The sequence below is a fragment of the Trachurus trachurus genome (assembly GCF_905171665.1).
Source record: "Trachurus trachurus genome assembly, chromosome: 11".
Taxonomy (NCBI): Eukaryota; Metazoa; Chordata; class Actinopteri; order Carangiformes; family Carangidae; genus Trachurus; species Trachurus trachurus.
Window position 1 is genome coordinate 8475460 of NC_139904.1, and position 72089 is coordinate 8547548.

Genomic DNA, 72089 nt, shown 5'->3' on the forward strand with positions numbered 1-72089 from the left:
ACCCTCCCCAACGACAACCACATCCTCCCCAAAGACAACCACATCCTCCCCAACCACAACTACAGCTGCCACAACTACAACCACATCCTCCCCAACTACAACCACATCCTCCCCAACGACAACCACATCCTCCCCAACGACAACCACAGCGACCCCAACAACAACTACAGCTGCCACAACTACAAGCACATCCTCCCCAACAACAACCACATCCTCCCCAACGACAACCACAGCGACCCCAACAACAAGTACAGTTGCCACAACTACAACCACACCCTCCCCAACGACAACCACAGCTATCCCAACAACAACTACACCTGCCACAACCACAACCACATCTACCCCAACAACAACTACAGCTGCCCCAACAACAACTACAGCTGCCACAACTACAACCACATCCTCCCCAACGTCAACCACATCCTCCCCAAAGACAACCACATCCTCCCCAACAACAACTATAGCTGCCATGACAACCACATCCTCCCAAACAACAACCACATCCTCCCCAACGACAACCACAGAGACCCCAACAACAAGTACAGTTGCCACAACTACAACCACACCCTCCCCAACGACAACCACATCCTCCCCAAAGACAACCACATCCTCCCCAACAACAACTATAGCTGCCATGACAACCACATCCTCCCAAACAACAACCACATCCTCCCCAACGACAACCACAGAGACCCCAACAACAAGTACAGTTGCCACAACTACAACCACACCATCCCCAACGACAACCACAGCTACCCCAACAACAACTACGCCTGCCACAACTACAACCACATCTACCCCAACAACAACTACAGCTGCCCCAACAACAACTACAGCTGCCACAACTACAACCACATCCTCCCCAACGTCAACGACAACCACATCCTCCCCAACAACAACTACAGCTGCCACGACAACCACACCCTCCCCAACAACAACCACATCTTCCCCAACGACAACCACATCCTCCCCAACAACAACTACAGCTGCCATGACAACCACATCCTCCCAAACAACAACCACATCCTCCCCAACGACAACCACAGAGACCCCAACAACAAGTACAGTTGCCACAACTACAACCACACCCTACCCAACGACAACCACAGCTAGCCCAACAAAAACTACACCTGCCACAACTACAACCACACCATCCCCAACGACAACCACAGCTACCCCAACCACAACTACAGCTGCCACAACTACAACCACATCCTCCCCAACTACAACCACATCCTCCCCAACGACAACCACATCCTCCCCAACGACAACCACAGCGACCCCAACAACAACTACAGCTGCCACAACTACAAGCACATCCTCCCCAACAACAACCACATCCTCCCCAACGACAACCACAGCGACCCCAACAACAAGTACAGTTGCCACAACTACAACCACACCCTCCCCAACGACAACCACAGCTATCCCAACAACAACTACACCTGCCACAACCACAACCACATCTACCCCAACAACAACTACAGCTGCCCCAACAACAACTACAGCTGCCACAACTACAACCACATCCTCCCCAACGTCAACCACATCCTCCCCAAAGACAACCACATCCTCCCCAACGTCAACGACAACCACATCCTCCCCAACAACAACTACAGCTGCCACGACAACCACACCCTCCCCAACAACAACCACATCTTCCCCAACGACAACCACATCCTCCCCAACAACAACTACAGCTGCCATGACAACCACATCCTCCCAAACAACAACCACATCCTCCCCAACGACAACCACAGAGACCCCAACAACAAGTACAGTTGCCAAAACTACAACCACACCCTCCCCAACGACAACCACATCCTCCCCAACAACAACTACAGCTGCCACGACAACCACATCCTCCCAAACAACAACCTCATCCTCCCCAACGACAACCACAGAGACCCCAACAACAAGTACAGTTGCCACAACTACAACCACACCCTCCCCAACGACAACCACATCCTCCCCAACGACAACCATAGCGACCCCAACAACAACTACAGCTGCCACAACTACAAGCACATCCTCCCCAACAACAACCACATCCTCCCCAACGACAACCACAGCGACCCCAACAACAAGTACAGTTGCCACAACTACAACCACACCCTCCCCAACGACAACCACAGCTAGCCCAACAAAAACTACACCTGCCACAACTACAACCACATCTACCCCAACAACAACTACAGCTGCCCCAACCACAACTACAGCTGCCACAACTACAACCACATCCTCCCCAACGTCAACCACATCCTCCCCAACGACAACCACATCCTCCCCAACAACAACTATAGCTGCCATGACAACAACATCCTCCCAAACAACAACCACATCCTCCCCAACGACAACCACAGAGACCCCAACAAGTACAGTTGCCACAACTACAACCACACCCTCCCCAACGACAACCACATCCTCCCCAACAACAACTACAGCTGCCACGACAACCACATCCTCCCAAACAACAACCACATCCTCCCAAACGACAACCACAGAGACCCCAACAACAAGTACAGTTGCCACAACTACAACCACATCCTCCCCAACGACAACCACAGCTGCCGCAACAACAAGTACAGTTGCCACAAGTACAACCACACCATCCCCAACGACAACCACAGCTACCCCAACAACAACTACACCTGCCACAACTACAACCACATCTACCCCAACAACAACTACAGCTGCCCCAACAACAACTACAGCTGCCACAACTACAACCACATCCTCCCCAACGTCAACGACAACCACATCCTCCCCAACAACAACTACAGCTGCCACGACAACCACACCCTCCCCAACAACAACCACATCTTCCCCAACGACAACCACATCCTCCCCAACAACAACTACAGCTGCCATGACAACCACATCCTCCCCAACAACAACTACAGCTGCCACGACAACCACACCCTCCCCAACAACAACCACATCTTCCCCAACGACAACCACATCCTCCCCAACAACAACTACAGCTGCCATGACAACCACATCCTCCCAAACAACAACCACATCCTCCCCAACGACAACCACAGAGACCCCAACAACAAGTACAGTTGCCAAAACTACAACCACACCCTCCCCAACGACAACCACATCCTCCCCAACAACAACTACAGCTGCCACGACAACCACATCCTCCCAAACAACAACCTCATCCTCCCCAACGACAACCACAGAGACCCCAACAACAAGTACAGTTGCCACAACTACAACCACACCCTCCCCAACGACAACCACATCCTCCCCAACGACAACCATAGCGACCCCAACAACAACTACAGCTGCCACAACTACAAGCACATCCTCCCCAACAACAACCACATCCTCCCCAACGACAACCACAGCGACCCCAACAACAAGTACAGTTGCCACAACTACAACCACACCCTCCCCAACGACAACCACAGCTAGCCCAACAAAAACTACACCTGCCACAACTACAACCACATCTACCCCAACAACAACTACAGCTGCCCCAACCACAACTACAGCTGCCACAACTACAACCACATCCTCCCCAACGTCAACCACATCCTCCCCAACGACAACCACATCCTCCCCAACAACAACTATAGCTGCCATGACAACAACATCCTCCCAAACAACAACCACATCCTCCCCAACGACAACCACAGAGACCCCAACAAGTACAGTTGCCACAACTACAACCACACCCTCCCCAACGACAACCACATCCTCCCCAACAACAACTACAGCTGCCACGACAACCACATCCTCCCAAACAACAACCACATCCTCCCAAACGACAACCACAGAGACCCCAACAACAAGTACAGTTGCCACAACTACAACCACATCCTCCCCAACGACAACCACAGCTGCCGCAACAACAAGTACAGTTGCCACAAGTACAACCACACCATCCCCAACGACAACCACAGCTACCCCAACAACAACTACACCTGCCACAACTACAACCACATCTACCCCAACAACAACTACAGCTGCCACAACTACAACCACATCCTCCCCAACGTCAACGACAACCACATCCTCCCCAACAACAACTACAGCTGCCACGACAACCACACCCTCCCCAACAACAACCACATCTTCCCCAACGACAACCACATCCTCCCCAACAACAACTACAGCTGCCATGACAACCACATCCTCCCAAACAACAACCACATCCTCCCCAACGACAACCACAGAGACCCCAACAACAAGTACAGTTGCCAAAACTACAACCACACCCTCCCCAACGACAACCACATCCTCCCCAACGACAACCACATCCTCCCCAACAACAACTACAGCTGCCACGACAACCACATCCTCCCAAACAACAACCACATCCTCTCCAACGACAACCACAGAGACCCCAACAACAAGTACAGTTGCCACAACTACAACCACACCCTCCCCAACGACAACCACATCCTCCCCAACGACAACCACAGCGACCCCAACAACAACTACAGCTGCCACAACTACAAGCACATCCTCCCCAACAACAACCACATCCTCCCCAACGACAACCACAGCGACCCCAACAACAAGTACAGTTGCCACAACTACAACCACACCCTCTCCAACGACAACCACAGCTAGCCCAACAAAAACTACACCTGCCACAACTACAACCACATCTACCCCAACAACAACTACAGCTGCCCCAACCACAACTACAGCTGCCACAACTACAACCACATCCTCCCCAACTACAACCACATCCTCCCCAACGACAACCACATCCTCCCCAACGACAACCACAGCGACCCCAACAACAAGTACAGCTGCCACAACTACAAGCACATCCTCCCCAACAACAACCACATCCTCCCCAACGACAACCACAGCGACCCCAACAACAAGTACAGTTGCCACAACTACAACCACACCCTCCCCAACGACAACCACAGCTATCCCAACAACAACTACACCTGCCACAACCACAACCACATCTACCCCAACAACAACTACAGCTGCCCCAACAACAACTACAGCTGCCACAACTACAACCACATCCTCCCCAGCGTCAACCACATCCTCCCCAAAGACAACCACATCCTCCCCAACAACAACTATAGCTGCCATGACAACCACATCCTCCCAAACAACAACCACATCCTCCCAAACGACAACCACAGAGACCCCAACAACAAGTACAGTTGCCACAACTACAACCACATCCTCCCCAACGACAACCACAGCGACCGCAACAACAAGTACAGTTGCCACGACTACAACCACACCATCCCCAACAACAACCACAGCTACCCCAACAACAACTACAGCTGCCACAACTACAACCACATCCTCCCCAACAACAACTACAGCTGCCACGACAACCACACCCTCCCCAACAACAACCACATCTTCCCCAACGACAACCACATCCTCCCCAACAACAACTACAGCTGCCACGACAACCACACCCTCCCCAACAACAACTACAGCTGCCATGACAACCACATCCTCCCAAACAACAACCACATCCTCCCCAACGACAACCACAGAGACCCCAACAACAAGTACAGTTGCCAAAACTACAACCACACCCTCCCCAACGACAACCACATCCTCCCCAACAACAACTACAGCTGCCACGACAACCAAATCCTCCCAAACAACAACCACATCCTCCCCAACGACAAGCACAGAGACCACAACAACAAGTACAGTTGCCACAACTACAACCACACCCTCCCCAACGACAACCACAGCGACCGCAACAACAAGTACAGTTGCCACAACTACAACCACACCCTCCCCAACGACAACCACATCCTCCCCAACAACAACTACAGCTGCCACGACAACCACACCCTCCCCAACAACAACCACATCTTCCCCAACGACAACCACATCCTCCCCAACAACAACTACAGCTGCCATGACAACCACATCCTCCCCAACGACAACCACAGAGACCCCAACAACAAGTACAGTTGCCAAAACTACAACCACACCCTCCCCGACGACAACCACATCCTCCCCAACAACAACTACAGCTGCCACGACAACCACATCCTCCCAAACAACAACCACATCCTCCCCAACGACAACCACAGAGACCCCAACAACAAGTACAGTTGCCACAACTACAACCACACCCTCCCCAACGACAACCACATCCTCCCCAACGACAACCATAGCGACCCCAACAACAACTACAGCTGCCACAACTACAAGCACATCCTCCCCAACGACAACCACAGCGACCCCAACAACAAGTACAGTTTCCACAACTACAACCACACCCTCCTCAACGACAACCACAGCTAGCCCAACAAAAACTACACCTGCCACAACTACAACCACATCTACCCCAACAACAACTACAGCTGCCCCAACCACAACTACAGCTGCCAAAACTACAACCACATCCTCCCCAACGTCAACCACATCCTCCCCAACGACAACCACATCCTCCTCAACAACAACTATAGCTGCCATGACAACCACATCCTCCCAAACAACAACCACAGCGACCGCAACAACAAGTACAGTTGCCACGACTACAACCACACCATCCCCAACGACAACCACAGCTACCCCAACAACAACTACAGCTGCCACAACTACAACCACATCCTCCCCAACGTCAACGACATCCACATCCTCTCCAACAACAACTACAGCTGGCACGACAACCACACCCTCCCCAACAACAACCACATCTTCCCCAACGACAACCACATCCTCCCCAACAACAACTACAGCTGCCATGACAACCACATCCTCCCAAACAACAACCACATCTTCCCCAACGACAACCACAGAGACCCCAACAACAAGTACAGTTGCCAAAACTACAACCACACCCTCCCCAACGACAACCACATCCTCCCCAACAACAACTACATCTGCCACGACAACCACATCCTCCAAAACAACAACCACATCCTCCCCAACGACAACCCCAACAACAAGTACAGTTGCCACAACTACAACCACACCCTCCCCAACGACAACCACAGCGACCGCAACAACAAGTACAGTTGCCACAACTACAACCACATCCTCCCCAACATCAACCACATCCTCCCCAACGACAACCACATCCTCCCCAACGACAACCACAGCGACCCCAACAACAACTACAGCTGCCACAACTACAAGCACATCCTCCCCAACAACAACCACATCCTCCCTAACGACAACCACAGCGACCCCAACAACAAGTACAGTTGCCACAACTACAACTACACCCTCCCCAACGACAACCACAGCCACCCCAACAACAACTACACCTGCCACAAGTACAACCACATCTACCCCAACAACAACTACAGCTGCCCCAACAACAACTACAGCTGCCACAACTACAACCACATCCTCCTCAACGTCAACCACATCCTCCCCAACGACAACCACAGCAACCGCAACAACAACTACAGTTGCCACAACTACAACCACAACCTCCCCAACGACAACCACATCCTCCCCAACGACAACCACATCCTCCCCAACGTCAACCACATCCTCCCCAACGACAACCACAGCTACCCCAACAACAACTACACCTGCCACAACTACAACCACATCAACCCCAACAACAACTACAGCTGCCACAACTACAACCACATCCTCCCCAACGTCAACCACATCCTCCCCAACGACAACCACATCCTCCCAAACAACAACCACATCCTCCCCAACGACAACCACAGAGACCCCAACAACAAGTACAGTTGCCACAACTAAAACCACACCCTCCCCAACGACAACCACAGCGACCGCAACAAGTACAGTTGCCACAACTACAAACACACCCTCCCCAACGACAACCACAGCTACCCCAACAACAACTACACCTACCACAACTACAACCACATCCTCCCCAACGTCAACCACATCCTTCCCAACATCAACCACATCCTCCCCAACGACAACCACAGCGACTCCAACAACAAGTACAGTTGCCACAACTACAACCACACCCTCCCCAACGACAACCACATCCTCCCCAACGACAACCACAGCTAACCCAACAACAACTACACCTGCCACAACTACCACCACACCCTCCCCAACGACAACCACAGCTACCCCAGCAACAAATCCAGCTGCCACAACTATAACCACATCCACCCCAATAACAACTACAGCTGCCACAACTACAACCACACCCTCCCCAACGACAACCACATCCTCCCCAACGACAACCACAGCGACCCCAACAACAACCACAGCTGCCACAACTACAACCACACCCTCCCCAACGACAACCACATCCTCCCCAACGACAACCACAGCGACCCCAACAACAACCACAGCTGCCACAACTACAAGCACATCCTCCCCAACAACAACCACATCCTCCCCAACGACAACCACAGCGACCCCAACAACAAGTACAGTTGCCACAACTACAACCACACCCTCCCCAACGACAACCACAGCAAGCCCAACAAAAACTACACCTGCCACAACTACAACCACATCTACCCCAACAACAACTACAGCTGCCCCAACCACAACTACAGCTGCCACAACTACAACCACATCCTCCCCAACTACAACCACATCCTCCCCAACGACAACCACATCCTCCCCAACGACAACCACAGCGACCCCAACAACAACTACAGCTGCCACAACTACAAGCACATCCTCCCCAACAACAACCACATCCTCCCCAACGACAACCACAGCTGCCACTACAACCACACCCTCCCCAACAACAACCACATCTTCCCCAACGACAACCACAGAGACCCCAAAAACAAGTACAGTTGCCACAACGACAACCACATCCTCCCCGATGACAACCACAGCTAACCCAACGACAACCACAGCTATCCCAACAACAACTACACCTGCCACAACCACAACCACATCTACCCCAACAACAACTACAGCTGCCCCAACAACAACTACAGCTGCCACAACTACAACCACATCCTCCCCAACGTCAACCACATCTTCCCCAAAGACAACCACATCCTCCCCAACAACAACTATAGCTGCCATGACAACCACATCCTCCCATACAACAACCACATCCTCCCCAACGACAACCACAGAGACCCCAACAACAAGTACAGTTGCCACAACTACAACCACACCCTCCCCAACGACAACCACATCCTCCCCAACGACAACCACATCCTCCCCAACAACAACTACAGCTGCCACGACAACCACATCCTCCCAAACAACAACCACATCCTCCCCAACGACAACCACAGAGACCCCAACAACAAGTACAGTTGCCACAACTACAACCACATCCTCCCCAACGACAACCACAGCGACTGCAACAACAAGTACAGTTGCCACAACTACAACCACACCATCCCCAACGACAACCACAGCTACCCCAACAACAACTACACCTGCCACAACTACAACCACATCTACCCCAACAACAACTACAGCTGCCCCAACAACAACTACAGCTGCCACAACTACAACCACATCCTCCCCAACGTCAACGACAACCACATCCTCCCCAACAACAATTACAGCTGCCACGACAACCACACCATCCCCAACAACAACCACATCTTCCCCAACGACAACCACAGAGACCCTAACAACAAGTACAGTTGCCACAACGACAACCACATCCTCCCCAACAACAATTACAGCTGCCACGACAACCACACCCTCCCCAACAACAACCACATCTTCCCCAACGACAACCACAGAGACCCTAACAACAACTACAGCTGCTACAACTACAACCACACCCTCCCCAACGACAACCACAGTTACCCCAGCAACAAATTCAGCTGCCTCAACTACAACCACATCCTCCCCTATGACAACCACAGCGACCCCAACAACTACAGCTGCCACAACTACAACCACAACAACCCCAACGACAACCACAGCTATCCCAACGACAACCACATCCTCCCCAACGACAACCACAGCTGCCACAACTACAACCACAGCTACCCCAACAACAGCAATTACAGCTACCCCAAGAACAACTACTCCTGCCACAACTACAACCACATCCTCCCCAACGACAACTACCCCAGCAACAAGTACAGCTACCACAACTACAACCACATCCTCCCCAATGACAACCACAACGACCCCAACAAAAAGTACTGCTGCCACAACTACAACCACAGCTACCGCAACAACAACTACAACCACAGCTTCCGCAACAACAACAACACCTGCCACAACTACAACCACAGCTACCGCAACAACAACAACAGCTGCCACAACTACAAACACAGCTACCGCAACAACAACTACAGCTGCCACGACTACAACCACACCCTCCCCAACGACAACCACAGCGTCCCCAACAACAGGTACAGTTGCCACAACTACAACCACATCCTCCCCAACGACAACCACATCCTCCCCAACAACAACTACAGCTGCCACAACAACAACCACAACCTCCCCAACGACAACCACAGAGACCCCAACATCAACTACACCTGCCACAACTACAACCACATCCTCCCCAACGACAACCACATCCTCTCCAACGACAACCACATCCTCCCCAACGACAATCACATCCTCCCCAACATCAACCACATCCTCCCCAACGGCAACCACATCCTCCCCAACGACAAACACATCCTCCCCAACAACAACTACAGCTGCCACAACAACAACCACATCCTCCCGAACGACAACCACAGAGACCCCAACGACAACCACAGCGACCCCAAAAACAAGTACAGTTGCCACAACAACAACCACACCCTCCCCAACGACAACCACAGCGACCGCAACAAGTACAGTTGCCACAACTACAACCACATCCTCCCCAACGACAACCACATCCTCCCCAACTACAACCACATCCTCTCCAACGACAACCACAGCTACCCCAGCAAAAATTACAGCTGCCACAACGACAACCACAGCCACCCCAACAACAACTACACCTGCCACAAGTACAACCACATCTACCCCAACGACAACCACATCCTCCCCAACGACAACCACAGCTACCCCAGCAACAAGTACAGTTGCCACAACAACAACCACATCCTCCCCAACGACAATCACGGCGAACCCAACAACAACTACAGCTGCCACAACTACAACCACATCCTCCCCGACGACAACCACAACTACCCAAACAAAAACTACAGCTGCCACAACAACAACCACATCCTCCCCAACAACAACTACCGCTGCCACAACTACAACCACATCCTCCCCAACGACAACCACAGCTACCCCAACAACAACTACAGCTGCCACAACTACAACCACATCTAACCCAACAACAACTACAGCTGGCACAACTACAACGACATCCTCCCCAACAACATCTACAGCTGGCACAACTACAACCACAACCTCCCCAACAACAACTACAGCTGGCACAACTACAACAACATCCTCCCCAACAGCAGCTACAGCTGGCACAACTACAACCACATCCTCTCCAACAACAACCACAGCTACCCCAACAACAAGCACAGCTGCCACAACTACAACCACAGCTACCCCAACAACAACTACCGCTGCCACAACTACAACCACATCCTCCCCAACGACAACCACAGCTACCCCAACAACAACTACAGCTGCCACAACTACAACCACATCTACCCCAACAACAACTACAACTGGCACAACTACAACCACATCCTCCCCAACGAGCACCACAGCTAACCCAACAACAACTACAGCTGCCACAACTACAACCACACCCTCCCCAATGACAACCACAGCTACCCCAACAACAACTACAGTTGCCACTACAACAACCTCATCCTCCCCAACAACAGCTACAGCTTTCACAACTACAAACACAACAACAACTGCAGCTTCCTCTGCAGTTATCCACCAAACAAGCTTTTTTTTAACCATAGCAGTTGTTACAGCAGCTTTGTGGAATTAGGAATGTGAGCAGTATCTTTTGTTTTAATATATGACAAGTTTGTATTAATTAAGATTCCATGAAATTGAAGGACCCAATTTAAATTATTCTTATGTCATCATCTATCTAGACTGATATCTGTGTGAATGTGATTTAATAGTGACATCATTTTTTACATGAATGTCACTTATTTGATTATATTACTTATTTATTTTCTTCATGTTAAAATCATTATTCATTATTCAGTTATCATGTTATTTATTCCTGATTGATTTAACGTGCCTTATTAGTTACAGCTATCTACTTTATGTTTCCAAACACAAAATGAATGGATTGATAATTCTGTCTTCTACTGCCTTAAGGGAATTATAGATAGACTACTACTTCACATCTTGTGGGGTTGTCTCACATGTTTTAACAGTATAGATTTAAAATTGTATTTTCATGCATGGTATTATAACTTAAGCACATTTTGATGACTGTTTTGAGTACCGTGCCATGGAAAAACACGGCCACACTGCAATGTGGGATACGGTAGTAGAATGTATTGTACATTACTTCAGACATGGGGACTCAAGTTTGCGACTCGAACTCGAGTCGCACTTAAGTCGCACTCACAGAGACTTCAGACTTGACTTGGACTCGTGCCCAAAAGACTTCAGACTCGACTCGGACTCGTGTTTTGAGACTCGTGAACAATCATTATTTTTTTTGGCTCGTGCCTCCCACCTGACAGGACGACCGACGATCTTTTTTTTTCTTTTTGCCGTTAACAGACCACTACAGCGGAGCAGCGCCACATGGCCGGTAACGTTATTCAGATGGAGGTTAGATCTTCATATAGAACTCCTACAGAGTGCAGCCAAACACCAGTGTCTAAAGAGAAAGGAACAGCAGAGCTCCTCTGACGGCGCAGTCAGCTGTGGGTGAGTGACAGGTGACTGTGAACTGGCTTTTTTTTTTTTTAATAGCGGCGCCGTCCGTAGCCTACATGTGAGGTAGCCTTCAACGTCCGTTTGTTGTCAGACTTTCCTTCACGGGGACTAGCTGCTGCATAACTGGCACATATCATCCTCCTGTCTATTTATGTTTTTGCTGCGAAATATGACTGAAGGCCCGTATGGAAGTCTGGACTTGTCGACACGCCCCCATGAGTTGACGGAGCGAATTAAAAAAAATAATAATAACAGCCGTTCTTCTCTTAGAAACATGCGGTTCCAGAAAGGTTTTGCTGCACATAAAGATGTGAGCTATACCATCCAGATCTTATGACCTATAATTAACAGCCTAAATCATTTTCCATGTTGTTCATCTGGGTTTTCTGAATTCAACAAAGCAAAAAAAGAAGAAAAGAAAAGAAAAGGCCAGTGCAGAGGGGCAGAGCAGCCTTGATTCTTTCTTGACTCAGAATACAGTTTCCTTTAAAGGAAAGCTTTCATTGTGTGTTTTCTTCATATTGCATTGCAATATCCTGTTTAAAGTGATCATATAATAAACAACTAATCAATACTGTATAGATAAAGGAGTGATAATAACCTACAGTAAATGCTTTGAATCTCTTAGATATAGCTGTGCAGTATCCTTTAGACCGGATAGCAGCAGATGATAGAAGGGTCATCACAACCAGAAGAGACCGGAGACTTTTATTTTTTAGAGACTTGAGACTTGACTTGGACTCGTGACCAAAGACTTGAGACTTAATGAAGTCTCACCCCTCAAAGACTTGAGACTTGACTTGGACTTGCAAAAAAAGACTTGTGAGCATCTTTGCATTACTTGTACACTCAGTTTTGCAGTGCATTGTGGGTAATTTGTCGAACACAGCTCATGTCTCTATTTATGCCAATGATGCTGCAGTCAGTGACAATCTCCCTGTATCCTCTGCCATCCCCCATCTAACATGGCTTCAAACTTAAAGCTTTAGCTGTGCCCCCACCACCTAAGTATATTTATCTAACTCAAAAGGGTGAGCAGGGAAACTTTTTCCACCATGCTACAGTTGAGGTTGGGTGGAGTTTTGTTTATTGTTACACAACACAAGCTGCATGGAAACAGTCATGTGCCTTTAGCCTATTGTTTTAGAAATAAGATGTTCAAAAACCAGAGAGGATCCTCAGATTCAATACAGTGAAGCAAGGAAACTGATGAGAAAATAGCTCTAGGAATATAGGGTCCACATGCAGATCCCCCCAAAACCAGGATGAAGAAAAGTTTGATCATCATATTACCTCTGCATTATCTAACATGTAACGTATCAAAGGTGATTCCGGATAGTGTGTCACCTGTTTTGTACTCGCATCATCTGGATGAATGAAAATATAATTAATAAATATAAATATATATAAATATAAAGATTAAAAGCCACTTTCTTCCAAGATTGAAGATAAAACAATGATACCTCTACAGTCCATAGCCAGTTGAATAAAGGCTCCCTTCAAAACTGGTGAGCGTGCTTATTTACTGTGCCTTCATATTTTCTAAAATGTGGGTTTTTCTATTTGCATGTGTTCAACCTGTCAAACTCTCAGCCTGCAGATGTGAAAATCTTTCACAAATTCTAGTACGGGTCCCAGTGTCTCTGCAGATAACGAATGTGTCAGGGTGGAAAGTGGTGAAATGTGTCTAAAATGATGCCTGAGACAGCTGTTTAGGGTTTGAGTATGTAAAAATATTTCAGCCTTCAGTGTTACATAATCCGGTGTCATATAATTCGTGAGAGAAGTACTGTCATGAAAGCTAAAACAAAAGTAGGATTATATTTTGGATGCTAATAGCCACCAAACCAGTTACATAAGACCAGGGATAAAACTTGCAACTGCAATCTGTGTGAATCACAATGAAAACTAGGTGTGTGTGTGTAATTCTGCCTTTGTTAACATGATCGCATGCGGAGAGCGTGACGTCTCCACTCATTCACTTCAAAGACTTGTTCAGCTGCAGCGTGTGTTTTACACTTTCATGCTTCATTATTCTTTTAAAAACAAGAGATGGAACAAAGAAATTATTCATAACTGCAGCTGAATGAAAATCTCCAAAATGTCAAATTTGTCAGAGCCTGAGTACAAAAAATTAAATAAATAAAATAAAAAAAGTCTAGGAGCTGAGAGGGACTTGTATTTTGGAAAATGATGAGAATACACTGAGCTTTGTGATTTATTTGTTTGAGAGAAAGGAGCTGTGTGATCGGCTTAGGAGGACTGTAGTCAGGATCTGGTGATGCACAATATGACAGAGAGGAGCAACTCACAGCTGGAGATATTTAGGAGCCAGCTGAGAGAGATAAAATAAAATAAAAGTTTTCTCCTCGGCTTACAGCAGAGCAGAGTGACTGACAGACCCGTGTTTCGGACCAAACACTGTAAGTGATTGCCGTCGGAAGATATAACTATTTAAGACTTATATTAACACAAATATGCCGCTTACTTCTGCTTTAATGGTTTTAAGAACCCAAAACCTTCTGACTTTGTCTCAGAGGTAACATCGGGTAAGTATGTTGTTGGTTGTATTTCATTAGAAGTACATGCAGTTTAAAAATCATGGCCAAAGGTAAGTAGAGACTCAAGGCTTACTAACCCTGCTTTACCATTTACTTTAGCAAAAGTAATATTCAAGATGAAAACAAGTCCACTCTCATCAGCTGTTGTAAAGTAAGTGCCAAAACTTGCATTTAAGTAACATTCCAGGGAAAACAGTTCAGATTTAGGAAGCAAAATGCAAAGCAGGAAAGACTCACATGGATAGCTGGAGTGACTGACTGACTGACTAGGCCTTGTCGGGTGGAGCAGAGCAGGCTGATGGGGCAGGTGAAGCTCAAGTGGAGCAAGTTATGATGACATGTGTAAAAGGTTGGAGGGGCCGTGGCCAGCAGAGCAACTAATGGTGGAGTAATGGTGACTCCAAAGTTGTGCTGGGGTTAAAGTCCCCCTCCCGCGACCCTTTTTGGTCATTGTAAAACCAGCAAGCAAGCAACCAGCATTAGCAATGCACCTCTGGAGGGTGGAGGGCGGAGACTGCACTGCACTGCACCCGCCCACCCACTCTCACCGCTCGCTGACAGCTGGATATTGTACAATTACCGATTCAGCGCGTTTAGCGTGAAACTGCACACTGGGATTCAACCCCAGACTGGAACATAGTCCTTGCTCACGGTGCAAGCTGCTCTACCAGGTGAGCTATACCTGTTATACCTACAGCTACACCGAGCTGCCAAGCCTTTCACCTCTGAGCCAGATGCAGAGCGGGGCGGGAGCTTGTAGCACTAGTGCCCTCCCCTGGAGTTGTGACAAGTCAGCTCCAGTCTCCCTGAAACTGCCAGTTTGCGTCTGCCATTGGTTCACAGCAATTTGAAGGCAGAAAAACTCAGAAATGCAATTTTGAACTTCCTTTTCTGCTGATATGTCCTCTAACACAAGAAAAATGCCTCAGGAACATGTGAAAAGCACGAAAAACACGATTTTCATGGGAGGGGGTCTTTAAATACAGCAGCTGCTTGATGAGATGATGCATCACAGGTGCAGGAGCTGGGACGCCAGGTAAGGGCCAACACACACACACACACACATATATACACAGGAAGACAAGCAAATGTACATATCCATTGATAAAAAATATATTATTACTGATCAATTAGGGTCGGCAAGCATAATCATTCTGTTTTGGCTTTCCTTTGTGGCATCAAAGCCACATGAGAAGCATGAAAGGCAGGGTTTCTTGAAAGAATGAATGACAAGATGTATCCGTTTCAAAAACCAAAGTTTACTTGAAGAAAACTTACATTTACATCCATCACTACTTCACTCCGTAGAAAAACTACATTCAACTGAGGCTGTAGGTGACGTAATCTCCACTCAAATTCTAGACTCTAGACATACAACACAGACTATGAAATAATGAAATTCAATCTTAAGCCCTATTCGCACGGGATTAGTTTTACCTGGGGACCTCTGGTAATTTGTAATAATTGCGGAGGACGTCTGTGATCTTAATCCCGTGCGAATGCGCCATGTCAGTAAAAAAGTAAGTAAAATTTCCCCCGCAAATTACCTACTATATTTCACCAAAGACCGACGTCCCGTGGTAAAACTAGTCCCGTGCGAATCTGCATCTCAGTAATTGAGGGGCATTTTTTGTTGTATCTGTGTTTTTAAGAGCCAAGTCACCACCACACACACCTTCACTGCTGCCGATAACTGCTGCATTTCGATTTGAATTCGTGAGTCTATCAAGTGCATTGTTTATCAATACGCCATGCCTGTGAATCTGTGAAGGCGCACGTATAAAAGGCGGATTCAAGGCAGCAGACAAATCACAACCAGAGCACCGCAGAGAGTAGCAAGGTGAGCGCAGCGCACGCCTTATTTCTCCTGTGATGAAGAAAAAAAAAGAAGCCTGCGGTCCGACCTGACCCGAGTTATTAAATGTTTACGTTTATTTAGAAGAAGTTTAATTGGTGCTGATTAAACTTGTAAATGATGCTGCTCTGGATACGATTCTTTCCTTATATTCTGACTCTTTTAAACAGTGGCCAAACAACAGAACCATTTTATTATATTAGGCTATAGCCTATTTCCATCTTTGCTGAGCATATAAAGGTTTGTTCTAAATTAAATAAAAGCCTGTCCCATATAGACGCGTGTCTCTATAGACGGGTCCGCTCGGCGCACACACACACACCCTCCAAAAAAAAACAAAAAAAAAACTATTGTCAGAAGTCCGGGCTGTGAGCCTACCTCTGGTATGGATAATCAGCATGATGATCCAATAGATTTGATCGATCCCGGAAAATCTGTTGTTGTGATAGACTCATGTGTTTTCATAATGTTTCATAAACTGGATACAATCACCGCAACTCTGTCCGGAGCTTCGCTACTTTTATTTCCGTTTCCTTGGTAACAGTAACCCCCGGTACAAGGACACACCCCCCCCCCCCCCCCCCCCCCCCCCCCCGCTTGACTTGAAGTTATGCCCCCCCCTTGTCCAGATGCGTTCCGCGGTCCATGCAGCAGCGGATGTTACGACGTGCACAGCTTTGTCGTCATATCGGAGCCTTCATGTCAGTAAATTCGAGTAAAAATACAGACATCACTTATCCCGTGCGAATGCGCCGCAAGAAACACAGACGTGGGGGGGTAATTTACAAATTACCAGACGTCCCCAGGTAATACTAATCCCGTGCGAATAGGGCATTAATCTCAATTTATTTCTACATTTTTAAATTATGGCTCCCTCACATTCCATCAATTCAAAGTTCAAAGTTCTCTTTATTGTCCCAGTTGGGAAATTGATTTGCAGCCAAGATGTCCAAATACATAAAAACATACAATACCAATAAATACACATAAAACACACACACAGAGCAATCAACCTCTGTTAGGAAAGAAACAGCACATAGAGCAACACATAAGAACACATATTGGGCAGAGTAGTTAATTTCCAAGTGCATACAGAGACAAAGTGCATTCAAGTGCATTCAAACAAGGTAGGATAAAACAGACTGTGTGGTCAAGACAGCTGTCAATTATCTCGCTATTTAACACTGTTCAGCATCATAATGGCAGAAGGAACAAAAGAAGACCTATATCTATTTGACCTGATAGAAGGCACCCTTAACCTCCGACCTGAAGGTAACAGTTCAAACTCGGTCTGAAGGGGGTGATCTACACACTCCTGAATGGAAGTGGCCTTCTTGAACACCTGCCTTTTATAAAGGTCTATAAGATGGGCTTGCCTCCTCCCAGAAATCTTACTGGCCACATTGATGAGGCTACCCAGCCTGTTTTTGTTGGCTACAGTCAAGTTTCCAAACCAGGCAATAGTGCAAAATGTTAAAACAGATTCGATAAAACTTCTATAAAATAGAGTCATCATCTCAGTGGACACATTAAAAGAACTCATCTTCCTCAGAAAATAAAGACGTTGTTGAACTTTTTTTGTTGTGGCAGCGACATGTTGGTCAAAACACAGTTTCTTATCAAGAACCACTCCAAGATATTTATAACTTTCCACAATTTCAATCTCTGTACTATGTATGCTGGTGAGTACAGGACAAGGAGTGGTCTTTCTGAAGCTAATTAACATATCTTTAGTCTTTGTCACATTCAGCTGTAGAAAAGACTCATCACACCAGCGAACAAAGTCGTCAACCACAGGACCATGTTGAAACTCATCCCCTTTTAAGAGACTGACGACCACCGAGTCATCCGCAAATTTAATGATATGTCTGTTGGGATGATTACTACGGCAGTCATCAGTGTACAAGATATAGAGTAAAGGAGAGAGACAGCAGCCCTGAGGAGACCCAGTAGAGGACTGCAGCTGGTTGGAGAAGGAACCGTTAACCCTCACACACTGAGACCTGACAGTCAAAAAGTCCAGTATCCAGCCCACAAGATTAAGATCCAAATTAAAAAAGTGAATTAGCTTGTCAACTAAAAGATGTGGCTGGATAGTATTAAAAGCTGAGGAGAAGTCTAAAAACAACAATCTAGCATGAGCTTTTGTCCCTTCAAGGTGGCGGTACAGAAGGTGTAGCAATGTGGTGGTAGCATCCTCTACACCTCTGCCACACCTATAGGCGAACTGCATGGGATCAAGGAGTGACTCCACCTGTGTTTGAACCTCTTGTTTAATAATTTTTTTCTAATGTTTTCATAATTAAAGAGGTCAATGCTACAGGCCTAAAGTCATTTAATGTTGCAGGGTTTTTTGTCTTTGCTACAGGAACAATGGTGGCATGTTTCCATAAATTAGGCACCTTCTGTTGCTGAAGAGATAAACTGAAAATAAAATGAAAAATGCTACTAAGCTGTTCAGCACAGGTTGCCAGAACCTTGCCACCTATATTGTCTGGCCCAGGACTCTTGCTTGGCTTAGTTTGTCTAAAGTATTTTTCCACACTTTTGATATCAATAACAAAGGCAGGAGGGGCTCTAGTGTTGCTCTTTAATACATTATGTGATTCACTGAAATCCATATGATCAAACCTTAAATAAAATTTATTAAGCTCATCAGCTAACTGTTTGTCTGAATTGTAACCAGGCAGATCAATATTACTGTTGCCTTTTTGGCTTAACCCTGTCATGGTTTGCATGCCATGCCACGCTTGCCTCAAATTATTGCTGCCCAACTCGGCTTCAATTTTGTCTCTATACCTAAGTTTTGATTTTTTTATTTCTGATCTGATCTCCTTTTTGGTTTCTTTCACTACGGAATCATTTCCCTCATTGAAGGCTTTTTTCCTTTTATTTATCAGACCCGGAAGTGCGGGTGAAGCCCACGGTTTATTGTTAGGAAAAACCCTTACAGTCTTTTGGGGAATAACCATGTCTTCACAAAAGGAAATATAACTACACACAATGTCTGTTAACTCATGAATGTTGTCCGAGGACTCAGTGAACACTGACCAGTCTGTGCAGTCAAAGCACCCTTGCAGAGCAAGAGAGGAGTCCTCGTTCCAGACCTTGACCTGCCTTTTGCGCACCTTCTCCCTCTTCAGCACAGTCTTGTAGACAGGTAAAAGATGCACAGTGTTATGATCTGAAGATCCAAGGGCAGGGCCCGCCACAGACTTATAGGCTCCCTTTATGGAGCCATAACAAAGGTCCAACGTTTTGTTATGGCGCGTATGACAAGTGACATACTGATGGAAACTGTTCAGAGATTTCCTTAAATTACAGTGATTAAAATCTCCCAGTATAATATTAGGGGCATACGGGGAGATAGATTGAAGTGACTGTACCACTCTGGAGATGGTGTTTGCCGCAGCTTCCGCGTTGGCTTTAGGGTGAATGTAAACAACGGTGACAAACACCTGAGGGAATTCCCTCGGCAGGTAAAACGGCCTCACAGACACCGACAAAAGTTCTATGTCAGGTAGGCATAACTGCTGCCGCACAGTAAAGTTGTTGCACCATCTGCGATTGATATACAGGCACACACCCCCTCCCTGCGTTTTCTGGGTTACCTCCCGGTCCCGATCCATGCGTATGGGGGGGCCGAAGCCGGTCATGTCCAGGGAAGCGTCGGAGTCCGCGGCTGTAAGCCATGTTTCCGTGAATGCCATAACGCAGACGTCCCTGTATTCCCGCAGATGACTGATGTTCCCATGTAATTCGTCCGTTTTATTCCTTAAAGACTGGACGTTGGCCAGGATGATGGAAGGCAGGGGGATACGGTTGTTTTGTAGTTGCTTCCTTAGCCGCTGCCGCACGCCACCTTTCCTCCCTCTTTTTCTAATGTAGGCGACTTTCTCAAAGTCATTTCTTGTTGTCACAGGGTCGCTGATTATCTCCCTGTTATTATCAGAGACCCGTAAGGAAAGTGTAGAATCCACAGTCAGCCGATTCCATTGAAGATTTAAAAGGAACTCGCGCGTGTACTGAATTGTTTGGGAGTGAGGATGACTTGTAATGGCAAATTTTGATATAACCCAGTGTATGCTTTAAGACTAGAGCACAAACATGTTATTCGAGTGAACATTCCTGTGCTGACAATTTATGTGGCCTTATCAGGGGAAGCAATATCCACACAGAGCAGGCCCGAGGTCAGGACCTGAAGGATCGCTTTGACACAGTGCCTGTGGATTTACCACTCTCACTATCAGGTGGTAAAGCCAGGCATGGCTGTCGGGGCGCCATATATTTTGTCTGTTCAAAGCTTTGTTTTACTATAAGATAGCGTGTCTCTAAACTTCTTCAGCTCACTCACTCACTGACTGTACTCCTGTTCGGTTGCGTGTGTGACTCCATTCATGAATGTCCTTTATTAAAACTCAAGAAAGACAGCTGACGTGTCCACTCATCCTTTTTTAAATACTTTGTTGAAGGAACAACATTTTTTTGCCACCACAATTTGGCGACCACGAAGGGACCCCATCTGTGAGCGGATTTTTCGTTTCTGGACCGAAGGTGATTAAAGCGCACACCTCGGACTCCCCCGTCAAGGAAGGTTGAGAAGAGGGCCTGACGTCCAGAGGACTGAGAGTCCCAGGCCCGGCTCTAGCCATTTTGGTGCCCTAGGCGAGATTACTCCCAGGCGCCCCCCCCCCCCAACAATGATCAATAATGATTATAATGATAACAGTGTATCTGTATGTCCCCTCTGACCCCGAGATACACAACTTGCACAACAATCAGTAAAATGTCATTAAGTAAATCCTGGGTGAAGACATGAAAAAAATTAGTCTACAGTCATGAGAATAACCTGTTGTGATGCTTGAAATGGGCATACGAAAGTCTTGGCTTCACAAAAGCAGTGGAATATACTGTATGAATAAAGACTAATAGATAAGTGTGGAAAACAAGTTAAAATGAAATTTTGTGAAATTGCTTTTTGAACATAAATGTTATCTGTCATTCTATTTTCACCAAATGTCTCAAATGTAAAATAAAAGAAGCTAAATATTGACTTAACATTACATTTCAAACTTCATGAGATGTGTGTAGCCCTAAATGAGAAATTAGCTTTTTTTCTCCAAACAAAATATCAACTAAACAGACAAAAAACACAACACTTACAATATTTAACCTATATAATGTACCCTATATATGTCACTGTGGTGCTGTTTAAGAGGTAAACAAAAAAATGGTTTGAGAGCTCAGCAGGTCTGGAGCTGGAGCTGTGGCCCTGCTGTCTGAGCAGGCTGAAGTCTCAACTCTCTCTTCTTTTTTTTCAATATCTTCCTCATCAAATGAGTCAGAACTTTCAGCCTCTGAAGCACCTTCATCCTCCTCACTGCTTCTCTCTCTTTCCTAACGATTCTGCGGTTCGAAGCGCTTCACAGCTGTTCTTTTGATTGACAGGTCGTCAAGGGCGGCGTAAAATGACCGAAATATAAACAAAAAAACATATCGAGACGGTCGCGCAAACGAGCCGGCATTTGTGCCGACTTTGAGGATTAATGCAACCAAGTATCCACACATCTAATTAAAAATGTGGCGTTTCTAACAAGAAAACGGCTTGAAAGCATTCCCACTGCAGACAGGTAGGCCTGCCTCTGCTGTGTGTGTGACTGCGGGGAGAGCGGAGGGCAGTACCAATGGGCATGTGGGGGAGAGAGGGGGGGGGGGGGGGGGGGGCGACTTAGTAAGTAATGTTGTAACATATTATATTATTACTTTTTAATAGGTATTGCTTTGCATTTAAATTAACGTGGGGTTATTTTTTGTATAAAGAAATAATAGTACCTAATAAAAATAGTGAAAGTTACACTTTTTTTTCTTTCCCATTTGTGGCGCTGGCGCCCCCTGGATGGACGGCGCCCTTAGCATTTGCCTATACGGCCTATGCCACGGGCCGGCCCTGGAGAGTCCCCTCACCGTTCGGGGTCCAACGAACTCGGTGGCTACAGAAAACACCTCGCTGTCTTTTTCTGGTGAGTTTTGAGAAAAGGAACGGCCAAAGTCCCGTCTCTACCTACTGAATTGACAGTAGTGTCGGCAGACGTGCCGGACAACTCGGCTTCCTATGCGGTGGAGGTCAAGTGTCAGGGAGCGGTAGACTTCCCTCAAGTCGAGGACTTGGGGCTTCAGGTTCTGGGAACCTGCAGTAAGCCAGACCCGGGGTCTGAGGGCACTTAGGGGCTAAAACACTAAGACAGGTGGAGTAAGGAGAAGAAACAATTTTGACTGTCTGGAGAACTACAATTTAATTTTGAGAAAATAATTAAAGTCGGAATCCGGTTAAAGTTAAAGAGTAAATTTAAAATTAAAATTTAGCAGTGCTACTCTTCTTTTTTTTTTCCTTAGAACAGAAAATAATCTAAATTGCGGTTATTCTAAAATTAAATCTAAATTTACTGTGCTTAAAGATTTTAAAGATTCAAATTTGAACGGTGAGTAAGTAAAATAATCTAAATCTGAGTGGCCTACTGTTTTTCTTTTGTGAAAATTAAACTTGCAAGCGTCTGAGAGAATCAGCCATGGGAGCAGGAGTGGGCAAACCCTCTGGATGTAATCTATCCGAGGGACCAGATTACGAAGCCCCAAATATAAAGTACATGACAGATAACTATGGAGAGGAAGCCATAGCCCAATTAGATCTGTGGGTCAGAGAATTTAAATTTCCAAAAATGGGCAGCCTGAGCGTTGAAGAGTTAAAGGTTTTAAATGCGAGACTGCTGCGTCGGAATAATAAAAGCAAGAAGGGAATTAGGATAAATTGGAAAGCTTTTGACATGTGGATGTGTGAAGCAGAGTGTAGGCAGGGCTCCAACAGGACCGTGCCCCAGTGTCTGAAGCTGGATCCAGACCTGGACTCGACTGCACCGTGCCATCCACCTCCACCCCCACCTTCATCGTCACTTCAGGGTGTTTCTCCTCATCATCATCATCAGCAGCAGCAGCTCCCACCCTGCCTGGCGCTCCCCAAGCCCGGGGAAAAAGAACAATGTGAGCAGCCCGTGTCCATGCCATGGACAGTGGCTGATAAACATGCTGTCTGTGCACAGTCGCCACTGGTATACTGTGTAAGCCTGGACGAAGTCAAGGCTTATGCCATTGAAGCAGTCTTGACTGCAGAACTGATAAAGAACATGGACAGTGGTGACAGAGGGGGCAGCTGTGGCCGCGACCGCCAACTCCACCCGCGACGCAGGTCTCAGAACCGAGGCCGGGACCATGCCGGCTGCGGACGCGGAGCAGCAGGTCGCGGCAACGAAAGGGGGGGCCGATGCTTTCGGTGTGGCAAGATAGGACACTGGGCACGGTACTGCCCCAATGAGAGGAGAGAGAGGGTGAATTGGGACTCACTACTATATGGTGGAAGTGCAGGCCGGGACGGGTCTGGTGGAGACACTGGGCCGGCAGCTGGGAGCGCATTGGAAACACGTGAGAGCACCTACACTAACACACACACTGATACACAGACACATGTTGCACACCCAAACACTAACACTGAAACTGAGCAGGCTGTGCATTTCGTGAGAAATAGCTTAAATTCAGCGACACGTCTTAGTAGAAAGTTGGTGTGGGTGGGAAATTTTTCTTTGATTTTTTTAAAGATACACAGGTCCATTAAAATGCATTTGATCCTAATTTGGGAAACATTTCCAGTTTTAAATTGATGAAAAATGATTTTATTTGTTTATTAGGGTTATCTTTGATTTGTACACCAACGGGGTATAAGTGAGATAAGGGTAAAAAACTATCAATGCTTTTCCACCACCCCGACACACAACTCATGTTAAAGGGGAAAGTGACTCTCCCCCTGCTCTGGTGTGCTGCAGCTCAGAGCACACACACACATTGACGTCACATGCCCGCGCTGCAGTACACACAGACTCTCCTATTATGACAGTAAAAGTATCATTGATGAAATAATGCTGGACAAAGATTGTTTAAATTGAAATAGACTATTGTGAGATAATGTTAAATTTATTGACTCATTGACATTGCCAACACGAGTGGCGAATTTTTTGTAGGCTCATCAATCTGAACCACACATCTCATTGGGATATCATACATGTACAGTACAAACTTGGATCATAAGGTGCAGAAGCTGAAAGCTTCCTCACACTGGACGACTGATCCTCAGGTGCACTTTAATGAAGTCCTGAGGGCAAATTGCAAATTGTTGAATCATGATGTCGAAGTTGTGGATTAAATCATATCTTTTGATTATCCCAAATTTCACATTGACAAGAAAAGTGTTTAAGTCCGTTAAACAGATCTCGGCGTTAAAAGGTATTCTCAGTCGTCCCGGGGCAAGAAGTAAACATTATGTTTTTCTTTCCTTTCTCTTTTTTCCTGATTAATTAAAAAATTGTGAGCCTGTGGTTATGACAATTTTATCACACTACAGGCCCTGTTGTGACTACTATCCTCTCAGACATGATGCAAGTGAAGGCATTAGGCCTGTGTATGATGCTTTGTTGAAAGCTGGTGTGATTGTGCCATGTGCTGTTTCTCCAGTGAGAACCCCCATTTTTTCTGGTGCATAAGATTCGACCTGAGGGCGAGCCTGCGGAGTGGAGATTTGTGCAAGACCTGCAGGCTGTAAATGTTGCTGTGCAGGCCAGGGCGCCGATGGTACAGAATCCGTACACGATTTTGTTTAGAATTCCAACAAATAGTAAATGGTTTTTTTGTTGTTGTTGATCTTTTTAAACGCTTTCATGTAAGTTTGACAGTCAATTTTGGTTTTGCCTTTTGGTTTGGTGGGAAGGTGTATGCGTTTTGCTCGGTTGTGTCAGGGTTGGTGTAAATCTTCAACGATTTATTGCTTTACTCTGGGGGACAGCCTGGAGCCTCTGGTGTTGCCAGAGAAACGTGCTTTGTTGCAGAATGGTGATGGTATCTTGATTGCAAGTGAGACCAGAGAGAGATGCGTTAAAGCTGCTCTGGCTCTTTTGACCCATCTGGGTGAACAGGGGCACTAGGCCAGCCTGTCCAACATGTAGTTTGTTGCCACAGAGGTCACATCTTGGGTCACATGATCTTAACAGAGGGAGGATCCCCCTCATCCAGAAAATAAATAAATAAATACATTTCAATTCTGTAAATTCATTAAAAGTGATATACTTTTTGGCCATGAGAAGCTAGCAGACAATGGGTCGCTCGTTGTGCAGTAATTTAGGCACCATTCGCAGCAATTGCTTATGGACAAGGCCTAAAGCTCAGACCCTGTCACTTAGGCTTGACACTGACGACTGTGGAGGCTGACAAAGTGTTGTAGTGACTTTAAAGTAGCTTTACAAAGCACCTCCAGTACTTGGACTGACTGACTGCTCATGACCTTTGACCAGGACTGTTGACGAGAAGGAGGGATTCTGACTTCTGTCATGTACTGTTTTTAACCCTGTTACTCTTCTGCCAACAGCTGACGACGGAAAACCACATTATGTGGCAACCATATCTGTTTGCTCCCGCAGGCCAAAGTTAAAGGACACTCTACGCATTACATGTTTTCTGACTTCTGTTTTTCTTTGTATAATGTTCATTTTCAGGATGTTGAACACATTGGGGTGAATGGAGACAACTTCAATGGAACTTAAATGATCAGCATTAGATGGTGTTTTTTAGATGAAATTCTGATGCCAAACAAACACCTTGTTGTGCTAAAGTCCATATTAACGACATTGACCTTTTTCCTCTAGGTCTTACCAGGACGAATGCAGCTGCACATGTAGCTTCAAGGCTATTTCTTGTCTCACACATGTTGTGTCAGTTGTTTTTCTCTAACATCCCTGATTCCATCCCCACAGTTGTGGATAACACTGGCAGACGCCACCCGTTTGATAAGACTGTCTCTGGGCGAGGGCAATCTGTGCTGTTTTTCTCCCTTGTTTACATTTTCGTCCAGTGTGAAGGTGACACATGGGTTGAACCATGTGTCAAATGGGGAGAGAGATGACTGATGATTGAATGATTGAAGTATGTATGGAATCACTGGCCAGTGTGTGGATGAATGATGTGGTATTGTGCATTCTCGTTGTTGTCTGTTTGTTTTTTTTCCTGTTGTTTGTTTTTTCGTATAAATTTTACCAACAGGTGGAGGTTGCCCTACAGGGCCAGCAGACACAGAGCTGTGTGACCGCAGGTCAGGTGACTACATCGTGGTGAACGACCATGACATCCCTGTAAGCAGCTCGGGTGCGGCCTAAGGGTGGCGACCAGTTTCCTGCTGGTTATCTGCATCACCGCGTGGCTGTCGGTGCTGTTACTGAAGGAGATCTACAACCGCAGGACGAGCAACAACGTCATGACAGATTCACCTCACCCAGGCCACAAATCTACACCACACGCTTTGCATTCTGGTGAAGACATCTGCTGTTACCGTGAGTAACACAACATCGAGCTGGAGGACAACGTCGGATGCAGGGCAGTGATGAGAGCTGCAAGGGTGCTGACCAACGCAAGCTGCTGTGCTTGCGCTGCCCTGTCACATGACAAAGGTAACTCTGTGCCGTTGAACACCTCTTCCTAAAATTCTGGGGGCAATGATTGCTTTTACCCAGAATGACATGGCCCTGCACTCGTAGTTCACAACCCGACAGAGGAACGGCTGAGGATTCAACGCAACTGTTGTGAGTTACGAGGGGCTGAAGGTTTGTTCCTGGAATGTTTCCACAGTTGTTTTGAAAACAACTCCACTTTTCCCAAAGGACCACAAAGTTGCTTTAACTTTGTATTTTGCTTTAATCATTCCTCACGGATGTGCAACTTATGTTTTTCTGAACTGTATTGGAGCTGTCATGTCCTGTTGATGTATGAGAGGGAATCAAGCATTAGCCTTGTCACGAAGGGTTAACTCATGGAGAAGTGTGTGCCAGGACATGTGAAATGAACTGTTACATTTTGCTTTCTTTTATTATTAGTCTAATTACACTCGTGTAATCAATGTTAGTGATTTCTACTTATAGTTGAACAACGATCATGGTTTTTGGAGATGGTTGATTTATCAGCTTACACCGTGTTATGATTGTAATCTTTTTCCTTACGTTTTTAGTGTCACAGTTTGATTTGATTTGTTTTGTGTTATTCTGGGTCTTCTGCATATTATTTGAAGTAGATTAGTTTAGTATTGATTATGGGATTTTTTCCTCATCATATTCGAGGTTTTTCCCCTTTTCTTAGATTGAGTGCAGATAGACAGATGAGTCTTTTGCCCCCCTCTTGTCAAGTGAGGGGGGGGATTTTGGCTCATCTGTTCCTGTGGACTGTGTTTCTCTGCCCGGGGTCGGTAAACTCCCAAGTTGGAGACTGGGTGCGCTAGTGTTTAGCTGGTGCGGGGCAGGGAAACAGAGAACATGGGGTAGATAATTACAAAATTTCCTATTATTATGGTTTAGCATAAGAATGCTAAAAAGGGTGGAATGTAATGGCAAATTTTGATATAACCCAGTGTATGCTTTAAGACTAGAGCACAAACATGTTATTCGAGTGAACATTCCTGTGCTGACAATTTATGTGGCCTTATCAGGGGAAGCAATATCCACACAGAGCAGGCCCGAGGTCAGGACCTGAAGGATCGCTTTGACACAGTGCCTGTGGATTTACCACTCTCACTATCAGGTGGTAAAGCCAGGCATGGCTGTCGGGGCGCCATATATTTTGTCTGTTCAAAGCTTTGTTTTACTATAAGATAGCGTGTCTCTAAACTTCTTCAGCTCACTCACTCACTGACTGTACTCCTGTTCGGTTGCGTGTGTGACTCCATTCATGAATGTCCTTTATTAAAACTCAAGAAAGACAGCTGACGTGTCCACTCATCCTTTTTTAAATACTTTGTTGAAGGAACAACATTTTTTTGCCACCACAGACTCCAGACCAGTTCCGCGAGAATCACACAAAGTAACAAATGTAAAATCTCCATCTCTAAGCCGACTCGTAATGGCTACAAGAGCATTTAAAAAATCAACAACTTTCAAACTCTGGCCCACTATAAAAAGACGACACAGGACGATAAAAACAATACGAACACGGACACAAAGGAACCTGCTGCCGGTCGCCACATGAGCAGCGCCCTATCTCATACGTAAATACGTTTGATCTCTCAATGGCGAGTTGGGTTAACTTTCTTATAGAACAAAGTGAACGAGCAAATAAATGAACACAGATTGGTAAAAAAAAATTCAACTACTTTATTACTTTTGTATAACGAGAATGAGGAGATCTTGGTTTTATTCATACATTTTGGTATTAGAATAATAAACCAACGATCTTCTGAATCTATAACCCGACTCACTTCACTCATTCACCCTCTTTTTATGTAACCAGAGCTGAACAGATGTAGAATCGATGTTGGAACATCTGGCTCTAAACAACAATTTGTGTTTTTTTTCCCCCATCTACTGCACATTAACTTACATTAACATATACTTTGATGATGAAGTCACATCTACAGTGTGCCGCTTCATGTGAGTGAATGGAGAGGGCGAGTGAGAGAAAAGACGGAGAGAGAGAGAGAGACAGACGGTGCCAACTTGGCTGCTCCTGCAGAGGCTTTTAGAGGATTAAGTGGAAAATGGAAAATCTCCTCACCGTTTGTACATTAGAGGCTGTTTTGGTGTGAGACTGCAGGGCTGCACCGCCTCCTCTGTCAGCTGCTGCTTTATTCTCATGAGCAGCAACAACAACAACAACAATAACAAATCGCTGTTGCTTCTTTACAAACTCTCTTTTTTCTGCAGTGAACCTGTTGATGACTACACTGACCTCCCTCATCCACCTGCAGCTGGTGCATTTTAACTCCAGAGCTGGGCCTGTTTGCTTATTAATTCCTAGAAAGCTAATTTCCACTTCACTATTTTCTCCTTGATCTCTTTTCTACAGCTTTTCAGCTCTTTGATAAAACCTCTGTTATCTTCACCTGCAGAGACATTTTTTCCCCTTATCTCCATCCTCCTCCTTTCTGCTCCCTCTTTATTCTTGTTGGAGTGTGAGAACCTGCAGCTTTTTGAAGCTTTTTTTTTTTTCTCTCTCTTAGAAGCGCAAGATCTTCGCTCGCTCAACTTTCTCCTCCGCTTTTTGCTTTGCCCGTCGGTCGCCGTGCCAACAGCTCCGGGCCTGTTTTCTTTTGAGGTCTTCGGTCTTTTGCTTCTGTCACTGCTGAGTTAAGAGAAAAGGGCGAAATCATCAAACCCGACTGCTTTGATGTTTCCTGAGTTCTGGTTTTAAGGAAAATGTGGGCAGAGCCAGCTGGGAGGCGGGAAGCAGTAAGATCATAATTTATTCAAATCCATGAGGACATGTGAGTTTGTGGCATTGGGGAGGCAGAAATACTGCACAGACACACAAACACTGACACACACTTTGCTTCTTCCTTCCAAGGTTACCTCTAATTAGTTGTGTTGTCGGCTGCAGCAGCAGGAACAATGCAGACCAACATGTCTGACAGCGCAGAAACAAAAGCCGGCAGCAGTGAAGCGTTGAAACACACTGTGAAGCGATGAGAACTCCGATCTGATCTCTCTCTTTCTGTGTGTGTGTGTGTGTGTGTGTGTGTGTGTGTGTGTGTGTGTGTGTGTGTGTGTGTGTGTGTGTGTGTGTGTGTGTGTGCGTGTGTGTGTTATCTCCTCGGAGGGTTCCTCGGCTTTACCTCCTGCTACTCAGCTGCTCTGACAGGACAGGAAATTACATACAGAGTTTACAACAGGCTGGAAAATGCTCATCTGTTGCTGCGAGGTACAAGTATAAACAATGTGAGCTTTAGAAAACAGAGAGTAGGCCTATAGTTCGAGGCAGAGGCAGAAACAAACACAGAAGTCGCTTTCAAGGCCCCATATTGTACAAAGTACAAAGATCTCCATGTGCTGACTGATTTTAAAGCAGCTGTAGGTTCTATATTAGGAGATGTGAAAGCACCAAAGCCTCAGTCCACAGAGAAATGCACACAGCCCTAAGCCGTGTGTGTGACTTTGTGATGTCACAGCTGGACCCACTGTCCATCCTTGCAGGATTTGGCCGCCATTTTTTTATTCAGTCACTCCGAAAACAGTCATTCAATCAAAAGAGAGACATTGACACCTGTGTGTTTTAGTTATTTTTGTACCTGGCCGTGTTGTTTCTGTTTTGTCTGTTCTCTCTTTCTCTCTCTCTGGGAACAAACTATCTGCCATCACACAAGCAATCATCTGTTCACCTTTTAAACCCAGCAACTGCATCCAGTCTCTGTCAGATCCTGAGCCTCAACCTCTGTCCCAATCCATCCATTGGATGCTGCATCTGATGACCAACTGCATGACGAAGCTGTTTTATTTAGTTGCACTGACGCTCCTTCAAATGCATCGCTCTGTTCCTGAGCATCAAAGGATCCAACATGTGGACATGCACCTCATGGCCCAGCCTGTCTCAACCCTCACCCTAAAACTGAGAGCCGAAAAGCCTCAAGTTTTTGTTAAGGATGTTGCATCTTGTCATTGTTACTAGGTGACAAGCACAGTGGTATAGGTGGGCACAGCTAGTGCACAAAGAGAAAATCATTTTGGTTTGGTTTTTGCAGTTTATGACAGCTACTGTACAACTTCACAGTCTCCCAGTCAGGGTCAACAAGTTTGTTTTGCCTGCAACCTGAAGATTCCCACCTCCCGCCTGTCTCCGGGAGCTGCTGTTACCACCACTGACTTACTTTTACCTTCTTCTGCTGTCTTCATTCAGGCCCAGCTTCTGATTTATGAAGGTTTATTACGTTTTGTACATGCACACAGGACACACCTTATAGAGAAGGACCACTGTCCTCTACACAACAAGATTACACCTGACATCTGTAAGTTTTTCTTCAGTTTGTTGATGTTTGTTTCTGTGTCTACTTTCCTTGTGCACACACACACACACACAGACAGATCGAAACAAGTGCTGCAGCATGTGTTGGTGTGACCTATTAGTATACAGCACATCTTCAGTCTACACGCCTGTGTTTGTGTATGTGTGTTCAAAAAGAAAGGTTTACCAAACAGTGAACGGCCATCTGCTTCATCAATGGGAATCTCACACTCATAGGGAGAGAGAGAGAGAAGGATGGATGGATAAAAGGATAATTAGATAGATAAATGAAGGAAGAGAGTAGAGGCTCCATTAATGGATGGACGGATGACTGAATGGAGGAACTGATGTTAGGATAATTACAGGGATGGAGGAATGGATAAATAGATGAGAAAGTTAATGGTTGGATGGACAGACGATGAATGAATGGTTAAATAAATGAACAGATACATAAAGGAATGAATATAATGAATACAGGGATAAATATGTATGTGATGGATGAACAAATGGACAGAGAGATGGCTGAACTGATGAATGGATGGAGACATGAAGAATAAATGGATATAGTCATTAGAGAAACAAGCCGGGCAAACGTTATAGTGTTGATGCTCAGGTCGTGAAACGTCAAACAGCGTCAGAGAAACACTGTGTTTTTGTTTGTTTTTGTAAAAAAAAAAAAAAAAGAAAAAAAAAAAGAATCTGCTTTAATTAGTGTTTTTAATTAATTTAATCACCGGGTTTGTTTGCTCTGAAGAGGAGGAAACCCACATGGAGGAGTTGGCTCCTGGTTCAAATCTCCTGAACCTCAAATTACTAGAGAAACAAACAAACTACTTCACAACATGACCAAACAAAACAGAACATAAATACCTGACACCAAACTCATGATGAAAGGAAGATATAATGAAATCTAAACGCATGCTGCTGAGAGAACCATGATGATGATGAATATCACAGTGATTCAGTACACTTGCTTTTGTTTCCTGGGTTGAAATAAAGCATGATTAAACTTTTATGATCCGGTTCAGACTCTCACAGGACTTCAAGTTCTTGATCCTCCTGGTCTTGGTTAAATATTGAAAAAGCCAACTTGAACTGCAGCATGAAACAGTGTACTGTTTGTAGGAGACAGGGTTTGTTACCTGAGCAGCTGTACTCATCATTTGAGGTGTAAATATACAGACATGTATACAAAAGTGAGGCCAGTCACTGTGGCCTTGTTGTCTCGAAAGCAAATGTTTTACAGGTGGAGGGAACAGTCTGAGCGCCACCTGTTAAGTCCAAAAAAAAAAAAAAAGCAAAGTGGTTTGGTTTGGTTGGAACAAGAAGAAACAGTCACTGAAATATTTCATCCATGTGTTTATTGCCTCACGGTCGGCTGCTCCGGCTGCAGAGCAGATTATAATTCTCCTGAGCGGCGGCATGAGCAGGGTGAAAAGCTTTTGCTACACACAAACAGGGACGCGCAGACACGAGCTGCTTTGACTAAAGGTTAAATGAAAAGATTAGAGCGGACAGAGACGCCGAAAAGCTGCGACTGCAGAAGGTCAGATGGCGAAGATGAAGACGGCATGCTGATGTGACCCCTCCTCCTCCTCCTCCTCCTCTTCCTCTGTGAGGTTGTGTTGTTGTTTTTTTCTTTGAGTAGGGGAAGCTCATTATGGACGCGACATCAACTCTATTATAGATTTAATAAATCCTTCAGCATAACAGCGCCATCAATCATCCTCAACACTGGAGCATTATTTAAAGCAGCTCCACGCAGAGCCTCAGGCCCAGTTTTAAAGGTTGACTGGATTTTATTTATTAGCTCCAGCACAGAGGTTCTCAGGCCTCTGCAAGTCTTTTAGGTTAGTCTGGTAATTAGCAGCGTCTTAAAACCTGAGTTGTGATCTTAATCCGTATTTCAGCCTTGAAGTTTAATAAAATGTCCATTAACAACCATCAGATTAATCACCAAAAAGGGCTGTAGCTAATTACACTGACGCTTAGGAGGCTTATTACACCAACTATTCTCTAAATAAAGAAAGAGCCAGAAAAACTCAGCGCATTTTGGTGGCAGTTTTACCAATACTTCAGCTTTTTGGACTGCCAGTGATGTTGAACAACTGTCTGTTCCCTCTAGTGTAATATTTGCTGGATTTGAATTCGGAAGATAAAGTTGAGGACGAGGAGTCTTTGTAATACAATAGATAGGTAAAAAACAGATTAATTATACTACAAGTATTTTACTCGTAAAACAAGCTGTACTAGAACATCATTTTGCAAAACTGAGATAGAAAATATCACATAAGGGATATTAACATAAATACACTTTCTTTAATGGCTTTGTCTGAACATGCTTCATATGGACATTTATTTTCACTGCTCAAACCTATGAGATCCTTCGAAATAAGATGTCAGCTGCCTATTTACAAGATGATGTTCAGTATACAGTATGGGAGACAGAACTTATGACCTCAACCACATCTTGTTATATATTATTTATATCCTGGGCCCGATTCTATGTGCTAATCCTGTTTTAAGGTGTATGTAGGCTTTGAGAATAAAGACTGAGCCCATTTCAAGATGAGCCAACTTGTTTCAACTAACAGAATCATTATGCTTAAATTGGTCTTTTCCCCTTTTTCTTGGCTCTCATTATTCATTGTGCTGTGATTGCAGGATTGAATTCAGAATATACGTACATATATATATATATATATATATATATATATATATATATATATATATATATATATATATATATATTATAATATATACTATGTATTTGATATTTGGATTAGATTTTTTTTTTAAACCCTGCATTTTCTACTTATTTCAAACTTCTAACAGTTCAGCTTTAAGATTTCTTGTCAAGTAAAATTAACCAGGATTTCATTGGTAATAAGTCATTTTCTGCTCAAATTCAGTGTGTTTTTCTTGTATTTTAGCAAATTGTTTTGCAGTGTAGAAAGAATAGACACTTGGTCATTAGACATGCGGCTCTAATCTTTACAGTATGATTCATGTTGTGTACATCCAACATTTGCAGACTATCAGACTGTTTATGATTTGTCTAAAATCAACCCAGTGAGCAGAAAATAGAAGCTATTTCCTGTAAAAAAAAAACTGACCCGGCTCGTTGCATAAAGGAGCATTAAAGAGAACAATAGAGTCATTTTCACTCTCAGTCTGCCAAATGACATGAAAGATAAGCTGTCCTCCTCTGAACCGTCAGCTCTCTGCAGCGAAAAGGTAATGAACTAGCCTAATTAAGACATGACGCTGACCTGGGACGTCCACTGATCATCAGCTCGGACTCGGACTCTGTGTCCAGTTTCCATTTTGTTTCAGCGCTTTGATGTTTTTTTTTTTTGCTTTTTTTTTCCTGCACTGATGTGTTTAAGTGGCATAGTACAAGGTGGTGACTCCCTTCAGCCAGCTGCACATTCAACAGGGAACAATTTCCCCTTTGAAGATCTTTCTTCTATTTGAATTAGGAGGGTGCAGAGGTGACGTCATTACACACGGCTGATAAAGTTTAATCAGGTTGCATTGGTTCCACATGGAAATACAGCCAGGAGAGATTTATGGACAGAACTAATGATTTTTATGATAACAAAGGGCAAAAAAATATATGTTGAGGAAGAACATTTTACAGGAACAGGGACTAAATCACAGAGAGGAAACTGAAAGTAAAATTACTCAGAGGCTGCTTTAAATGACAGAGGACGCACTGGACTTTTTCCAGCCCTGTGATATCCAGTCATTCTCTGTATGATTATAAAATAAATGTGACACCAAACAGCTGATGGAGGAAAAGAAGCTCATACTCAAAGACACCTCAACAGCCTTGTGTCATTTACAAGTTTTTTTTTTTTCAAATATATTTATGTAATTTTATTTAAAAGCATTGAAAAACATAGAAACACTGTATCTACACACACACGTTGTCACGTTTAGGTTGCTAGGTGACATCCACCTGATCCTTTAGCAGGGTAGTGACGATGAGCTCCTCTTTAACACACAGATAACACACTGCTGTCCATCAGTTGCCGAGCACGATTAACAGCTGCAGTGTGTGTGTGTGTGTGTGTGTGTGTGTGTGTGTGTGTGTGTGTGTGTGTGTGTGTGTGTGTGTGTGTGTGTGTGTGTGTGTGTGTGTGTGTTTGTATGAGTGTTTTTGTGTATTCCTGACTGAGGAGAAGGCTTGGTAATGATTGGAGTCATTACCTTTCATTGTAGATTCACTGATTGTATTAGCCTCTAAATGCATTGGCTAATTAATACGCACAAACAAATAAACACATGCACTGACACTAACCTGCAAATTAGGACACAAAAATATGCCTAAATCTAAGGTCTGTACAACAGCAACTGGATTTTTAGACACGAGTTCCAGGTATTTGACCTCTCCCATTGGTCGAGGCCTTGAGGGTCAGGTTCCTTTGTCTAGTGTTCGTCACCCCTTTTTCAACCTGTCTTGCAAATATTTCCCCTGGACTCAAGGACAAACTGATTACATTGTGATGGACAAACGGCAAGGGTCAAGGATTTTGTGACCTCACAATATGCAGTTTTTGACTTGTAAACTCATCTTTAGGGAATGTCTTCAAATTCGTTACAAACATTCACTTGGAGTCAAAGACAAACTGATTTGATTTTTGGTGGTCACAGTTTCAAAGTTCATGGTTTGGTGAACTGAGAAAATATGAATTTAGTCTTGAAAATACAATGTCTCCAGAACTCCTGAAGGAAATCCTTTAACATTTTGCACAAATGTCTATTTGGATTCAAGCCTGAATTTATTAAGTTTTTGCAGTCAAAGGTCATGGTGACCAAAGAAAACCTTCTCCCTATGAAATAAAACATTTTATCAACTGTAAGACACCATTTGTGATTTACAAATTGGACTGCCCTCTTTGTGATGTAATTGATATTGGCAGAACTAAACATAAATTACCAGACAGAGTTCCTGAGCATAAATATGCAATAAGAACAACAAACGACAACTATCCAATGGCTCATTATTTTAAGGATAAACATAACAGCGATCCTTCCATCCTTAGGGCCATAGGTATAGATCACATACCACAAACCATGAGGGGAGGCAATAGGCTGAGACAACTAGAATATCATCCCTACTTGTAAAGAATGTAAAGTATGTATTTATGTAATGTTAAATTTGAATTTTGGGTGAACTATCCCTTTAATAAAGACGTTTTTTTTTTTTTTTTTTTAACAAGATGAGTGCCTTCTTCATCATTTGGGTCTATGGGAAATCCTCAGAGTATGATCAGACCGAGTACTTTACTCAAAATCAGCATTTCACGAGTAAAATGATGCAGTAAAATGATGCAGCAAGCCTTTTTCCCACTGTGTAAAAATATTTACACGTGTCTAGTATTTCTCTGAGGAACAAGCAAGAAGACAGAATTAAAACAGTGTCTATGTTGCTGTCAGGCTGAGAGATACAACAGTAAACATCAGGTGTTGTAGCTGCTGTGAAATCTATGGGAGTGAGTTTATTCTCCAATCAATGCAGCCTCTGCACTATTTGTGCGCCGCCTGCATGTACGTGTGGTGTTCATCTCATGACTTTTATGTAGCTGCACATCGATTTCTGTTTTTACGGCAGGTCCATGACCTGAAGTTGCTGTAAAGCTCATTCAGTCCTGTCGTTTATTGAATCCACAGCATGCTTGTCATCACCTGCACATACATATAGAGGTCAAGGCTACAGGGCTGCAGTTGTGGGATGTAGGTACTATCTTGCTAGTGGGCACTTCAGCAGAGCAGGTGCATGGATGTTTTTTGTTGTTGTTTTTTTAATCTGTTTCCTCACAAGTTTGATTTCACATACAAGATTTTCAGAAATTAAATCTTGTGATTTTATTGCTTACAAAAAAAGTGATTTACTTGATAAAAACCTGAACCCGAGGTGCCTTCAAATGCAGCATTATTTTCCTGAACAATGAGGGATCCAATGGGTGGATTTGGGAAAAAAAGTAAATAGTTGTTTTGTTAAAACACTGCACTGTTGTTTGCCAATAGCTTGGATTGAACCGAAGACCTTAAGATATGCAGTCGAACACTCTGCTATCTGAACTACTCCTAATTAAAGAGGCTTTGAAGTGCCATACATGGAAACTTTTTGGTTATAATTGTCAGTGAGCGCAAGAATTGGTGAGTGGGTATTTACAAAGAACGTGAAAATAGTAAACACTAGTTCATGGTTCCCTCACTGGAGTTTTTGTTGCATACACAAAACAGGGAGCAACAAATAACAGTGATGGAACAGTGGGGAACTATCATGGTATTATCTTTGGAAAACACTGTACATTTATCTGCCGAAACCCGAGATTCAACCAAGGACCTTTAGATCTTCAGTCTAAAACACTCCCAACTGAGCTATTTCGGCATGAAAAGCTTCCGTATGGAGGCCCTGGAGTGCCAAACGTGGAAACTTTCAAGTAATTTTTTTTTTAGAAAGTAGAAATGTTGAAAACTGGATAAAATACATGAATCAGCCTGAGATTGATAGGCAGCATTTGCTAAGTCGTGGCTGCCTCACTGGAGTGTTTGTTGTATCAGTGGGGGAACCATCAGGGTATTGTCCTATAAAGAGACGACAGTATTCTCTGCCAAAAGCCGGGATCAAACCAGGGGCCTTTAGATCTTCAGACTTTCACTTTCCCAACTGAGTTATTTCAGCACAGAAACAGAGGCTCTGGACTGACGAACATGGAAACTTTCAGGTATTTTTTAGGAGGCAGAAAAGTTGAAAAGTGGATAAAGTACCAGATTCTGCCAGAGATTGATAGGCAGCATTGGCCAAGTCTTGGCTCCCTCACATGAGTGTTTGTTGTATTCTCAGAACAAGGAGTTGCATACTGTCTTACGAAGAGACAACACTGTCCTCTGCCAGAACCCGGTACCAGGGACCTTTGGATCTTCAGTCTAACGCTCTCCCAACTGAGCTGTTTCGGCACAAAAGACGTCCTTGTGGAGGCTCTGGAGTGACAAACATGGAAACTTTCAGGTAAAATTTTCACAAAGGACAAAAGTTGGAGAGTGGATAACAAACTTGGCTTTGCCCAAGATTTATGATTATTATTATCCTGTCCCGTCTCTGACACTAAAGTACGTGATAAATTCCAGAAACAACCTAGTGTGTGCACGGTTTATCTGTCCATGTCATATATGTGCTCCACTATATCCGTGTATTCTTACCCTGTTTATGAGCATGCAGCTCTCTCTGCTGTCTGCTCAGCTCTTTATTGTTTGCCGGCGACAGATTGCCTGTTCCCTTCCATATGGATCCATATGCCCAAGTGCTGTTGACCATATGTTTCTGCCCAGCCTGTGTCCGACTTGCCCTCTGCTCTGTAGCTGCCCACACGCGCAGTCAGTTAGTTATATTGGCATAATTGTGTTAATAAGGCATTCAGCCTGCTCGCCTCTACACGCCTTCATTAGCAGATAAGAGGCAAAAGATCAGATAGGACCTGGCAGAGAGACTGTAGAGATCCTGTTTTATCATGTTGGAGCTGATGGTCGTTTTGACCTCTGTCACTGTGAGGGATTTCAGTAGAGCAGCACAAGTTCACGTGGCTTCACCTCTCAAGGCTCTTTTTTCAGATTAGGGTCAATTTAACATAAAAAAAATATAATTTATATTCACACAGCAGCTCTGGAGTAAGTTTTGGTATTGACAGACTGTATAGAGGCTTGGAGCTGCAGCTTTTATTGGCGTTGCCATAGAGATCCACTGGCATAAAATCTACTAATACGGCCACAGAAAACACTCATCTGTTTTCAGCTGGTGTTTGAGAACACAAACACGTTGTTAAATAGATCAAATATCAGTATAATGAAAAATTAAGGGTCCCTAAAATAGAGTCTGGGGGCACACCACAATAACTGAAGGATATTCAGGTAGCCTATTATGATTGTTCTCAGTGGACTCAGTGCAGCAGGCTGTTAAGTTTTATCGCGAGGTGACATCCAATGGCCGTTGTCATTATGACAGGAGCAAAAGGAAAAGTGGGGGTTATCTGATATAAAAAGCAAGTCTAAAAAAAAGAGTAACCCTAGCAACACAGGCAGATGCATTGCTCTCAATACATATTGCATGTTTACCATGACAATCAACTTTCAGGTAACACACAGGTTTGAGGATGATGCTATTATGTCACCTAATCTGTCTAATCTGAGAAAGCGTGTTCCAATGCTTTTCTTATGGGACAAACAAAAATCAGAAATAGTTTAATATTTTTTTAAAAAAAGTATAAATAGTATGAATAGCAATATCGTCCCAAAAAAGCCACATATTGATATATGAATTGTTGAAATAGCACAAAGTAGTAGACTAGAGTCTGTAGAAAGGCGGAAGAAAATGGCCGACCCGAATAACAATAGTGTGAATGCTTTCAGCATTCACCCGAATAACCTGATCATTTAATTTCTCATAAAATGAGGTGATGCAGCTGTTCAGCACCACTGCATCAAGTACAGTGAAAAAGAAAATCTGCATCATCCAGACCGTGATGTGGAAAGCAAATGTCTGTCCAGATAATGTCCTCTGGCATAGGGACCAGGCGCCAACCTTTCACTTTGGATTTTGGAAAGAAACCACCATCACTAATTGACTGCAGATATTTCACACCAGACCAGATGTGTGCAGTGTTTTCTCTGATTTACCGCTACAGTTGATTTCCTTCATTCACTTTGACGTGTTGTGTTTATCAGAGAGATTTCCGTGATGACAGTGACCTTAAGCGAAAGTTCAGCCTCTCGTGATCACTCTGAATTCTCATTCTCCTCTTGTCTCTCAGCTTCTCCAACCTCTGCTTCACCTGTTGATCCCTCATCTCAAGGGTGTCCTCATTTTAACTCTCTGCACCTGTGTGCCATTGAGCTCTGGGTTCATTTCTAAAATTGAGTTCGAAGCTCAGCGCCGAGGTGACTAATCTGTGGTTGAAATCAGGCCTAGAATGCATTAGAGTAAATGTTAGTCACTCCTGGGCAATGGGCCCAACTCCTCTAAAGTTAGAAGAAGTTAAAAGTTTTATGAAACAGACAAGAGATCCAGGGTAAAAATCCAGACCCAGGGGAGAATCATTCACTGCCAATCTTCAGCTTCTTTTTCAGCTATTTCTGAGCCTGTTGTGGTGAAAAATGATCCTTTCACTCGCCATCATTTAAATGGGGGCACGCGGTGATGCAAATGGAAGCCAAATAGCTGTCCCTGCCTGGGCAGGAGCCCAGAAATCCTCAAGTTCCATCTCCGGTGTGATAAGACTCTCTGTAGCACTTTGCACAGCCCATTAGCTGTGGATTGATGAGAGCTCCCAACTTCCAGTTATTTGATCACAGCTGGCCAAGGACCAGTAATGAGAGCTCTTTGAGCCTCTTTTTGTTGCACAAAACCAGCTGAGACGGTTGCTCTGTCTGTCTCCTCATCAGTTCTTCCCTGAATTCTTTATTTGCAAGTTAAAATATAAGCACAACAATGAAAAAATGGGCTATTTTACAAATAAAGATTCTTCAAAATGTTACAGAGCTAGAAAAGAAAAAGTCAGGAGCAGTGAAAAGTTTTCAGGGATTTAAAACTCTGGCCTAAGGAAAATGATTATTTAAAAAGTAGAGAAAGGAATGTATGGAGAGAAAAAGAAAACCTAGATGGAAGATAATAAGTTAAGAACAAAAAAAATGGAGGGAATGGAGAAAAGAGGGAAGCTAGTACAATCAGTAGTAAAACTATTAAGTTAAGATAACTAAAGACACCCTACGGAGCAGCATTTTCATCACTGTGTCCTGGTAATGTTTGTTCAGTGCGTGTGGATGCATATGGATGTGTGATGCCTGCCAGGCCAATGGTTTCAAATCTACATAATGCATTAAGATTACAGGAAGAACAATGGTGCACCAACAAAAGGTATAAATGTAGAGAGTGTCTGAGTCTCTCCTCTGGTTGGCTGACTTATTTCTGAGTGGCTCCAGGTAGGTGGGGGGCATGTCTGAGAGCAGTGACATCACAGAGTTACAGAAGTCCTGACGGCTTGTTTTAAGTCTCAATTCATGAACACAGTCTCAGAACATTTCTCTGTAGACTAAGATGTGAATTGAGATTTTATAATGGTTGTTAATCAACTAATGAGGCAGCATGTAAATCCAACAAAACATCAGTGTATGATGTGTATATGAGCAGCTCTCCCTCCTCCTCCTTCTTTCTCTTATTTCCGTTTCTCATTTTAAACTACTGATGAATATTTACCAGGAAAGTTAATCATTTCATTGTTGTGTGATGTTGTTGTAATTGTGCGATGTTACTGTTTGCCTGGGCCAACACTGTATTTAATTACATTAAGGTATGCGCCAGTGAAAGGTTAAGACTCTGCGCTGCTTGTTTTTGGGAGCGTGAAAGCAACTCTGCAAATCACTTGTCTCTCAGAGGGATTTAAACAAAGACTCTGACATTCAACAGTGTGGTAATGCATTAATTTCTCCACCAGACGTGTGTTTAATAGCACAGCTCAGAGACATCCATGATTAACTGTTTGTGTTGGTGACTTGAACAGGTTCAGCTGTTTTCAAGTCTCCTGACATTTATGGGGAAAATGAACCCAACTTTCCTGCAGGAGCCTGATCAGCGCTGTGGGGAGTGGAGGGTGACCATACGACATCGCTATAGGCACAGTGGCTGTAGGTGGATGGTGGGTGGAGATAACCGCACGGCTTACGGCGTAGCAGTTTCAATAATAAATCAACTAATTAATTAGTCCATGAAATAAATTTACTGATTATAAAGATAATTTAAAGGGATAGTTCAACATTTTGGCAAATTGGCCCATTGGCATAATCCATACCAGTAGGTTCGTTACCTTTATTTGTCAGTGTAAGCTACTTTTAGAATGGCTGAGTCTAGCTGCGGGCTGCTCAGAGCTACGCTACGGAGGCTAATAGGATTTCTTGGTTTCCCGCATCAAACTCATCAAATGCACAATCCAACAACTCCAAAACGCTCTCGTGGACAAGTTGTGACCTGCACATTCACCACGCTATGAGATAATAACAGAACGTTACGAGACAGAGTTGTTTTCGAGGTAAATACAGAGACTAACTGTGTAGGAACTGTAAAAACTGTTCCTGAAGGCAACACGCATCAGGGTGTTTTACCTCTGAAACAACTCCATTATCTCATAGCGTGGTGAATGTGCAGGTCACAACTTGTCCACCAGAGCGTTTTGGAGTTTTTGGATTGTGTATTTGATGAGTTTGATGAGGGAAACCAAGAAATCCCATGAGCCTCCGTAGCGTAGCTCTGAGTAGCTCGCGGCTCAGCTCCACTGTTCTAAAAATAGCTTGCACCAACAAATAAAGGTAGCAAACCTACTGCTATGACTATAAGGATTATGGCAATGGGCCAATTTGCCAAAATGTTTAACTATCCCTTTAAGGAAAACTGGAGTAAATGTGCTTTGATGATGCATTAACACCCACTGGCTGGTGTGATGGCCCCTGCTGTGTGCGTGTCTATTACCATTATCAATGTGACGTATGGTGTGGGTGTGTCTAAAGACCTGTGCTCTTACCGAGGTTGCCATGGAACCTGAGCGAATGATTGGTGTGGAAACCTAATGTGGAGCACCTGGGCCCGTTGTCTGCAGGTTACTTAAAGCAGATATCAGTGGAATGTTTTTGTTAATATAAGTCCTAAATAGTCCTATTTTCCGTCAGCAATCACTTACATGAAGTATTTCAGCCTAAACACGAGTCTCTCCGTCACTCTGCTCTGCTGTAACCCGAGGAGAAAATTTTCCTTGTGGGATACAAGTGTTATCCAATGAGGAGAGAGAACGGCATGAAGGGCTGTGTGTGCAGCCAAGGGATGCGCGTGAATGTGGTGACGTAGCACGAGGACCAATTGATGCCTGACAAGGGCGGGGGCTGCTAACTCATGGTGCGTTCAAAGAAACTCGTACTTTGTGTTTTTCCTTCCTGTGAAGTCATACCAGTTCGATCTGGTACGAGTTCACGGGTCGGAAGTTACGAGTGGCCGTTATAGGGAACTTTCACAGACAACAGGATGGTAAAAACACGAGCTGCGGGTTACCTGGAACGCTACCAAGTCGTAGTTGTGACTTGAAGCTGTAACTTACGGTTTCAAAAGCCTGCCTTGAACGCAGCATTAGCCGAAACGGCCGTGAAGCTGATATCTGCTTTAAGGCCTGCCTCTGTCTCTCTCTGCATCGTGCCAGCAGCCTCACCCAAGCCAGCTATTTTCTTTTCTGTTGTTTTACTACCGATACCACTGACTGCCACATCCTGCCTGGTTGAATTGTATAATTTACGCATTTTGTTAAATAAATTATGACGATATTGTGTGCAGTTCATGTCCCTCACTTTCTTTTGTTAGAATCTGTGAGTCAGGTTGTGACACTAACCTCTAATGAGGAAATTCATAACTGACTTGCAGAGCTTCTAAAGGACAGGAATTTACATATGATTGCTGGTTCTGCTGTATAGAAATTGATAAATCCTATTTATGTGCTCTAGCTCAAAGTGAATTGAAGATATTTGGATGCTAGAGATTCTAACCAATTCAACAAGGTACAGCTTGGTTTGCTGAGCGTTGTGTTGTTGTTGGAGTCCAATGTTTTTCTGGTGCAAGGTGGTTTGAACCAAGTCTTTTCATCTACAAACTAAACAGGACATGTGTATCTAAATATGTTTAGGGGCTGTTACGATGTTGGTCAGTGGTGGAAATTGTTCAAATTGACCGTAGTTGAACTGCAACATATCTCATGCCCACCTGTGGGCCTCTGAACCAACCCATTAGAGCTGTTTGTGTATAACACTGACAGCTTCCTCCACATAATCTTCCAAAATATTTCCACAAACCTCAGTAATGGGCTGTGATTCTACTTGTAATTCAGCTGATGCTGGAAACAGACTGAGACTGAGCTGTTCTGAATGACAACACACACAATCATTAGCATGTGTGTGTGTGTGTGTGGTGGAATAATTTGAGCAGCATGCCGCCTGATCAAGCTCAGCTTGGCCGTCGTCCTCTCAACAGTTTGTTGTGCGCGGCCCAGTCGGAGATTTAGGACGAGACGGCGGCTATTTGGTGCACCTCCAGACCAGCTGGTGCACGGGATCAAGCTGTTAATGGCAAATTATCATCCTATTCATCTCTATGAGCAACTGGGCCTGTGTAAACAGTCCACACTGTAAAAAATATCACAGGTTAAAAAAAAGAGTCCTTGTCATGTGTGAGAAGTGGATCAGGGACTTCATGAAGCAGGGCCTTGTTTTAGAGATCCAGGACTGACTGACTTCCTTTGAGATCAGACGTGCAGCAGAACTGAAGCCAAGAATAAAAACAAAACAAACAAAAGTAAAAAAAAAAAAGAAAGAAAAGAAAGAAAAGTAAACAGCTTGTGTCTGATCTGTTGTCACAACAAGGGGAGTTTAATTTAGCTAATTAACTTGAATCTGTTGTTTGTGTAGCGTAGGCGGAAGTGATGTTATTTACAGCGTCCGTAGGTGTGTTTTCTCCAACAAGTTCAAGAAACTTTGGCAGCTTTACAAATGTACAAAAACAATATACAAGTGCCACAAAAGTAGAATCAGGGATGTCACTGTGTACTTATCTGATGGCCGTTTAATTGCAGAGACAGAACGATGTTTGACTCCAGTGGAACTGTGTTGAACAAACTTGTAGCAAGGTTTGTATGAGTGTATTCATCCAATTTTGTCAATGCACATGAACATAGCTCTGGTGAAGTGTGCACCATGCCAGAATAGCTGACAGCTGTGCAGTTAAATAGACAGCTGCATTCTCAAAATGCCAAGAGTATTGGACCCACATCACAAGTGGTGTAGTGAAAAATCACAGCAGTCGACTCAAGACTTAGTCGACTCAGTTAAGATGTGGAATCAGAACGGAAACAGTTTAAGTTTGTGATCCAGTAAAATCAGGGAGCAATGAAAAGTAGCCCACATCTTACATCAGAACCTAAATACTGCTTCAAAGACACTGGTAACAGATTTAAAAGTCCAGTACAATATAAAGGTAGATTAGATCTGTCGGGTTCTATACTAATACTGTGAAAGTATCAAAACCTCAGTGAACAGAGAAATACACAGTCTTAAAGACTGAGCCTTAAAACCAGCCATCAGGACACTTGTAAGTCAAGTCAAGGTTATTTACAAATACTGTAGAGTGGGTCTAGACCCACCATCCAAATTTGCAGGATTTGGTCTCTCTTTGTGTTTTATCTGAAATCTGATATATTTCCATTTGATCAGCCAAAAAAAACAGCCAATCACAAGAAAGGCTCAGAGACACCTCTCTTCTGATTGGCTAACTGACCTGTTGTTATCAGAGCTCAAGAAGTCTGATAGAGGAGATGTAAAACACTGACCGCAAATATATAGGGCTTATATTGAAATAAAACAGGAGAGGAGGTAAAAAAATAAAAATTTAAAAAATTGGACATTTAAAGAGAAAATCCTCAAATGTGGTGATGTCACAATGGCCATGTACAAATCAGAGTTCACCTTTTATAAACCCTAACTCTAACTCAATTTCAAGTTACCTGGAGACACTTGAGCATAAGGCACATGCCTCAGTTGACTTCACTGACTGAAGGTTGGCATCACGCTCTCTGGAAACTCATCCATTGTTTCACATTAACTTTGTCTTTCTGTGTGCGTGCTGCGGATGCCTGAGTTAACCATGAACACACTTCACGCTCCTTTGTCCCTGTATAGAAGGACATGCAACTGCTGCAGAGAAAACAGAGGCCGGAGAGGGGGGCACCTCTCTGTCATGCTTGTCTTAATTTGAGCATCCATGCTGTAAAGTCAAGGCAAAAAACAAGCAGTCAGAATTAGTTATTGAGTAATTATTAAGTCTTATTCAGTTGTAGGAAATGGGGAAAGGTGGGGCGGCACCACTAATAAGCCATTAGTAAGACGCAGCATAAGTCCTGCCACATTTCTTTGATATGACGTTTCAGTTTACCCTGCCAACTGGTGTACATCATGTACTAATCAATGTGCTAATCACTGTGTCACGTACAAGTCTCACAAAGGTTTCCCTTTGTACTTTGTTTAATCATCTGTCTTCGCTACATACCAAGCAGTGATTTTCCCTCAGGGTGGACTGGGCAGGGCAGAAAGTACACGCGCCTGCTGCAGGTTTCTCTTCAGCATCGTTGTTACCTTGGACACTATTTGACTACCTGATAGACTGTGCACCACAATGTTTGAATTTTACTTGCAGCAGCACAGATTCGAGTCTGGCCTGGATCAACTTTTCTTTATAGGCTAATTTCTAATACAATAGTGTTTCTATTATTATTTCATTAATAACCCCTGATAAGCTTTTATGAATTCATGTCTTTGGTTATAGAGTGATATTAATTTGTTGTATAGCTGAAGTTTCTATCCACACAGACGAGTCAAACTTATTATTTATATCATCTAAGTATCTCGAGGCGGAGCTGAGTGTCCTCTTTTTTGGAAATCAAAATATGGTCGCCCTGTTATAGCTGTTGTGTACCGTGTAGGTCTACAGGTGACTTAATTGACATCCATCAAAATGCAATATGATCATTCTACATATTTATATTTAGAGGTGGAAGTCACAGACATATAACAAATTCAAATATGCACATATGCAGCATGTTCTATTTGCCCAGTCGTAAAGACAGCGATCAATCATCAACAATTTTGTTTAATGGTGTATCATGTTGCATACGGTATGTTGATGATATGCATTCAATTCATTTAAAGTCTGTATTGACATCCAAATGTATTAAAACAACTCACATGTATAATTTCTCCATATTCTTACATGTGATATACTGATGCCTGGGTCCTGTGGTGTGATCACATTGCAGCAGATTCGGTGAAATCAGGCCATCAAAGATTCTTCCTAAACAACCCATTTTACAATAATGTTGTTCTTGTGCACATCCATATTGGAATAATAATGATAGTCATCATAATATTATGAATAATAATCATGAAGGTGTGTTTTGTCATTTAGGTGTAAGCATTCCAGGTGATTACCAAACAATAAGAAGTGTACACAACTGAATTTGAAATTACACAGAGGACTCCTGACTCATCACTCACTAACGGTCACACCTTACACAGTAAAAGCAGAGTCAATAGAAGGTGGAAATGGCAGAATTTCAAAAAGGCCACCATCTATACTAGTTTATCCACTTTGTGCAGCGGTGCGTCTTTGCACCGTCATGCTTCAGTCAAAGAGTTAAGTATCTGTAAAATACTGGATCATATCAGAGCGTTGGACTAACAACCTGTATGGCTCTATCACGTGCATCTATTAGTTTTCCTATAGATACAAAGTGAGCAATGATCCATATCTTTTTTTTTGTGGTTTGTGGTTTGGATGTTGCACCTTTGGTTTCTATGAAGGCAAATTAAAATGTCACAGCAGACAATGATATTTTACACAGAAGTTGTTGTTGTTCCAGTAGCTGTTGTTGTAGATAGAGTTGAGTAGATACAAACTACTAGTTGATGGATTAAATCTTCAGTTATTTGTTTGTTTGTTTGTTTTTTTTTATCAGGTTTTAAGTTACTATGTTCCTTTCTGCCTAAAGAGAATACACCAGCTATGATTTGTAACAAATTTGTAATTAGAAAACAAGAATACACAACTTTATTGATATATTCTTAATCAAGGTACTTAGTGGTCTTTGCTGCAGTGACTGAGGTGCAATGCTCTTCACCTCCACCTGTTCAGTGTCCTTTGCTGATTAGTCATCAATCGCAACAGGCAACAGGTTTGATAACCACACCAAGTGGGCAAGCTATCGTCGAGTCGTGACTAATGTTGTTTCACCTTGAAATAATAGGGCCACCTTATTAGGTCATGCTTCTTTTATTTGGTTCACATTTTTAGTGAATAAAGAAACTGGGTTTGTGATATTTCATTACTGACACATTGTTAGATTGATTTTGTTTCCTTTGGTTTTTCATTTTGTGTCTTTGAGCCTTTAAAAAAAAAAAGAATGGTCGGTGTGACAGACGAAGGAAGAATCTATGTCAGTGGAAAGGATGTGTGTAACTCTAAACAACAAGTAGGCTATATGAGCACTTTTCACCTGCATATTTTTTTGAGATGTGTCTTCAACTTGATTGGAGTTTAAAATAGGCACACCTGTTTTTATTAGAAAGTAGGACCTGAGCCAGAGGAAGAGTTCAGGACCTTTATAATCTCCCTGACCAAACAGAGGACCTGCTGTACCACTGTCTCATCAGCTCTCAATCAATCAATCTGGATTTTACGGTTGAGAGACTTTGGACAGAAGTCACTGTGTACTTACATGGGTATATTTAAACCATTCAAAATATGTGATTATGTTGATATATGGGCCTGACAGTTCCATATTTATCTTAGAACCTACCCCCACCTGAAGAAACCTTAATTTACTTTTATGCATGAATGACAAACACAAACATCCAAGAACCAGGGTGCGGGCTGCTGCCAGATGGGCAGCATGGTGCAAAAATAGATCTACCTCATGTGATCAGTTAGTGATTCTGTAAACAAAGAACGTTGTCTTTTCTTGTTTGGGGATTTTTTCTTTATTTGCTTTGATTAAGAGCTTTTATTTTGAAAAGGTCAGATCCATGTTAAAAAGAGCCTCTTACTCACCTGTAACAGCCAACAAAAAATGTGTGGTATGAAAAACATGAAAGTCCAATCAATCATTCACACTTTGTCATATCTCACTGTTGGCCATGGAAAAACATACCTGAAGAGTCAAACACAATTAGCTTCTTCTGTGTGTTACAAAGAATACACCAGTCACTATCGAAATTAAAATGAACCAGTGTCATTTCATGACTTGGCCATTAGTAACTCCGTTCTCTGCACCTCCCACACATTATGCATGTTTTACAATGCAATCCGTGTTGCAAATTGAAGAAGAACTTTCAATTTTGGTTGAGTTTGGCGGCGCCAGTGGCCCAAAGCGGTAGTGTTTTGCCTGAAGGAAGACTCCGTTTCCCATGAGCACCAGCGCGTAGCGCCGTAAACATCCTGATCTCCCGGTGCATGGAAATTAACAGAAGACATCCAAACTAAGTTTCTGTTACCAGCGGATCATTTCACAGTAAACACACATACACAATCCGACAGAAAGGTGCCGCATTGCCTGCTCCCTCCTCGTCGTGACTTGCGAAAGTGAAAGTGAAACTTAAAGCAGAAGTAGGCTAAGCGATCCGGTCGTTTTGGCTAATGCTACGTTCCAGGCAGGCTTTTGAAACCGTAAATTACAGCTTCAAGTCACGTCTTACGACTTTGTTGCGTACCAGGCAACCCACTCGTGTTTTTCCGACCTGTTTTACCTGTGAAAGTCACTATAACGGCCACTCGTACCTTCCGCCCCGTGAACTCGTACCAGATCGAACTGGTACGACTTCACAGGTCGGAAAAACAAGAGTTACGGGCTGCCTTGAACGCACCATAACGTCTTGTCAGCCGATGGAGTTAGCAGCCCCCGCCCTCATCATGGATCTATTGGCCCTCGTCACTACGTTACCACATTCAGGCGCATCCCTTGGCTGCACACACAGCCCTTCATGCCGTTCTCTCTCCTCATTGGATAAAACTTGTAGGATACGAGAAACGTTTTCTCCTCGGCTCAGAGCAGAGCAGAGTGACAGAGAGACCCGTGTTTCGGTCCAAACACTCTATGTAAGTGATTGCTGTTGGAAGATATAACTATTTAAGACTTATATTAACACAAAAACATCGCTTACTTCTGCTCATGGCCGTAGCCAGCTATGAGGTCACCGAGGTCCGGACCTCGGTAAAAATTTCTGAGAGAAAAAAATAAAAGAAGCCCCGAACAGCGTGGCAACATGTTATTGTAACACATCGGACTTTTATTTTGAAACCGCACGCAAGCAGGAAGTGGAAAACGCGGGACATTTTCAGTTAACAGGAGGAAGATAACTGCGAGCTGAGGTGAGTGACAACTTTATTATTATTATTTTACGACCAAGCAGCCCGCTATAAATTAAGCCGATGACCGACGCGATCCTCCAACAGTAGGTTAACTTGCATGTAGTCAGATCCGCTATTTTCGGTCCTAGTCGACACAGGTGTAATTAAAAAAGAGGATGAGGGAGACGGGGGTTGAATAGCCAGGCCCGTCCCGTCCCGCCCCATTTTAGTCCGAGCCAGTGGCATATTTCAGGAATAAATGAACAACATTACGGTTTGAGCCAGACTGGGTAGCCTTAGCCTATAAGCCAATGTCAAAAGGGATAAAAACATTCCGGTAAAACCATAGATATAGATCAATTAACTACCTAGGTCGACGCTCGAGTTCGTTACCATGGCAACAGAGACTCAGCACGAGTTTTTTCTTTACACACACGCACGCACGCACACACACACACACACACACACACACACACACACACACACACAGCACAGGCTATAAACTACCAGCAGAACTAAGATCAGCTCCAACTGTGAGCACTTTTAAATCCAGGTTAAAAACATTTCTCTTTTCATGTGCCTATGGCTAAATTCCTTTTAAGAATTTTAAACCTATCTATCTTCTTTTATTTTACTTTTATTTGCTCTTGTTTTTAACTCTGTTTTAAGTGTTTGTTTTTATTATTTTTTATGCTTCTCTTTTATTTCATTTTATTCTTTAAATGTTCTGTCTTTATGTGAAGCACATTGAGTTGCCTTGGTATGAAATGCGCTATATAAATAAAGATGCCTTGCCTTGCCTATGTATGATAGTACACAGAAGACTGGTTGGACACTGGAGCAGTGAGGAGCACACAGAAGACTGGCTGGACAGGGGAGCAGTGAGGAGCACACAGAAGACTGACTGGACACTGGAGCAGTGAGGAACACACACACATACACACACACACACACACACACACACACACACACAAACACACACACTTTTATTAGCCTAATAAAAACCCTTTTCTTGGTCAACAGATCCCTCTGTGTGTTCTTTAAATTACAACACTACCATGGGCAGTGTACTTGTTTTTGTAGGTAACATTTTGGTATGATTTGTGCAAAAAATGCAAAAAGGGGTCTCTATTCTGTCCTTACTAGACCAGCACAAAGTAACCTACCATCACTTCACTGTCTGATTATGTACAGTATATAAACGTTTACTTAACTATACTTACTTAACTATAAAGCTTGTGTGTGTGCATGCGTGCGCGTGTGTGGGCTCGTGGGGGGGGTCTAGGGACATTGTCAAATTCTGGACCTCACTAATTTTGAAATCCTGGCTACAGCCCTGCTTCTGCTTTAAGTTGCTTAGTGCCAGTGAAGGCGATACAGACCCCCTCAGGCCATGACAGAGGTGTCATTCAACCTGTTGTAAGTCGATGTACCATCACAAAAGTTATGAAAATATTTTATGAAGGTTGAAAAGTCGATTGTATTCCTTAAATGCCACATATTTTTGCTCTATTTTGTGTGTTTTTAATTACAATTTTAATCTTTATTTGGAGGATATATTGTGTTTTTGTTTTTACAAACCAAAAACCCTCTCAATTTCATTTTAAATCTCCTCTCCCAGGTTTATCTCTGGAGGACCAGTAACACCATGTTGGCAAGCCAATCAGAAGAGGTGTGAGTGCCTATAGGTTTGTGACATCACAAAGTTACAAAGGGCCCCTGATCCTTACCACAAAGCTCAAGTTTAACATGTCCAGAATAGCCCTATGGTTTCTTGCAGCTAATTTCAGTTAACAACAGGAATTATCACCATTATACTTTCACTCAATTGTACTACTAGTATGCTTCAGAAGATAAAAGCTGTTAATGGCAGACTTTAAATCACTTTTAAATCATAGGACTAGTCATTCTAGACATTGGTGTTAGTGATGTAACTGTGTTTATCACTGAACTGTCTTTTCTATTCATCGGGATCCTGTACGAATGATGACTTTGATCTGACCTCCTGAAGTTAACTTGCTCTGGAGGAGGTTAGGTTGGGAGTCAAGAGCATGTAATGGTGATTTATCCCAGTAAAAAGTGAAACCACCACAGGAAAATATGTAGTTACCTCGAAATCCTGCTTTGTAGTACAGGCCTCAGCTTTTGAATAGAGGGCATATGCTTTTCTCTGTGGACCAAGGCTTTGATACTTTCACAGTATTAATATACTGTAGCACCTAGACCTTCTTCTCATGTTAAATGCTACTGTATGGGATTTTTCATGCAACACACTGTGGTTTTTGCTCAATGAGCCCAGCTGTACAACATCTGTATTGACACCATTCAAATCCAGGTGCACAGACCTCGGAGAGGTCGAAGAAGAAATGTATAATAACAAAATATGCACTTAAATGAAGTTTCAACTGTGCACTTGTTTTAATGTAAGATTCAGCTATACTGTAACACACAAATCCACAGAGGATAAATACTAATGGTGATGGTATGGAGAGATGAGGGGGTGGGCGGCACTGACTCTTACCACTGGTCTCAGAGAGGGAATTGAAACGACTGAATCGCCCAAATTGAAAGAGCTGCAGTTCGGCTCGGATGAGAAAAATGGAGCTTGAAGGACTATTATGTGATGGGATGACACAGCCGTAAAGATTCATCCAATTTTATGGCCACATACAGCTGAGACATTAACTCTGTCGTCTCATTCATCCGGCAGACAGCACCGTGTGTGTGTGCCATGACACTCAGATTTGCTTACATAAATCCAATCTTCAGTCATGTATCTAAATAAGTCACTATTAAGCAACTTAATGTCCAATCCTGTCAGAGGCAGAGTTTTATCAGCTGAAACCTCTGCTGTTCATTCACGCATGAACAATATATACATATATATGATGTATACTTTTAGTTTCACTGAGGATTTGAGTGTTTTATTTTCCTCTCCAGTCTGAAAAAATGGAGACTGAAACTGCAGTTCTTCTAATGTCCGCTTGAGGCTTCAAAAGTGAGCCAATTTCTTGAGCTCTACAGCTAATTTCCTCCTTTTTGAGCTTCTGTTTTAATTTTTAATAAGGCTTAAAGTCATGCGTGAATGAAGGCATGGCCGCTTAATGTTGACAGGCAGTTGAGCGTATTTGTCCAGTTTCAAGTAATTCATGTTCAAGTTATAAAATTAGCTTTCAATCATTTATAGTAGTAGCAATGTTAATATGCTTTATGGATAGCTAATTTTTACATCAACACTTGTGCTCGAAAGAAATATATTTCTTCCATTAGAGAAGTTCATTTTGTTTATAATTCATTATATTTAATAAATAACTTGCTGTCTGGCCTCTCTGCAGGAGAAAAAGTCTCTCGGCCTCCGGCTGTAATCTGTCTCTCCAACAATCCACTGGCTTTTATTGACAGCACAATAAACTAAGGCCAATTGTGCGAGTAGTTCGGCCTGATGTAATTTGTCTGTAAATCCATATATTTTTATGCAGCGTGTCAATAGTTCAGAATGAGCTTCTCGACCTCTGTTTCCTCCCTGGAGTGTGAGTTACTGATAAAAACACTTAAGGGGAGCTCCAGTGTGAACAGTGAGGACACAGAGGCCTCATCCACAGGAAGCAGCCTGAAGCAATTTATTTTGAAATCTGCTGTGTTTCCTCCCTCGGTTATCTTTGAGGATGCTTTATGCTATAGACAAACATCCCCCTGTGGCCAACACTCAAGATCAAAGGTGAATTTTTACCATGGATTAATTCTTATGAATCTCATTAAACAGAGGGATGCAGCCTAGGAATAGTATTTCTTGTCAAAGGGATTCTGCTGACTGAAAGCAGTTTTCTGAACATTTATGAAACACATGCAGAACCAAAAACAAGATATACTGAACCCAGACACTCTTTAGCTAATGACTTTAATAACCTTAAACATTCTGAAAGAGAATCAATAGCATAATTAATAGATCCACCAAAAGCGCCAGTGCTCGCATTAGAGTCAGTAATGAAATTGTTACTGATCTTTCTATAATTTTCTCCATCTGCAGCTCACAAATGTCTAATTTTCCCAGTTCTGATATTTCATGTGGCAGCTCCTACTTCATTCAGTAGTGTCAAATCCTTCGTCCTGATCCAGCCATCTACCTCATCCTACTAACAGTCCTTCACAAGTTCATTTGCGACTCATTTCATTCATTTCTGTCTTTAGTTGAACCCCCATCGATGTGGAAATAGGGAGCTGGACGCCAAAACTTTTTAAGCTGGTGTTCAACAAGAAAATAGCCGAGCTGTTTCTGGTCTGACTGCAGGATCACTGAGTCTGACTCATTATTGACTTTTGTACAGATGTTGATCATGCTATTTCATATATCTTGACTTAATATGAGTGTAAGTTTCTGTGCAAATAGACGATAAAGGTGTATCTTGTCTTATCTGATCTTACTGTAATCTGTACAGACATGATCTACTGACTCCCTCTTGCTGCGCTTGAAGACTGATCACAGCCCAGCACAAAGTCGTCCCATTTCAAAGTTTCATTCATCATCAAATGTGGTTAAGAAATACATCATTTGATTCTTGTTAATCACTTTTCAAAAAATACAAGAAGGCCAAAAAAAGAAAAGACAGAGGATGAAAAAGAAACCCCCTTTAGCTCAGAGTGCCCTGAGTCTTCAATAGCGACGCAGTTGCAGGATGCGGCCCTTGAATTGGGGATGTAGCCTCTGAACCTTCCAGCGTCTCCCCAGGAGTAGAGGATTTTTGTACCTTATGTTCAGAAAGGGAAATAGCTGTAGGGAGAGTTTCTATAGAAGAAACTGAGAGAAGAGAAGAAAAAAACAAAAACTTGGACAAGTGAGAAAAACAGCCACAGACAGATTGTCTGAGTGTTTCACACCTTTGCTTGAAGTGATGCTGTTTTTATGTCACTGAGTTTGTTTTATCTCAGAGTAGTCTAATCCAAAAGAAAGAAACAGGGAAGTAAAGTGTTGGCAGCAACACCGCTACATCAGAGCATAAATACTGATCCAGAACACTGACCAAAGGAATTTGGGTTACAATTTAAATATAATAAAACAATGGTGTGAAGTCCGGCTCCACATGAAAGATGGAGCAGAGCTCAGAAACAGAATCACAGCACCGTGTTTGAGTCCGGTCCAAGATTTTGTCAGATTCGTAATAAAACACTGTCGCCCAAACTGTTGACTCAGTGTCTTTTTTTAATAGGTGTAGGCATTACTTTTTATAGCGGGAGATATCCTGCCAAGGCCAAACGGGGTCATCCCCAATCCCATTCTTCCTCATACTCGTGGCAAACAGTTTTTACACTGCTCTCATGTCTAATGCTGCAGAGGGGACGCGTGCACTGTGGCTGGGCGTCCATGATTTTTATTGAACCGATCGCAGCGGGAGTAAAGTGGAAATTCACAGCGTGTGGCCACCGACAGCGGCGAGCAAATGAGGCCTTATTGACGTTCGTCTCTGTCACCAGGAAAATATGCAGAGTTAACTAATTTAAATGAAGCTCAAGTGACCTTTGTCTCCGCACACAGGTTGACATGTCACATGCAAATGCATCTGCTCTCTCTGCAGCTATAGCAACAACAGGTCAGTCAGCCAATGAGAAAAGAGTCTGTCTTACGATTGGCTCACTGATTTCTAAGTGATTTACTAAAAAAAAAAATATAGTGGCTCCAGGTAGGCGGGGCTTGGGGCATGATTGAAAGAGATGACTGCTCTGCTGTTACATCACAAAGTTACAGAAGTCCCAACAGCTTGTTTGAAGACTCTGTTTCTGAATACAAGCTGTGTGCATCTCTCTGTGGACTGAGGCTTTGATACTTTCACTATCAATACACAACATAGCCCATTGTGATCTTGAACGTCCACAAAGTCGGATCTCATGCTGCGTTCAAAACAACTCGGAAGTAGCTTCATAATCAATGTAGCATGGGACCTTGAATATGCATTGTTTCCCTCTTGTCGCTTTGGATTGAAAGCATCAGCAATGAAGTCACTTAGCTCTTTGCCTTTCCCATGGCTGCACAATGAGAACTGGATTCAGCTGAATGCTGAAAGGTCAGTACTCAGTGACCCCCTCCCCCTTTGCAGATGCTTTTAGTCGCAGCTAAGAGTCTTTCTCCTCCAGATTTAGGTATTTTCACCCATTTTTCTTGCAGATCACCTGAGCGTCTTGAGATATTTTTGGGGCACACGGCTTCTTACAGGTAACAAGTGGAGTAGGAACCAGCCTCTTTCCCGATAGACTGCAGGATGTCTGTCTGCCTCCAGAATCTGCTGCTGCTGCTGTTTAGTGAAATCCACGTCTCTCTCTCTCTGTCTGTGCCGTGTTTCCTGTCCCAGCGGCCCGAAGCAGAACACACCACCACAGTATAGGATCCCGCTTTGCAGAGGCCACAACATCCAAAAAGCAGCTACATCTACAACCTCAACAGTCAGTTGTCTCACCACAGAAGTTGTCAGCTTGTCTCCTAGCAACGGAACTAAGTTGTCAGTCAACCACTGCCATGGAAACACCCACTCTCAGGTTCGAAGTTTAGACAGTTTCTACAAATAGGCTATGTTTTAAGTTTAGTAAAGTTTTATCCTCTTAGTTTGCACAGTATCTGAACATGTATTTCTTAGTTTGACCTGAACTTCCTGCTGCAGCGTCACATGGCCACATATCTTCACCGCTGAGGACGGTAAATGCTTTCAGATTAGCTATTGGGGAGTGGCAAACAAAAACAAACTTAGACAAAAAAAAAGCAAATAAACAGTGAGCAGGATGACGATCACACTCTCCACGTTCAGCAGGAAGTCACAAATCCTGATTGATGGCATCAACGCGCTCAGCTTTTGACTTAATTTGTTGTGACTTGCTAAGCCGTTCGTCTGTTTTAGTGCATGTATGAGTGTTTGCATAAATATAATTAGCTCTTTGTATGTTAATGTGTCAGCTGTAATAAATGCAATTAACCTTTAATCCGAGCTTAACCGCAAAACATGTGGCTGGGTGTTTCGCTGTTACAGTGTGACATGTGGTTACATGTTCTGCAGCCTGACAATAAAGATGCAGCATGAGTTCTCTAAGCTTGTGAATGTGAATTTAACCCTTTTATAATCCTTGGGGTCAATTTGACCCAGTTTGATGTTTAACGTCTCTAAAAAGAAACCCTAAACCTTTTTTTTTTTTGCTTCATATTTAATGACTTTTCCTAATTTAATGGGAACAACTGGGTAAACATAAAATTAAAATGATAATATTTCCTGTACACATAGCCTACTGTACGCATCGGTGTTCATTGGGGTCAATTTGACCCCAGGCTGTTTTAGCTGCATAAAACATATAGGAAATAACATTTTACACACATTTGTTCTGGTTGTTTTGGATGATATTGAAGTCACTAACATGCAACTTTATAATCTTCAAAAATGCTTTAGAGCCCTAAAATACAATAGTCAAAATTGTAGAAGCGCGAGAACCACTTATGACAACATTCTCGCGAGAACTTTGACATTTCTAACGCTATGGGTGTGAGAAAATATGGTTCTCCTGAAGATATTGATAGTTTACACAACATAGGGTGGAGCAAACATATAAAAACATGCACAGCAGCCTCCGAAACCATTTCTCTTTGTGCTTTGTGTTCTCTGTCTGAACTGAAAATGACTTCTAAGACAAAGTTTTCTGTGTGTAAAGTGTTGTCGTAACTTTTTGACCATGAAAGTGAAGTTTATTTAAAGGGCTATTAGGATAGTAAACAAACAAACATAATAGGTTCCTGACACATAAACTTGGACAACACATTTTAATTAAAGTAATTGTCTGGAGGTTTAAATTGCTAGGGTCAAATTGACTCCAAGGATAAAAGGTGTTAGTAAATTCAAAGGTAATAGGAGGGTTAATCATTTGTTATTTCATCAGGACATAGTTTCAGTTTGCATTCCCATCAGCTTCAGCTGCACTGTCATAGTCAAAGTGACAGGATCTGGAGGTGTCAGTCAGAATAAAGAAGATTAAAAAGTTGAATTATAAAATAATAAAAATAAAAAGAGAGACAAATACCATGAAGGTGCAAGTCTGCGGGAAAAGTTGCCAGCATCAGGGTTGCAAAATTAAGTCAAAACTATCTCAAAGGAGGTTAAATCGAAAGCAACTGGACTTATATATTATTATATTATTATATATATATATTATTATTATTATATTATTATATATATTATATATTAGTTATTTGTCTAAGAAGACGTTCATGTACGCATCTGACCAGGCTGGGACTGGTCAGATGCGTACATGAACTGATGAAGCCTCTTGGATGAGAGGTGAAACCTCTTCCTAGACAAATAACTAAGTCCAGTTGCTTTCGATTCAACCTCCTCTGAGATACTATGACCTGGACAAATGAGAATATGCACAGGCTTAAGTCAAAACTCAAGTGTAAAAGAACTGCAGTTCTTCAAATGGCCACTAGAGGCTGAGAGTGAATTGATCCCCATAGACTCTCATGATAAAATGTCCAAGTTTACAGCAGAAACAAACAGCAGAAAGTAATTTTTAGTCTTCTTCATGAGAACTGTTGTATATATACATGTATTACAAACATATAGAGCGAATATATCACTCCCTTTTTAATTTAATCAAGTTTGAACATCATGGTTGTTAATATTAGTATTTGCGATTAACTTTGAAAGTGATTGGTTTTCTTCATGTATCCACATCAGTTGTGACATGTTGGCAAATGAGAACATTAACTTTCTGATCAGTTTACTGTGTTTCTGTGAATCTGTCAGTGTTACTTTTTTCTTCTTTTTCCTTTTTAAACCTCTTCATAAACAGAGCTATTATTACTGTTTGACACCGTGCGCTTCAGCTGATGGTTTCTACACAATGCTACTGTACGGTCTGTGCCACGGCGTGGACGGGAGCTGACAGGAATCGGCTGGGGGTTAAATAGTTCCTCCCCTCATCTGTCGCCTCCTCTCAGCCTCAGCTCCTCCCGGGACCACGACCAGCGACGATTAATCGAGTTTGTCTCCCTCTCCGCCTCCGCTGTCACAGGAATCACATCACGCTCAGCAGACTGCGCGACTGGAGGCCTTATCTCTGCACTGCATAATTCACACACGAGCACTAACACTGGTACAACAAAGCCAGACTTTGTACAGCAGTGGGGATCCCCGCTGAGACACAATACAATTATAATGGAGCAGCATTTTGAGGTGAAAAGCATGCGGCGGGACCCAGGGGCCGACACCATAGTATTACCTCACAGACCCCAGCGACACCAGTCTCGGGGTAAAGTCTAGTTTATGTAACATCATAAAATCAAACAACAGGTCATTATTGGATCAGACACTTACTGACCTCCTCCCTCCCTCTGTTTTTCTTCTTCTTTTTTTTGATTGAATCACCCTTTGATTAATGTAATGAGTCGTTGCCTGACAGCCTGATTGGATCAGCCGCTCGTGGAGCAGATTGCGGGGCCTCCGAGGGCCCCCCAGAGGCCTCCTGGAGTTCACACGGCAAATGAGGAAAATTTTAATTTCTCTTTAATTAAATCCACTTCAAATTATCCCATATACAGAATACATAATGACTTCAATAATCACAGGTGTCACTCTTAATGAGGAGCGCTGATTGCATGGCTGAGTTCGACCAACGTGTTTCTAGTTTAAATGGTGGAGCCCCCGCAGGCTTGTCAGCCGGCTGTTAAATATTTGTTTTGTCCTTCATGTCAGTTACAGTGGATCCCAGTACAGACCAGTGTGCGTGACTTGGAAAAATAAGTTAGATGATATAATTAGCATTGAAAATGAAAATGGTCTCACAATACACTTTTACTTTTAATTTTGAATAAATTAAAATAAGTTAATGATAAAATGATTGTGAATGCAAATTTTACATGGTGGTTAGTTTAAGATAAATAAGATTAAAGGGATAGTTCACCCAAAATTGAAATTTCACAGCTTCCGCTACAAAACAAGCTTGAAATATAGACTTATTTCATTTTTTTCGGGACAATTTCGCATTTCGGGGCTTCGATACAAGACGGTTATTACATACGAGCACTATGGAGGTATTTGGATGTTTTTTGGTGTGTATTTTTGTTACGAAGACAGTTGGTATCCATTTGCAATCGTAATATGGACATGCACCGAGACCCCCTGTAACTCAGAGAAGCCACGAAGGACTCTGAAACTTCTCCCAGCCCTTAGTCGACATGAGGGTGAGTAGATAATGAGTGAAATTTCAATTTTGGGTGAACTATCCCTTTAAAGATTAAAATGCATAAATAATAATTTCCAGTTAAAATATGTGCCTTTGAAAATATATTTCAGGTGTTCAAGTATTGTTTAAAAAATGAATAAGTAATTCTGGTTACGTTTGAGAATTGGGGAACTAACACATCCGGTTGACGTCTGTGAGAGGAAGAGGAGGAGCATGCGCCGCAAGAGTAAGCAGAGAGAATGGAGAGTTTACCTAAGTACTACACAAATACACACATCGTAACATGTATATGATAATCCAAAGATCCACTGATTATCAAAGGCTTCATTGAAAACAAATGCACACAACCGTGGAGGGTGCGCAAAACAGCGGAGAAGTGACCGGACTTGGAGATTCGCTGAATGATGCAATTTTTAAATCGAAAGTCATATTTTGATCAACAATTAATTATTTCACTCATAAACCATGTAATATGCGGGATAATGTAGAGTTAGTCTGTTGATATGGAGAAATAAAGACTGAGACTTTTTAATTTTCAGCTGGCTAAGTTACGGATCAAAAAGTAAATGAATGTTTACTATTTCATGCATTATCTTTGAGGCTCAGCATGAGCTTAACGCAGTGTTTTCTATTAATTAACGCAACTGTGGCGGGCCGCCATAGTCTCTCACAGAAAAAAAAATATTGACAATATCTGTACCTCTGTATAAAAATCAACATTTCAAAGTGTGAACAGTAATGTTAACCTAACAACTGAGGTTCTTTGTCACATTGTTGCACTGGTTGACTAAAGTCAAGGCTTTTCCTTTTTCCTCCAGCTCTACAAACATGACCATATCTTAAGGCAGTTGTGTAAAAGACTCCATTCAGGCTCATAATAAATGCTCCCATAATCCCCAAATACTCTCTTAACCTTGTAGGAACCGCATGTTCCCGTCCTCACATTGAGACTGGATGAACATGTTTTTACAACCTCACTGCAACAGGAATACAAGTAAAAAATACACACACACACACACACACACACACACACACAAATACACACCCAGTGGTGAAGCTCCTAAAATCCTCAAATAAAAATTCAGCTCACATAAACAGGCTCTTTGTGTCTGTCTTTAAATCAATAAACTTTCTCCCTCTAAAACCAGTGTCTGAACAGAGGGGACACAGCGCCACCTACAGACAACACAACACACTTAGTAGTAGATGACTTCAAAGGGAAATCATACCTTTAATGTTTGACTGGAACCTGCAGTACAGTGATCAATAGACATGGATAAAATGAAAAAAAAAAAACAGCAGGTTTGATCTCTGCTGAGATAAAATGAGAATTTTATTAATTGACAGATATACTGTAATATCTCCACTGCATTTATTTCTTCGTCATTACAATATGAATCCAAATGGTTACGAGAGCCCACACAGAAAGGAAGAGGTCTAATCATGCATGCAATTGTGAGACTGCAGTTATATCAACAGGCTGAGTCACAAAAAATATCATGATGATTAACAATGGATAGGTTGCAGGTCGGTGCAGTAATAGACGAAGAGTAAAATATTAATGACTTTTGTCTAAAATGTCTAAAATTTCTCCTCAGACACCAATTAAACTGTGCCTGGACTGCTGAACGTGTACTTGCTTTATTAACAAACATCATTTTTAGCATAAAATGAGAAAAGGAGACATTCTGGGTGGTCAAATTCATGTTAACACTTAGAGAAATCGATTCTTAGGTTGATAGTTGGCAGGTGGCTTAAGGCACAGCTGGGGGCGGAGACTGTTTTATTGTGACATCACAAAGTCACAGAAGTCCTGTTGGCTCATTTTAAAGGGGAACTATGCAAGTCTGGTCTCTTTTCCGCTGTTCTTCTAACCCTCCTCCTGGCCATGTGCGTTTGTTTACGATGAAGCCGGCGAGAAAGCAATCAATAGGGCGGTACATAACGTTATATGTCAAATACGATGTGAGGAAGTGTATATTGTAGTCTTATCTGTCATAAACGAGAGATTATGGGTTACGGGGTGTGTTTGTGTCGCGGTGTGCAGAGAAAGGACACTGTGGCCGCGGCAGTGATCTTGCAAGGTTGGTTTTCAGCCAAGAGACGCTTGGTGGAAGGCAGAGTTGTTTTCGAGGCAAATGCGTAACTGAAACTACATTTCAGACACGGCTGCAGGGCGGAGTGATTTCAAAAGTAAGTAATTCTGAATATTTGCTTCATGTAATGTTACATAATTATACGTTATTATCTCATAGCGTGGCGAATGTGCAGGTCACAACTTGTCCACGAGAATGTTTTTGAGTTGTTGGATTGTGTATTTAGTTAGATTAGGGAAACGTGGAAATACCATGCACCTCGCATCTCTCCCCTCGCTTGCATCAACAATTAAAGGTAATGAACCTACTCCTAAGACTATAGGGAGTATGGCATAGGCGAATTTGCCATGATGTTGAAATATCCCTTTAAAGGATCAGTTTCTGAATACAGGCTTTGATTCTTTGACGTATTAATATAGAACCAGGACTTGATTGATCAATCAAAAAAGACATGTAAATCTGCCTTCATGAAATATAGGACCTTTAAATTGTTATTAGAAGCTCCTGAGTGAGAAAAAAACCCATCTGTAATAGAATCTCTTTTTTGCCTTTAATTGACAGGACAGTAGATATCGACAGGAAATGGGGGGCAGAGAGGGTGAATGACAGGCAGCAAAGGAAAACTCAGTGAGCTAAACAGCACCCCATGCACTAGAATCTTTTGACAGTCACGACTTCTCCCACTTGGTGAAAAGAAGCACAGACATGTCTACACAGTGTTGGAAGAACGGCTGAAAATCCACGGCTGCTGCTCAGTCTAAATAAAATCCAATATTAACTTTGCTGCGATCCATTCAGCTTGTTTTATTTTCAAAGACAAAGACTCTGTTTGCTGGGATCAGTAACAAACTGCTGTGAACACAACAAACAAAGCTAATTTAGATTTTATCTGCAGCAACTACAAGGTTAGCACGAGCCCTAACCACCCCAGGAATAACACATGAGCCCCCATTGTTAGGAATTAGGGGTGTTTTTCTTATTCTTCCCATTCTTTCAAACATTGCTTGAAAAGCTGCATATGTCCCGTATGGGAGCATATAAGCCCGCATGGCGAAACATCGCTTTGATTGGTTCAGGCAGTAGATCGATTCTCAATCATGCAGATCTCAATCACCTGAGTGATGAGTGTGTTTGTGTCCTTACGTACTGCTCGTTCTGCTCTGCGGTGTTTGTTTGATAATGTTTGATTTTTGCTACCGTGAAACTAATTTAATTAAGTGGAACTATCAGTAGGCATGTGTCTGGTGAAGTTAAAGCCATTTCATTGCATCTATTTATTATGTCAATATTGAATTATTGAGCTTTTCAGTTAACATTCTTCAGCATTTAAAGGGTCACATGGTCAATTCTACATGTCAGAGTCAGTTTACCTGCTAACGTTTGACCTGATCAGCCGTTGTGAGAAGTTTTCTGTTTATCAAGTCTGTGAAAGTAGCTTTGAAGAGTTGCAACAGTTTGTCCTTTTAATGTACATTTCTATTGCTAATAATGGAACACAGCCTTTTTAATGGCATTTTATTTTCAGAAACACTTTAGATAATGTATGATTGTATGATTAGAAAATATGATTGTTTATGAAGCTAAGCGAAAGTTCAGACAGGAAGACTATCTCTTTAAGCACGCCTCAAAGCCCTTTCCCTGTTTTCCCGCTATCCTCTCGCTCCACCCTTATTCTCATAATTCAGCCAATCACAGTCTGCCATCCTCTTTCCCTTCCACCAATCAGTCATTAGCGTCAAATTTAAAAGTTCTCTCTCTCCTGTCAGCTGTCATTCCTGCAAAACTCTCAGCCCACCTCCACCCCGGCACCACCTCCATCAAGATACAGTTTTAACCTGGATCTTCAACCGAGGAGTTCCCTCATCAGGCGACTTCAAGCTTCCCTACCACCACCAGTATCTAGATCCGGGGGGGATATAACTACTTCAGATGCAAGCTTCTCAACCCCAGATCAGTTTACTCAGCTGGTCTACACCAGTGGTCTAAGCACCGAAGTTTAATTTGTGCACAATAAATGTAATTTCATCTTCATCTTCAAACCTGGCTCTCTTGTCGTAAATGGTCTGTCCTGATTCAACTAAATACAAACAATGCAACTTTTCAGAATCAGACAGTTAAAATTAAAACAGGAGTAAACAATTGGCAATCAGTTGAAATAAAATGACCTGTAGCTCAACCTGAACTCAGAACTTCCTCGTGAGTGAGCAGACTCAAATGCATCATGGGAGATTGCTACAGAGGCGATCATCACTAGGTTTGGTGTCTTCGCCTCGGATATACGGCTGTCATTTTGCTCCGAAGCCCGAGTCACAATCAAATTACCAGCTGCGCTCAAATTAACAGCTGCTCTTCAGCCAGAGGTTTGACATCGGGGGGACATTTGTCCCATAAGTTGAAATAAGCCAAATGTCCAGTGACACTTGCAGAATACAGAACAACTCTGCCATTGTGAGGGTCATCTGACGTCAGCAAGACTTCCTAAATGTGGGAATTTCGAGATCCTACCAGCACTTGCAGCACTAAAAGGAAATCCTGCAGCATTGACCCCCATTACATATATAAAGGGAATTTGTTTACCTCCACTATCTACTAATAGTGCAGTAACTGTCTCCTAACTGATCTAATTGGTCAAAATGACAGATATAACTCAAAATTCTTTAGATTTATATTTGGCTAACACCATCTGGCCACATTACGTAAGACAAATGTAGGATTCAGAGCTTGTAGGACTCGACCAACAGAAGAGAATAAAATCAGGAAAGGACCAACTTTTTTTTTTTTTTTTGAAAGATGACCCTTGCGAGCCTCCAAATTTAATGATAGTAAATCACTGGGGGTAGCTATTCAATTACAGTGATTATGACTAGTAATAAACCAAGCAGCAGTCCTTAATGACAACTGCGGACACCACAAGGTTAAAAAAAAAAAAAAATCTATTTTCGTCCCCTTGCGTTTTTCACCTCGCCTCTTTTTTTTTCTTGTGTTTTACATCCCTCCCTCTTGTAGTGGCTTATTTATGAAGGGGGTGATGTTCCCTGATCCCCGTGTTCCCTGCTCACCAGTAACATGCAATAATCAGCTCAGTATGGGCCAAAACCTGCATGTAATGGTTATGGTGGGGAGCGCTGCCAAATGACCTGAATTAATGGCTCTCTGTGCTCTTTTATCTCATATTAAATAGAATTTTGCGGGCGATATGTAGTCGTTCTTTCATGACATTACATTTGCATTACACTGCAGCTGTTTAACTGATGCTGTTATCAGGGGCTGCTCCATAATCCCGGGCACTTTAACAATGTATGATTTATGTTTACAAGGGCAGGATAAAGCTGCAGAGACATATTGAAGCTGTATTTCATGCTTTGTCACAGCTTTTAAACGCCAGAGAGCGGCTGTATTTCAGCACGCCGGTGACAACGCACCAAAAGGAAAGAAATTCTCATCTTTAAATTGTGTAATATATATGTAGACACATGTGAGGACGCAAGCAGCCTTTCTGTCTTTTTTTTTCTCTCTCAGAGGTCAAAGAGCTACCGGTAGTTTTTTTTCTTCTTTGATTTTGCCTATAATATTAAAATGTGTCTTTTTGTGAGCACATGATCACCTGTATGACCAAACCTTTTTCATTTTGATTTGACATGCTGACTTAATATATTGGATATTAAAACACACAAAATATGCTTACTTAATTTATCAGTATCAAAACAAAAAGTGGCAAGAAGCCTTGCTCTTTAAACCAAACGGATTTTGTAGCTGCATGTTGTGGAACTATCACATGTCCTTCTTGGATATTGTAAGTGATTGAATACCTAAAACTTAGGTATTCAATTATTGGATTATAATCTGCTTTTTCATATCATCTGACCAAATAATAGAGACATTAGCCTTGATATTGTGTGGTAAAGACAGACCACCAGAGAGAGATAATATGTTCTAAAGGCTGTTTTGTTTTCCATTTTTATTTGCCTAACATTGCACATATTGGCCCAATCTTGGATAGCACTCATTCCTTCTGTCTGTTGAGGTAAACACAGCCTGGACATGTCATGAACAACCACCACCTGTTGTAATGTCACCAGGTTCAAAGTGGATGGAAATGGACGTCTTCAACACATTCATGTCAAGCTGGTTGCCTCATGCCCTGGTTGCTGTAACAGATTGATGAACCAATTATCACTAATAACAAAACACTCAATGGTTTTGCAGACTGCTAAGGCTTTTGGAAAATGTGTGTTTTGCGTCACCACCACCACCACATTACATGTGATTTCCTTTCCACAAACTTTGAAGGCAGATGTTTTAAACATCGTACCACTAGCTGCGGTTGTGTACAACATTTTAAAGTAGTAACCACAGGCTGTGTATCAGCTTATTTGCCGCCATATTGTTTTCATTGCCAGCACCCAATTAAATTTCGGGATAGGTACAGGTGGGGTCACAAAGGAGCCACGTGTTGCAGAACAGGACAAGAAGTTACATTTGAAGGCCACCTCACAGGACGACAGCCTATGTGATGCAATCTTTCTTCCAATGCAACCTCTTCAAGGCTGCAACCCCTGCTGGGACACGGCTAATGCATTTTGTTGAGCTGTTTTGAATCTAAAAATCCACATTGTTTATGCCTCAGGGCGCCTTTAAAACAGTATTGTTTACATTCTAAGTCGTGTGAGGAATGTCACCGATAACAATCAGAGTACAGTACGTTCAGGCAGGTTTCCTGGAGATGAAGGTCTGCGGACTGTGGCAAGTTAAAAGGGAGAAGGCCGACATTTATTCAAGGTCGAATTCTGTTGCCCTCACATATCTGACAGAGCCATGCAGTAATACTGTTAAAGGGACCAAAGAATCTTTATCTGTATTAAATAATAGAATAAATCATCCGCCACTGCAGAGAAATTATACCTACATTTGCATATATATACACAGTATACATGTGTGTGTGTATAAATAGAAATATATATACCCACGTATGATGATTTCTCACCGTAGCTGCAGGAATCCGTCACACTGTTTCTTCATTTCACACTGAAGCACTAATGAGAATCAACACTTGTCTTTCATTTCTGCCTCCTATTGAGTTCATATTAGATTCACCCACTGCCTTCTGCTTTATGTTGGAGCTGGGAGCGCACAGCATCTGGATACTGATGATACTGTGTGTGTGTGCGTGTGTGTGATTGACATTTAAGTAGTGTCACATGTGATTATCATCTGGCATGTTTAATGGGAACATCACATTGTTATGGATTTGTGTGTGCGTTCCCGTCTTCTGCCAGAGACTTTTAAATATTCTGTTCGCTCTTCTAATTAATTAGACATAAAAGAATTGAATATCAAGTGTTGGTGTTGGTTTTGCTTCCAGTAAACAATCATGTTACATTAGGAAAAGTGAACTTTTAAACTTAGGTATGCAACTTACCGGATTATTGTAAATTTTAAACTGTAAAAAAAAATTGCCCGGAGGTAGAAGCAGCAGGAGACGGAAACCCAAGCACTATTGAATTACCTATCAAAAAAGAAAAAAAAGGGTCAAAGGGTTGATCTGCTAATTTAAAGGGATAGTTCAACATTTTGGCAAATTGGCCCATTGCCACAATCCCTATACTGTAGTCATAGCAGTAGGTTCATTACCTTTATTTCACGAGCTATTTTTAGAACGGAGGAGCAGAGCCGCAAGCTGCTCAGAGCTACGCTACGGAGGCTCATGGGATTTCTTGGTTTCTTTCATCAAACTCATCAAATACACAATCCAACAACTCCAAAACGCTCTGGTGGACAAGTTGTGACCTGCACATTCACCACGCTATGAGATAATAACGAAACGTTACGAGACGGAAACCAAGAAATCCCATGAGCCTCCATAGCATAGCTCTGAGCAGCTCGCGGCTCTGCTCCGCCGTTCTAAAAATAGCTTGCACCGACAAATAAAGGTAACAAACTTACTGCTATGACTTTAACGATTGTGGCAATGGGCCAATTTGCCAAAATGTTGAACTATCCCTTTATCCGTTTTGAGTCACGACTCTGCCTGCTCCTGGAGGAAGGCCACTCTTTGAGTCTATTGACAAAAGGTCACAAACACACTTTCATTAAACCAGTTGTCAACAATTAACGGCAGCGCAGCAGGTGTGTCAAACTTCAGGTAACTATGGTAACAGTCGTGATGCCATTGTTATATAAAACGGATACCTGCTGCTGCTTGTTTAAAAATAAACCGACAAAAATACAATGAATCTTTATTTTGATCCACATTTGACACAGACTGCTTCTTCTTTATGGCTTGTTGTTCCGTGTGTGTGTGTGTGTGTGTGTGTGTGTGTGTGTGTGTGTGTGTGTGTGTGTGTGTGTGTGTGTGTGTGTGTGTGTGTATGTGTTTACTGTATTTATGTGTTTGTGTTCCCATAAATCTTCATTTATCATACTCACAGCTGTGCCCCCCCCCCCCCCCACCAACCCCCGTCTACCTCAGCGTCACTGCCCTTCATCTCCTCTCTCTTCCATATTTACCCTCTCCTCTCTCCCTTTCTCTTCTCCTTCTTTTCCTCTTCATACTCCCTCGCTCTCTCTCTCCACTCCCATTCATTCCCTACCTCGCTCGCCCTACTTCCCCCTCTCTCTCTTCCATCTACCTCTTTCCGTCTCTGTCCCTCCGCTTGCCGTTCATTTCCCTCCTCTCTCTCTCTTTCCCCCTCTCTCTCTCTCTCTCCGTTAGTCACCTTGTTTCCTCTCTTTCTCTCTCTCTCTCTCTCTGTCACTCCCCTGCTCGCTCTCTCACTCACTCATTGATAGTGCAGGCGATGTGACCAGCATGCCGAGCGGCTAATCATTATTCTGCCGGCGAGCAGCAGGAATCAGGGTGGAGTGTCAATTCACCTCCATCTCTCTCTCTCTCCCTCTCTCTCTTTCCCTCTCTCCATCTCCCTCTCTCTATCCTTCCTGTTTGAACGGTTGGATCATGCGGTGAAAGGGCGACAGAGGGGGATGATGAAAACAACAGCAGACCACCAGTGAGATAACAAAAAGACAAGAGATCATTCAGACTCAGAGTGTCGACTCAACGTAAACAGAAAGAACAAAACACTTTGTAATGTGGATGTTTTTTGAACGGAAGTACATTTTTATCCGTTAATATTTCTCCACTGTACCGTAGACGCTAAATTGTTGTAATTGTCGTCAACCCGGCTGTGGTTGATGATGTCATAGACCTCAGGCATGTAGGGACTACGAACAAGGATTACTGTAAAGTTGATGAGCTAATTTAGGGTTTAACTCTGGGTTTTCCATCCTACAACATGGGTTCACTTCTTGTTACGGGCGCAAGACGTCTGTCCGACTACCTATTTCTCTGACTTCCCATGAAATGAACTGATCACAAGTGACCTGATATCTGAGCTAAACTAGACTAAACTGAGGTATTGATTACGACTGGAAATGCCCTTTAAGTGCCAAAGAAGAAAGGAAGTGTTATCTGATCATATGGACACACAGGAGCAGTGTCTCAATTCAGGGGCTGCGTCCTTCGGAGGACGCATTTGAAAGCCGATTATGTCACAGCGTCGACAACAAGGCTTGTCCCCATTCGAAGGCTCCTCCAAATGCAGTCAACATACCTGGCTTACTCACCCTCATGTGGACTAAGGGCTGGGAGAAGTTTCAGAGTCCTCCGTGGCTTCTCTGAGTTACAGGGGGTCTCGGCGTAGCAGTGCATGTCCATATAACGGTTGCAAATGGATACCAACTGTCTTCGTAACAAAAAGACACACCATAAAATATCCAAATACCTCCATGCTGCTCGTATGTAATGTCCGTCTTGTATTGAAGCCTCGAAATGCGAAATTGTCCCGAAAAAAATTAAATAAGTCTATAAGTCTGTTTTTTGGTGTGTCTTTTTGTTATGAAGACAGTTGGTATCCATTTGTAACCGTCATATGGACATGCACTGCTACGCCGAGACCCCCTGTAACTCAGAGAAGCCACGGAGGACTCTGAAACTTCTCCCAGCCCTTAGTCCACATGAGGGTGAGTAGATAATGAGTGAAATTTCAATTTTGGGTGAACTATCCCTTTAATTATTAGCCACTTGGCATCGGAATGTAATGCTCCACACTGTAGCCATGGTCGCTCGGCTTTGTGGCCAGGCTTGGAGGCGTGGTTGCCCGCTGAGCAGGGCTCTGCTTGCCAATAGCCCTCAACCAAAGATTTTCTCGGTCGATCAAGAGTCATCATTTAGGGCGTTTAGTCGACTAATCGGCAACACACAGCTCCAAATGTTTTTTTTTTTTTTTTTTCTGCGACCAATCGACCAATTAAATTTTGGTTGACTAATGACTTTTTGGTCGACTAACGATTGGTCGACTATTTGGGGGCAGCCCTACTTGCCACATAGCCTGAGGCAAGGAGCTGAGTAGGCGTTAGAAGTGTAAAGAAAGCCACTATTTTCAAATGTCTAACGTTAGGATGTTAATTGTGTTGGGGCACAATTGGGAAATGCTCGGAAGGCTAGACCGCCCCATTTACCAACGATTGGCGTGACCATTGGAGGTGCCTCTGATGCTGTTGCCTCCGTGGACCGCGTATAGGCTGTTTCCTCTGGATGCAGGCTCTGAATTGGGACCCAGCCAGTGTTTCAAAGCAGCTGTGGACCGAAGGGCTGATGATGCACTTTGCGTTTCTGCATGTTTGTGTTTCTGAGTTGATGAGTTTCTGTTTTGAACTTCACGTACTGAAGACACAGTTTGTGTTTGTACAATACAACATTTGAGCTGTAGCTGCAGAATAAACAGATCCTGATTTTCATTCTGATC